This window comes from Rattus norvegicus, chromosome 2 (assembly GCF_021556685.1).
Source record: "Rattus norvegicus strain SHRSP/BbbUtx chromosome 2, alternate assembly SHRSP_T2T, whole genome shotgun sequence".
Taxonomy (NCBI): Eukaryota; Metazoa; Chordata; class Mammalia; order Rodentia; family Muridae; genus Rattus; species Rattus norvegicus.
The window spans coordinates 147068256-147140344 of record NC_141535.1 but is presented as its reverse complement, the minus strand read 5'-3'; positions in this window follow the sequence as shown (position 1 = coordinate 147140344).

The window sequence follows — 72089 nt, the reverse complement described above, 5'->3', positions numbered from 1 at the left end:
GTAGACCACTTTCAACACTCTTAATGATGGCTTTTCCTGTACTGTGTGAAAGAATTCAGCAGAAAATCCTGTCATCCCACACTTTCTGTTTTTGAAAGGTCTATTTATTTTATGCATATATTTAGCCTGCCTATGTTTGTGTGCACCATTAATGTGAAGTGTCAATGGAGGCTAGAATTGGGTGTTGGATCCCCTGAAAGTAGATTTATAGGTGGTTGTGAGCCACTCTGTGAGTGCTAGAAATGAAACCCAGATTCTCGATCCTAAGAGAAGCACGTGCTCTGAACTGAGCCATTGCACCAGCCCCAGCCTTGAGCTTTACCTGTAATTTATCTATCAATTCCAGTCTTTTCCCACTGTCACATAAGATAAAAATATATTTAGATTATTTTGTATTTGTTAAAAGTCATTTTGTGACCTAGAGTATATTCTACTTTGCAAAGGTTTCCATATGTTTCTAGAAAGAAAAAAATTCTATAGATTATTCTGCATGTACATAATAATTCCATTTAGTCTATGGTATCATTTAACTGAAATTTCTGTTAGTTGTTAGTTTAAGCTCATGTTGAGAGGGGTCTATTAAAACCACAGTATTGTATCAATACCTTTGTGACTATTTGAGTATGAATATTAGTTTTGTGAAACTAGGAATTACAGAATTTGTCATTTATCATTATCTATCTTCTTCTATAAGATTGATCTTTTATTTTTCCAATCTGTATGTGTGTTTGCATCCATGAACATGTACATGTGTGTGGGCATGTGCATGCGCATGTGTGTTTATATGTCTGCATACATTCATTGCTGGCACCCATGGAAGCAAGAAGTTAAGCATAGGATTTCTAAAATTTCAGTTATGGGTAGTTGAGAGTCACTTGATATGGGTGGTAAGAACTGAGCCCAAATCATTTGGAAGAGTCACAAGGGCTCTTACTATTGAGCCATCTCTCTAGCCCATTTTATCTTCTTAATGTTTAATACTTCTTAATGAAGCTTTCCTTTTATGAATAAAAACCGTATTCTCTATGTCTTCTGCTTAATTTTAACTTGAAGTCTTCTTGCTCAGAAATCAGAAAAGCTATGCCCATTAGCTTTTTGGCTTCCATCCAACTAATAAATCTTTCTTCACTTTTACTCTGTAACTATGGGTACCTTTTCAAGTGAAATGTGTCTGCTGAAGACAACACACAGGGTGCTGTACCTTCTAATTTCAGGTCCAGATTATCAAGCTCTAATGCTATCTCTTCTTTAGGCTTCATGTACAGGATTATGTAATTCACCACCCAAGCCAAGTATCCTAGAATCTCAACTCTTCAGCTTATCACTCAATAATTCTGTATCATGTGACTTTTAAAAATAGCAAAAATGAATATAGTTTATATATATATATATATATATATATATATATAGTTATTCTGACATATATAGTATAAATTCCTGTTGCCCTAGTTTGGGCAAATCAACAATTTGACTCATGTTATTTTAAGTTCTTTTTTTAATGACAAATATGTTGTATTGCTCTTAATTATACCTTAATAGAACATAATGAGGTGTTATGTTACAATTATTGACAGAGAGGGGTAAGACATAATGACAAGGGTGCAGTTTCATACAAATGAGTTGGAAGGAAGTAATATTATTAGATGCATGAGTTTCCTTGATAGCAATCAATCAATAAATTATTCAGAAAGATAACATTAATCTATGAATTGTATTGGAGATGCAGTAGGCATAGACACTAAACTACATTCTATAACAGCTGTTCAACATCCAGATGCCCTTAGTATTTTAAAATCATTCAACTTTTGAATAACATATTTTATAATATGTAGTACACTGCTTCTAAGTAAGAACTCAGATTTCAGGTAATTATTTTACACATTTTTAAACTAGTTATGTAGCACAACATGCAAAACATAGTAGAGGTCCCCCTGGCCCTGTCTCTAATAACTATATCTCTTAAAGGAATCTAATGCTTAATACTACAGTTCAGGAAAAAGTTTCACAAAAGTAAAAAGCAAAAAATCTTGGCCTATATATTAAGTAGTTCTATCTTTTCTTCTATTAAAAAAAATCAGTCCAGAACAGTTAACTGCGAGATGTTTTTTCAGTAAGAGTATTGAACTTTAAAAGTTAAAAACAAAATCTCTCTGGGATTCTAGGCAGAATCAAAATACGTTTTATAAAGAAAAAATTAGACTGAATCTGACTTCAATGCTTCAAGCCAGTTTGATGCTTTCCAAAAGAAAAGTAAAAGGAGCAAGAGTGGGGGAATTTTATAACTAATGAGTTGTTCCTCAGAAATTAAGACCACCCAGGAGTCTTTATGGAGGGCTTTAATAAAGGATCTCGACCTTACCTACAGATTTCAGGACATTATCGATGAAGAAAATGGACCACCACCTATTATGATAGTCCCTCTCCCTCTCTTTCTGGGTTACAGTGATGTTTAGTCCTTAGCCACAGCTTAGTCGCAATCATACTGGGTGCTGTCAAAGTATCAATAGATAAAACTATTGAATTTTTTAAAAGATTTATTCATTTATTATATATAAGTACACTGTAGCTGTCTTCAGATACACCATAAGAGGGCATTGGATCTCTTTACAGATGCTTGTGAGCCACCATGTGGTTGCTGGGAATTGAACTCAGGACCTCTGGAAGAGTAGTTGGGTGCTCTTAACCGCTGAGCCATCTCTCCAGCCCTATTGAATGTTTAAAATCATTGGTTTATACAAAAATCAATGAAGATGGCAAACATCGAGATTTTATGACCACAAAATTGTCCTTATCTCCTCATGTTTTTGTCTAGATTGGGTTAGATGCTTTCCCAGTTTCATTTTAACACTAAAATGCAGCTGTTTTCTGAAAACTAATACAAAACCCAGATATTTGATTAATGTTTTGTGAGATTTTGAAGTTAGCAGAAAATCAATGCAGACCATCTCCTTTATTGCACTTTGACATCTGCCATTCAGCATGAAGTTAGTTTCCATGTGAAATGGGCTGAATAATTTACGCTGCTAACTTTGAATTCGATTACTCATAGGAGACTGGAGAAATGAATCAATACTTGTTTAGCTTCACCAAAATAAATTGGAGGTAATTGTTAAAGTATTGCACATTAATTTAGGCTGCCAAATTAACTTCCCAACACTCCTTACACTACAAGAGTCTTAATTAAGGAACAACTAAGATTGCCTTTTCTTATTATAGATACTGCTGAGTTAATGATCATGAACAGTCATTTAACCCTTTTGAAGTACGTGAGATAAAGAACAGAAGAAAAAAATAAACATGAAGTTGTTTTTACCTTGTATTTGTAAAAGGGCTTTACAGTTCGCAAAGTGAGTCCTTGATCTATTCTGCAAATATGATTTGTTCTGGAAGATGTATTTGAGGTCTCCTGAGATGCTGCTACAGTCTTGTATGGGACACGAAAATATGTCCAAACCCAAGCTTAATGTTTTAAGGGGCTCACTGATGATGTTTGTCCACGTGTCTGTGTGCCCATGTGTATGCAATTCTTGTGATTCTTTTTTCTTTTGTTGTAGTTTTAGGGTTTGAATTTCTTTGCCCATCAGCTTTAGAAAGCAAAAAAGAAAGTATAAAATCGGGTGGGTGGAGAGATGAGGATGATGTGGGAGGAAATGTGAAGGAGAAGCTATGAGCAGAATACTTTCTACAAAAACAGTATTTCCAATGGCAAAATGAAGGAGAATCAGTGATGGGGTGACTCAGAGAAAGGAAGGTGCATAACAAAATCTGTCAAAATGTCTACAAAATTTGATCCAATGAAAATACTTATAAACAAATATAATAATTTAAATAAGCAACCTAACTTTTTGGTTAATTTGGAGTTTTTTTTTTCTCGGAGCTGGGGACAGAACCCAGGGCCTTGCGCTTGCTAGGCAAGCTTTCTACCACTGAGCTAAATCCCCAACCCCATTAATTTGGAGTTCTTTTACCTATATGGTGTTCTTTTAATTAAATTAAAAGATTGGGGAAAGCATTTAAATGTTATGTTTATCTTGAAATTAAAAACAAATAGTAACATAATGTTAATTCCTCACTGAAAATACATTACTGAATTAAATATGCCAATTATAATGTTGGTACCTTTATTTTTCTATTATAGACAATGGGGCAAGTCAGAATCTATTATTTTTCCTGTTTCATCAATGGAAAGTAGAACACATAGACAGCTATGTACCAACTCCACCACAGTAAATTCTTCATTAGACTCTGTCCTTATATCAACAATGGGAAAGTTTGTCTTACACTATACTATCATTCTTTCTCCAGGTGCCTAATGTAATAATAGTAGGCAATCATGATTTCTCTATCTAATATGACAGAGAGAGGTCATGGAGGGGATTTGAGAAGTGCTCTGGAAATGGTATGGAGGAAGACAGTGACTCAGTAGTTTAGCTTTTATCTATTTCTTCTTGTCATTCATTCATACTAAGTAGCTGTTGTCCTCTGTAACCCTTTCCATGTGACATTCCAGTTATTTTAGATAAGGAACTTATTATTTCATTAAATGGAAAAGATTTCACTCGTTACATGCATACACATGCAAAAGACAGTTGACAGTTTTTTCTAAACAATTTGACTTACTGAGAATTAAGTACTTGATCTAATGAGCAAGGTAAATTTTACTTTGGCATTGAATGGTCTTTCACTTAGTTGGTCTAAATAGTAGTTGTGACTATGTAATGGATTGTAGGTTGCTACTGGAAGACATTTAGAATTTGAAGAAAGGGAACATACAGCATACCCAACTTTTGGGATACAATGAAACACTGCTAAGAGAAAAACTCATAGCTCCTAGTGCCTCAATAAAGAAACTGGAGAGTGAAGACACTAACATCTTGATAGCACACTGAAAGCTATAGAAGCAAATACCCCCAAGAGGAATAGACAGTCATAAATAATCAAAGTCAGAGCTGAAATCAACCGTGTAGAACAAAACAAACTATACAAAGAATCAACCAAACAAGGAGCTGGTTCTTTGAGAAAATCAACAAGATAGATAAACCCTTAGCCAGACTAACAAGAGGGCAAAGAGACAGTATCCAATTAACAAAATCAGCAATGAAAAGGTAGATATAACAACAAAAAATTGAGGAAATTCAAAAAACCATCAGATCCTACTACAAAAGTCTACATTCAACCAAACTGGAAAATATGGAGGAAATGGACAATTTTCTATACAGATATCAGGTACCAAAGTTAAATCAGGATCAGAAAAACCTTCTAAACAGTCCCATAACCCCTAAAGAAATAGAAGCAGACATTAAAAGTCTGCAACCAAACAAAAACAAAAACAAAAAAATAAACAAAACTTTTCAAACTATTCCACAAAATAAAAACAGAAGGAACACTACCCAATCCTTTTATGAAGCCACAATTACACTTCTTATTAAACCACAAAAAGACCCAACAAAAAAAAGAGAACTTCAGACCAATTTCTCTTATGAATATTGATGTAAAAATACTCAATAAAATTCTTGCAAACCAAATCGAAGAACACATCAAAACAATCATTCACTATGATCAAATAGAATTTATCCTAGTGATGCAGGTATGGTTCAATATACAGAAATCCATCAACGTAATCCACTATGTAAACAGAATAAAAGAAAAAAAAACACATGATCATCTCATTAGACGACGAGAAAGCATTTGACAAAATTCTACACCCCTTCATGTTAAAAGTCTTGAAAAGATCAGGAAGTCAAGGCCCATACCTTAACATAGTAAAAGCACAATATAGAAAAAACCAGTAGCCAACACCAAACTAAATGGAGAGAAACTTGAAGCAATCTCACTAAAATCAGAGACTAGACAAGGTTGCACATTCCCTCCCTATCTAATCAATATATTACTCGAAGTCCTAGCCAGAGCAATTAGACAACAAATAGAGCTCAAAGGGATATAAATCAGAAAGGAAGAAATCACAATATCACTATTTGCAGATAATATAATAGTATTCTTAAGAGACCCCAAAAATTCCATCAGAGAACTCCTAAACCTGATAAACAACTTCAGGAAAGTGGTTGGATATAAAATTGAATCAAACAAATCAGTAGTCTTCCTCTACTCAAAAGATAAACAGGCTGATATAGTAATTAAGAAAATGGTACCCTTCACAGTAGTCACAAATAATATAAAATACCTTTGGGTGAATCTAACCAAGCAAGTGAAAGATCCGTAAGACACGAACTTCAAGTCTCTGAAGAAAGTTGTCTAAGAAAATCTCAGATGATAGATCTCCCGTGCTCAGGGATCAGCAGCAATAATATTGGAAAAATGGCCATTTGCCAAAAGCAATCTACAGATTCAATGCAATCCCATCAAAATTCCAACTCAATTCTTCAGAGTTAGAAAGAGAAATTAGCAAATTTCTTTGGAATAACAAAAAACCCAGATAGTGAAACTATTCTCAACATTGAAAAAACTTCTGGGAAAATCACCACCCATGACCTCAAGCTGTATTAAAGAACTATATTGATAAAAAAAAAAAGATAATGTGTGGTATTGGTATAGAGACAGGCAGGTAGATCAATGGAATAGAATTAAAGACCCAGAAACGAACCCACACACCTACATTCACTTTTCAACAAATAATGCTGGTTCAACTGGAAGTCAGTATGTAAAAGGACGTAAACCAACCCATTCTTATCTCCTTGTCAATGCTCAAGTCGAAGTGTATCAAAGACCTCTACATAAAACCAGATACACTGAAATTAATAGAAGAGAAAGTGGGGAAGAACCTCGAACACATGGGCACAGGGGTAAATTTGTTGAACAAAATACCAATGTCTTGTGCTCTAACATAAAGAATTGACAAGTGCATAAAATTGCAAAGCTTCTGTAAGGCAAAGGACACTATCTACAAAATAGCAACCAACAGATTGGGAAAATATCTTTACCAATCATACATCCAATAGAGGGCTTGTGTCTAATATATACAAAGAACTCACGAAGTTAGGCTTCAGAGAATCAAATAATTCTATTAAAAATTGTGGTACAGGGATGAATAAAGAATTTCCCAAGTGAGGATTATCGAATGACTGAGAAGCACCTAAAGAAATGTTCAACATCCTTAGTCATCAGGGAAATCCAAGTCAAAACAACACTGAGATTCCACCTGACACCAGTCAGAAAGGCTAAGATCAAAAACTCAGGTGACAGCAGATGCTGGCGAGGATGTGGAGAAAGAGGAACACTCATCCATTGTTGGTGGGACTGCAAGCTGGTACAGCCATTCTGCAAATCATTCTGGCAGTTCCTCAGAAAACTGGTCGTAGCACTACCTGAGGACCCAGCTATACCACTCCTGGGCATACACACAAAAGATGCTCCAACATACAAGAAAGACACATGCTCCACAATGTTAATAGCAGACTTATTTATAATAGCCAGAAGCTGGAAAGAACCAAGATGTCCTTCAACAGAGGAATGGATACAGGAAATATGGCGCATTTACATAATGGAGTACTACTCAGCTATTAAAAACAACGGCTTCATAAAATTCATAGGCAAATGGATTGAACTAGAAAATATCATACTGAGCAAAGAAACCCAGCCACAAAAAAAATGATATGCACTTCTGATAAGTGAATAGTAGCTCAAAAGTTTAGAATAGCCAAGAAATAATCCACAGAGCATATTAAACTGAAAAAGGAAGACCAAAATGTGGATGCTCTAGTCCTTCTTAGAAGGGGGAACAAAATACTCATGGGAGGAAATACAGGGACAAAGAGTGAAGCAGAGACTGAAGGAAAGGTCATTTCAAGACTGCCCCACCAGGTGATCCATCCCATATGCAGCTACCAAACCCAGACAATATTGTTGATTCCAAGAACTGCTTGCTGACAAGAGCCTGATAGGGCTGTCTCCTGAGAGGCTCTGCCAGAGCCCTACTGATACAGATTAAGAAGCTTGCAGCCAACCATCAAACTGAGGTTAGGCAAGGCCCATAGTTGGGGGATGGGGTCACCCACCCTGCTCAAAATTTTAACCCAGAACTGTTACTGTCTAAAGAAAATACAGGGACAAAGAGAAGAGCAGAGTCTGAAGGAAAGGCCATCTAGAGACTGCCCCACCTGGGGATCCATCCTATATGCAGATACCAAATCGAGTCCCTATTACTGATGCCAAGAAGTGCTTACTGACATCAGCCTGAGATGGATGTCTCCTGAGAGATTCTGCCAGAGCCTTGCCTATACAGATAAGGATGCTTTCAGCTAATCATCGGACTGAGCACAGGTTAGAGAAAGAACTGAAGGAGCTGAAGGGGTTTGCAACCACATGTGAAGAACAACAATATCAACCAACCAGAAGCCCCAGAGCTCTCAGGGACTAAACTACCAACCAAAGAGTACACATGGAGGAACTCATTGCTCCAGCCATATATGGAGCAGAAGATGGCATTATCTAGCTTCAATAGGAGGAGAAGCCCTTGGTCCTGTGAAGGCTCTTTTCCCCAGTAAAGGGCAATGTCAGGGTGTTGAGTTGGGAGTGAGTGGGTGGGAATGGGAACATCTTCAAAGAAGCAAGGGGAGGAATGGGGGTATGGGAGAGGGAGAAAGGAGATAACATTTGAAATGCAAATACATAAAGTATCAGATAAAAAAGAAATGCATTCATTCTTTTTTAAAGGAATTAATGGAGAGTTAGTTGCCAGTGTTTTCATCCTACAAAATCACCCCAGCAACAAGGCTATGGAAACAGCATGAACTTTCCCTCAAAGCCTCTGGTCACTCAGGGCAAGAGGACTTGTCAACAAATGGTGATACAAAAGTGTCCACTTAGTTTAATCCTCAAATTAATTAAAGCATAAAAAGCAAATAAAGATATATTTTAACTGATTTGGACATGACAATTTGAATTGGAAGGCTGGCGGTCCCAAGTACCCTTAATTTACCCTATTTGAGGAGTATGAGGCCTGAAAACCAAAGGAAACCAAACTGTAGCCATGCTGCCGACTGCAAGCTTGACAATGGTGTTAACCAGGATTCTAGTTTTTGCATAACTAAAATCTTTATTGTTCAGAGGATACAAGTCTGTCTTTCTTGCCTGGATGTAACCTTATTTTCACATGCAGAATTGATGGATGCCAGCAGTATCTACAACCATCTCCCTTATAGCGTTTTCTCCACAGGCCTGGCACTCAGTATTGGGTCTCTTACAAGTGCCTTGTGTGTTCACTTACTTGTTCATTTAGGTACTGATGAGATTTCTGGTGAGATCCTGTTTCTATTGCGAGAATCTACCCTGTAATAGGACTAAATGTTTATGCCCCTCGATGCTCCTATCCTATTATCAATGCCATTGTAATATTTATGCCCCTGGATGTTACCTCAAATTCCAAGCTCTAGCATCATCAAAATGCCTTATTTTCTCTTTCTGTGAGTGTAAGTTTGCCTAAAACAACTTGAAGAAAAACTGAGGGAATCATTTCACTTATCTCATTGTAGGTTTCTTCTTTATGAAGATTCAATCTCTTAGTAAATAACCTCTGGGTCAGAAAATGGGCTACACTTTAAAAATATGGCAAGACAAGCAAGTTAACAACAGTTATAGCAAAAAGTGACTTCTTACACAGGCGGCTTCAGACTGGTCATTTGATCATTTCTGGATCATTGAAATTTTATTCTGTGGTGTGTGTGTGTGTGTGTGTGTGTGTGTGTGTGTGTGTGTGTGTGTGTGTGTCTGTGTGTCTGTGTGTATCTGTGTCCATGTGGGTACATGCATGTACAGAGGTATACACGCATGTGTGTGCACTCTCGTGTGAAGATCAGAGGATAACTTCAGGCGTCATTCTTCAGCAGCCTTGGTTCTAGCTAATGAGTCTGAAAGAGCCATCTTTCTCTTTCTGAGATTATAAGTGCATACATCCATGCTTGGCATTCTTCCAGAGCCAATTCTAAGGTGAGTTCTGGAGACTTAACCCCTGCCTTCATCCTTATGAAGTGAGCACTTTGCCAGGTGAATTTACCAGTCTCAAATTTGGAGTTTAGAATGCACACACCAAGAGTTATTTTGTCTGCTGCCTTTCTCCCTTGTCCCTAGGGATGCATGTTTCATTTCCCAGCTCTGTGACTACTCACCGGTCAGGCCTCTAACTCTCACTCACAGTAACTATTATATCACCTTTGTCTGCTCTGTGCTCCTGGGCCTTCATTCATTTTCTAATGCAATCATCCCTTCCGCTACAATGCATCTGCTGTTACTATGGTCTCATGTTGAAGTATGGAACTCACTGCTGAGTTGCTCAGTGATGCTTAAGTCCTCATCACCAGCATATTTCCCTTTATAACATTAGAACTATGTTCTCTGTGACTTCCTAAAGACCACAATCAGTGCCTACCAGACCTTGTGCTGTATAGTGTGTCTTCTTTAACATCCATCACACTAAACCACTATATTCATAGAAACCTTAGATTTTATAGTGAGTAAGGATAATTATCTTTTCAGGTTTCAAGAAGCCAAGAACTGCCTTTCAAGACGACAGTGATGACAATTGACCTCCAAGTCTCACACATGCTTGGGAGGTGGCCTACTCCCAGCTATACTGTTAGTCTGCCTCTGTATCTAGTGTATCAGCACAATGCTCTTCTACTCAAATATATTGTTGCAAATGATAGTTTCTTTCTCAAAGATGAGCAATCTCCACTCTGTGTACATATTGTATTTTCTTTTCCATTCATCTAATACACATTACATTTGCCTCCATGTCTCTTGCTTACTGTCAGGAATGATGTAATCAACATAAGATGGCAGCGATTTTCTTGAGAACCCAATTTCAATTTCATCAAATATACAACACAAGTATCACAGAATATTTTTTTTTATGAATAGCCTATTTTCCTTGGGGACTATCACACCTTATGTTCTTTCCATGTACAGATATTCTTATCACAAAAACCTGTGCAACACAAACTGTGACTGTTACCATTATTATTAACAGAAGTTCTTTGCAGGGAGACCATGATATCTTACTGTTGCTTTAATTTTCCTTTTCCAGGTTATTTATCAGAGTATACCGTTTTATTATCACTATCACTACCGCTCAGTTTTTTATTTGCCTTGTTGGTTTTTTGTAATGTCTATTTATTGATTATGTTATTTGTTTTGTATTTTCTTTTATTAAAATGGATTTTTTCATTCAATACATTCTGACTACAGTTTCCCCTCCCTTAGCTCCTATATGATCATCTTATATTCCCTCCGATCTAAATCCACATCTGTTTGCGTTTAGTTTTTGGTACTGAATGATAAAAGTTTTTATACTGTATGTTTGAGGATGCAAATAGTTAATTGGATCTATGGTTTGTATATATTTTATTGTGTAAGTTCTTGCTTATTATGGTATTCCCTTTGCTGGGCATATTCTTTTTACATTAGTGTGAAACCACTTCTTTGTTTTGTTTTCTTTTACTTTGTTCCTCCTCTTGGTGATAAATCCAATAAATAATTGCAAAGGTCAATATCAGTAAGGATTTTATTTATTTTTCTGGATAATTTTATAGGCTTACAATTCATTCTTAAATAATTCGTTTGGGGGTTGGGGATTTAGCTCAGTGGTAGAGTGCTTGCCTAGAAAGCGCAAGGCCCTGGGTTCGATCCCCAGCTCCGAAAAAGAAAAAGAAAAAAAATAATTCATTTGACTGTGCTTTTACATAAATATAAAATATAAATTTCCATTTTATGTTACTTGTGCAAACTACATTGCCCCAATATCATATAGTAAAAAAATGAATCTGTCTCTCTTGTATATATAACATATGCCAATAACTAACATATTTTCCTTTCCAATGTATTGTATACTTTATCTTTTGAGACTATAAGGATGAATTTATATCAATAAGTTTCTCCCTTTTCCAATTTATTCTTTTCTATTTGTTTCAACATTTTTATTTATTTATTTATTTATTTATTTATTTATTTATTTATTTATTTATTTTTATTAACTTGAGTATTTCTTATTTACATTTCGAGTGACATTCCCTTTCCCGGTTTCCGGGCAAACATCCCCCTAACCCCTCCCCCTCCCTTTCTTTATGGGTGTTCCCCTCCCCATCCTCCCCATATTGCCGCCCTCCCCCCAACAATCACGTTCACTGGGGGTTCAGTATTAGCAGGATCCAGGGCTTCCCCTTCCACTGGTGCTCTTACTAGGATATTCATTGCTACCTATGAGGTCAGAGTCCAGGGTCAGTCCATGTATAGTCTTTAGGTAGTGGCTTAGTCCCTGGCTCTGGTTGCTTGGCATTGTTGTACATATGGGGTCTCGAGCCCCTTCAAGCTCTTCCAGTTCTTTCTCTGATTCCTTCAACGGGGGTCCCGTTCTCAGTTCAGTGGTTTGCTGCTGGCATTCGCCTCTGTATTTGCTGTATTCTGGCTGTGTCTCTCAGGAGCGATCTACATCCAGCTCCTGTCGGTCTGCACTTCTTTGCTTCATCCATATTGTCTAATTGGATGGCTATATATGCATGGGCCACATGTGGGGGCAGGCTCTGAATGGGTGTTCCTTCTGTGTCTGTTTTAATCTTTGCCTCTCTATTCCCTGCCAAGGGTATTCTTGTACCCCTTTTAAAGAAGGAGTGAAGCATTCACATTTTGATCATCCGTCTTGAGTTTCATTTGTTCTAGGGATCTAGGGTAATTGAAGCATTTGGGCTAATAGCCACTTATCAATGAGTGCATACCATGTGTGTTTTTCTGTGATTGGGTTACCTCACTCAGGATGATATTTTCCAGTTCCAACCATTTGCCTACGAATCATTTTTAAGATGTAGTCCCTTATACTAACAACTTCTCATAGTTTGTGTTTTCTGGGTCTTACCATTGACTCTTTCTTTTAGCAGGCCTTGTACATTCAAGATGCAATTGTATTTGTCTGATGCTCAGGAGAGAAGATGTAGAAAGACCCTGAGAGACATTTATGATGCTGTATAAGATAAAGTTTCTCAATTACTGTTTAGAAAAGATATTGTTTAGTAACAAGCAATAGAACATTAATTATGATTATTATTGCTAATAATATCACGTTATCAATCTTCATTAAAAAGAATTGAATCACTTCTTCAGTAGCAGAGAATCGAGAAAAGCTGGATGTTTTAAGGGTTTTTAATAAACTGATTCTATTGTCCCCATTTAAACTTAATGACCTCATTCCCTTCTCTTGAGGCCCTAAACTTACCATCAACAACTCCTTAAAATATTCTTACCCATACAAATAATTCTTCAAATGTTTGTAGTCTTTAACAAAAGAAAATCACAGAAACTAACTTTCCTAGTTTGCCTCAAATATATAATTAATTACTACAATTTTTAACTATTAGCCTCTAATGCATTAATGAATTAAAGCATTCATTCTGTTCTTCTAGTTGCTACTGTTTTTCCTGTCTACTATATCACCAGTTTGCTGCCTTTTCAGTTGACTGTCTATGATCTATGAGCCCCTTAACAATTTCAGTTTGGAGGCTACCCATTTCCTACTATGTATGGTAGGCTCACTATTTCTAGCTAGCCTGTGATGGACACATCCCTCAAATCATCAGAATTCTAGACAGACAACCCTAAGCTGGATGCTGCATTGATGACAGCTGCAATGAAAAAAAAAGCAACAACAACAAACAAAAATCAGTTTGATCCAGAGACTGCCACACATGCAGTCACCAAACACAGTCACTATTGTGGATATCAAGAGGTGCAAGCTGACAGGAGCCTGATATAATTGTCTCCTGAGAGGCTCTACCAGATCCTGAAAAATACAGAGCTGGATGCTTACAATCAAACATTGAACTGAGAACAGGGTCCCCAGTGGAGGAGTTAGAAAAAGGACTGAGGTAACTGAGGGGGTTTGCAACCCCATAGAAAGAACAACATTATCAACCAACTAGACACCCCAGAGCTCCCAGGGACTAAACCCGGAACCAAAATCTATACATGGAGTGACCCATGGTTACAGCCACATGTGTAGCAGAGGATGATGGCCTTGTAGGACAATAATGGGAGGAGACGCCCTTGATCTTGTGAAGGCTCAATGCCCCAATGTAGGAGAAGGCCAAACCAGGGAGGCAGGAGGGAGTGGGTAGGTGGTGAGGGGAGTTCCCTCATGGAGGCAGGAGTAAGGGAATGGGGGCTTCAGGAAGGAGAAGGGGATAACATTTGAAATGTAAATGAAAAGATATCCAATAAAATTTTTTAAAAATCAATTTGAATGAAAAACTATAGAAAACTCAGGGGTATGTGATCTAAATCCCTGAATTAAGCATTGACTGTGCTGGAGCTATCTAAGTGCTCTCGAAATGAACAATTACATATGGAGCCAGAAACTCTGGTTCCTATAATGAAAAGAAACAAGAATTTTCTTCTCCAGAATTCCTTAAAAGCATGAGGTAATGTAGGAGTTTGCGGTAGGATTCAGGATTCTTCAACATTAATGAAAATAGTTGTATGTTTGAAGAGCAGTTATTAAAGATGTCTGTGGGATCCTAAAGTGAGAATCACGAGCATGTTGATTGTACTACTATGGTGTCTTAGTCGGTGTTCTTTGCTGTGAAGAGACACCGTGATCACTGCACACTCTTATAAAATACATCATTTAACTGGGGCTTATGGACAGTTTCAGAGGCTTGGTCCATTATCATCATGGCAAGAAGCATGGCAACACACAGGCAGACATGTGCCTGGAGAAGTTAGCTGAGATTTTATATCAAGATCCACAAGGAGCAGGAATAAAGAGACACAAGCCTTGTTTGGGCTTCTGAAACCTCAATTCCACCCATAATGAGTTACTTTCTCCAACAACGCCATGTCTCCCAATCCCTCTCAAGAAGTACCACTCCTTGATGATGGAGCATCCAAGTACAAGAGCATATTGGAGCCATTGTTATCCCATTGTTAGCCATTGTTATAAGCAAAGTAAAAAATTAGGAAAGTAAGAGCTGTTTTGCCTGGGACTGGAGCACATGCCTTTAGCACCCAGGATACAGAGGAAGGCAGAAATCTCTGAGTTCCAGGCTAGCCTGGTCTGCATAGTGAGAACCTATTCAAAAATACAAACAAACAAAACCAAACAAAGTAGTTGTGATAGTCTGATTTGATTCACGATCATACAGCGTAAAAGTAAACACAGAGTGTCCAGAAATGAGGCCACCTACTCAACTAAATTAAGGACCCGAGAGAAAATAAAGCAGATTTGAGAGTAAGAAATTAAGGCTTTATACAACTAGATATATTCAATTTCATCAGCTGAGATCAAAGACAATATGGAAAGAAATGTGAGGTTTTAGATAATTCACTCTCACAGAAATAATGTAATCAGTTACTTTGTAAGGGACAGAATTAAATTTGAACTAAAATGATTACTTAAAATCATTTGGTCGAAAATGAGTTCATAACTCATTGACTTACTTGGACTTGACATGACACTGGTTTTCTTACTGAGATATCCATTTACGTAAGAGTATTTTGAGTACTTAAAAATGAACCCAAGTCACCAAGGTATTCATTTTACCTCATTTTTCCCACTCACACTTAAATGCATTTCAAAAATTGCCAGTATGAGGAACACAGAACAGCTAAGAAAACATTCCTATCCTGAAGGAACTCTCAACTTAGTAATATAAATAGATATATGTGTACATAATGCAATATACAGAATAATATATGAACAGACTCAGTATGAAGTATATGCCTGAATTGTCCACTACGTCACGAGTACTAATCATGATCCAGGTTCTCAGAAGCTCATGGGAGAGTTTGTTTTTGTTTTTGTTTTTTTTTTTTCAGAGCTGGGGACCGAACCCCGGGCCTTGTGCTTGCTAGGCAAGCGCTCTACCACTGAGCTAAATCCCCAACCCCCGAGAGTTTGTTTTTAATGCATGGAGATTCTTGTTGTAAACTCAGAGGAACAATTAATTATACTATTTAGGACAATAGGTGAAGGGACATCTTAGATGCTCACAGTGGGCTAGTAATTGTCTCAAACAGCAATCAATCTCCTGGGAAAAGGAGCTTAGAAGACTTGTAGGTGTAAAGATTAGTGAGCTCAGTGGGAGTAAAGAAACAGAAAACAATATGTGATGAGACTATCAATAATAAAGCATTCCGTTTCCATTCCTAGGTTTCGATGATTGCCATGCTCGACCACCACGTGACATAAGGCCAAGCAAGGTAAGAAAGATGGTAAAATGACAGATAACGGATGAACTGAATGAGATGAGTCAGTCACTGAACTAACTTCTTCCTGCTGTTGATTCTGGTGAGTTGATCAAGTAAATTCTGGAATGTCAAGATATTGTTGTTTGAGGAAGAGTTATTAAGGCTCCATATTTCAAAGAAGGAGCCTGCAATGTGAAAACTAAGAAAGCTACATTAACTGGTAGACTGTGGAGAGGAAATATGAGTCACCCTTTTGTAGTTAAAAGTAGACAGAAGATTAGAAGACAAAGTACTGCCTAGCTATTCTCACCAAAAGGATGGCCATACCCAGGAGTTCATGCCTCAGGACTAACTCAGAATTGTGCTGGTGGGCATTTCTCCAGTTTTCCAGAGAGAATGTAATGTTAAGGATGTAGTTTAGCATTAAAAGAACTAGTTTCATGTTGACCACTACTGTTCCTGATGGAAAGACCTAAGCTCTCTCAGTATGCATCGAGAAGAGATCATTTACCTCTCGATACAAGGTTATGCTTCAGTGAAACTGAAAGATCTGTTTACTCTATAATATTAATTCTTTCTTTAAAATAATGTTCTGTCTGGCTGCTTCATAATGAAAAGCATGAAGGATAACAGAAAACTCAATCTTCTGATCCCCAAAAATCTTTATTTACTCAGTTTTATTTCCTAAATTAGTTGTTGTACAGCCTAGATATTTAATACATTTTACTCTCAATCCAGGAAGATATTTGGAAACTCACCTGAGTTAGAAAGGAATATATTATGCTAAAGGGCTGTAAAAAGTAAGTACTAGAGTTGGACGGATAAAATGGGAGAAGCTCAGAGAGGGTTCAGAATAACCAAAGCGGTAAGGAAAGTAAAATGCTATTAGTACCAAGAAGCCCTCCCAGACAGGCAAGATGCTGTGCTCGCATTAGGGTAAGCTTTGTGTGCTGTTTTTTTTTATGTACTTTATGTATATGAATACACTGCCGCTGTCTTCAGACATACCAGAAGAAGGCATCGGATCCTATTACAGATGGTTGTGAGCCACTATGTGGTTGCTGGGAACTGAACTCAGGAGTTTTGGAAGAGCGGTCAGTGCTCTTAACCTCTGAGCCATCTCTCCAGCCCCACTGGTTTGTTTTTATTTTTCTGTGATGCAAAATGTTGAGAGTCTCTATCATGAAGGATCCAAGAACATGACAACTTTGTAAAAGACTTGTGTTTGGTTTCACTGTCCATTTAGAGATGAAAGCTTGAGGTAAGATGTGTGGACATCTGAATGCTTCCTCGTGGGCAGAGCTTCTTAAAGAGAAGCAAAGCAGGGCAGGCATAGAGAACAAAGCCAGAATGTGGCTCAAGTGAAGCCCAATATTTTGGTTAATCCATAGGAAAAGGTATTGGGGAAAGAATATCTATCCATCAGTAAACTGTCTCATCCCTGACTCAAGACAGCTAGTTTTTTATAGCTGTAAGATATCACTGAAAAGGAATATTTCATGAGACTCTGTGAGGCAATGTTGATGTTGGTGGTCACTTTTGAGGCCTTGGCAGGCCAGAATTACAATGTACAACGTCAGAGGACCTAGATAGGAGCTGGCATGTATTATCCTGAACTAACTGATGGAGGAGCAGGATAGAAGAGATGGTACAGACGCATGGAGATTTCAAAAGCAGGACGTGGCTCACACACCTAGGAAGTGCCACTGCTACATCGATAAGACAGACCACCTCATGGCGTCTATATAAGACAAGTACTGACCAAAGGCAACTGGACTGCAGAAACCAGGATCTGACCGGTGGGAGGGGGAATGTTCCAGAAAATGCCATAAAAATTGAAGGGAATGAGGAAGAAAATCACCACCCAAGTGCAGCAGACCAGGTGACAGCTTCCTTTAACTTAGACCTGACCTAATGGCAAGTTAACTGAATGTACCATGGGACGATCAACTGCCTGAGAACAGAATTCATAGATACATACTGTGGGTGTTCAGTGACTTACAGAACATGGGGACAGACAGGTAGTTAGGGTGCCATGTTGGAAAGCTCGCTGAAACAGACCAGATCCAGGGCTCTGTGGCTAGGTTGCGTGCTTACATGTTACTATGTACAAAGAGCATGGCAGCTACCCCAAACAGTCTAAATGCAGGGGCTCTGTGGCTAGGTTGCATCCCCACGTGTTACTATGTTCAAAGCAGTTGATCTCATTTACAACTAAATAAATAAAGTATAATTATCTTTATTATTGCCCAATTTGTTTCTCGAGAGACATGGGTACACCTTAGAACTACGTATCTTCACATTCTAAAATATATTCATAGTAACCGGAACTCATACTATTCAGCTATCTTTAGTAAAAAGGCACTTGACAGGGTCAATTGATCTTGAAAAGTGACACAAGGGATATACTTTTGCTAACAGTATAAATGCATAGGAGATTGTAAACCAGAATAATGGGAACATAAAATAATAAAAATATGCAAGTTTTGCAGAAAAAGGAAGTTATATTTTAATTTTGTTAACTCATTTAAACGTGATTTCTGTACTTTAAATTTACAAACTTACATTGCTTTATGTCAATTACACTGACACTTCTCACAATACACAACCATATGTATGCATGAGTACTATTGGATATATTACAATATGGAAAGCTGCAATATTCCTTTCAGTGAAGTCATCGGTTTGCACATGATGGGTAAGCTAAAGTCATTCCCCTATACCCTTACAAAGTTACCTGCAGGAATTCTGATAAAATGCCTCAATTGAGTCACATGTTTGCCTTGAATTATTTCACTGATTAATTTACAAGGTACTTCATTTTTTAATTTGCTTTTCATGGTTAGAAATTGTTAATCTATGGTTTGATAATATGCCATTGTGGGGTCCCTCAGTATCTTAGGATTCATGCTCAGCTGAATTTAGCATATCACTGTTGGAGTCTCCACAAGTATTTATAGGTAGATTCTCCTCTTCCTGCTACGGGGGATTAAGTGTTCTAGGCACAGGAACTTCTGATCCTTCAGAAGGCACTGCCTGTCCCCATGAGGAGCCTTCAAAGATCAAATAATATTTTCAGACAAGAACTTGTTGAAGAACTCAGAGCAACTGTGAAAGCATCTGGGCATCTGGTGGCTGAGCTGCTGTATCTGGAAAATCATAAATGTTAAGATTCTAAAAATGAGTGACTAGAGAAGGAGTGAGGTGAATTCATGTAGTGGAGTGGCCTGAAGGACAGCAGGCAGCATGGAGAGAACAGAAAAATTTGCCCTGTACGTGTGTGTATGTATGTGTGTGTGTATGTGTGTACATAAGTGTGTATGTATGTGTATGCGTGTATGTATACGTGTGTGTGTATGTATGCAGGTATGTATGTATGTAGGATTTTATTTATTATTTTCACTTTATAATCTGCTTTTACATTTGGATGCATCATTCTTCTTTCTGTCTTAATGTTGTTTAATTGCAGATTGGAAACAGGAAATAAGAAAGAAGAAAATAAAGAGTATAAAACTGTGAGGAGGACAGAATGTTATCACTCGGAACGGCTAGAAGATGAATTGTTTCCTATCTACCTTAAAGCATAGAGACTGAGTGGGGTTTGTTCTGACATCGTTCTGTCTCTCTTCTGTCCTGTAAGCAAAATCATATCACATGTAAAATAAAACCAAGGGCACACAAAACAAAACACAAAGTGGATGATCTGTTATCTTCCAGTTACAGAAAAAAGTTAGTGTGATGATTTTCATTTATTTATTTATTTACTTACTTATTTACTTATTTATTTACATTCCAAATGCTGCTTCCTCACGGTTCCCTGCCCCCAGAATCCCTGCTTCTATACTCTCCCCTTCTCCTCTAAGAGGGTACCTACCTCACCCTAGGGCATCAAGTCTTTGCCAGATTAGGCACATCTCCCACTGAGGCCAGACAAGGAGCCTTGTTGGAGAAAGAATACCACGGTCAGGCTACCATTTAGGGAGAGTGGCTGCTTCAGTTTTTGGCAGACCCACATATACTGAGTTGCATGTCTGCTACATATGTGGGGCTAGAACAAATGTGGTGATTTTCTATATCACAAACATTTTCTAAAGGAAACATTGTTTCTAAGCCCGATGGCTTCATCCACTTTTATGTGTGCTGCTCTTCCCTCAATCTAGACTCCAAGGGTCTATCAGGTTCATTGGCTACACTTATTTACCAGACATATCCCATGCGGGACATTGCCTATACTGTTTTATAGAGAATAAAAATGGGAGGAAGTAGACTCTGACACCCAGGAGCTAGGAGCGCAGTGGAAGACCTGCTCCCCCCCTTCCATCTCCTCAGTGTCTAATCGTTGAAAAGTACATACAAACACTCCCTTTCTCGGAGTTCTCTGAGCACAGTCGTCATCTGGAATTGGAAATATCAGTAAGTTGTCAGAAGAGGCTGGAACATCTAGGAAGTAGTTCTAAAATAAAAAGATATCCTAGGATCAGCCTTAAAGACTCAACAGGTTATGGAGTAGGAAGTACCTTCTTAGTGACTAGATGTAAGAAAGACAGAGGCATACATTAAAAAACGCAGGATGTTTTCTTGTTAAATTATCATGTAAAATATGCTGTTTAGGAAAACTAATAGCGATAACAGCGGTTTTCAAACTTTAGATTTTAACCAAAGAAAGACCAAACAAGCTAATTTCAAAGTGTCAAGCAAGGGCATTGTTAGCAGAGGTACAGACATTTGTTTAAACAGTTCATTTGACTAAATACAACCTACCAGTATATTATTTTAACGTATTTAGTTTAAAGTATCACTCTCATGATTTTTTAAATTCTCTTGTTGTATGAAGTCTTGAAATTTAATGTGTTCTTGATATAATTCCACATCTCAGCTTAGACTATCACTGTCCTCCATTTTGAGTACTCACCAGTTATAGATAATTAGTGGCTACTATTTGGACCACCCAGCTTCTATCTACACCAGAATCCTCTTTGCCCTCATACCAAAGAACAAATCCTGATAGTATTTGAAAAAAAAATGGCACAAGCTGAAATAAGGGTTAAGAGGGAAGTCAAGGAGCTAACTTGCTTTAAAAAAGCATTCAAAGTAAGGCCTTCTGTTACTATGCTGCTTTTAATTCCATTTGTGGGGCCTTATCTCCTGAGGACAGTCCCTACCTCCTATTTTATCCCCATTCTCACCTTCACCTCTTGCCTATAAATTTGTTAACTTCCTCAGATCATCTTTAAAGCTTTCTCCCTGACTTCTGGTCCCTGGAAAGTAATCTATCACAGTTCAAGTCTCTCCTATCAGAGGAAAACTACAAAAATATATTATCTAAGAAGCTTGAAGTCAGCTACAACTACCAACAAATTTAACCATGTCAGCCATATATGGAGAAATAGTCCTAGTTTTTAGATGACTAAAAATAAGTATGTGTATTGGTTAGACTGCATGAGAAATACCAAGATTCCAAGGCCTGGAACCACAGCATTTATCAGGTGTCACACACAATAGGAGGGAGAAAGGGACGGCCATCACCCACTAGAGCGTATAAAGCACAAGAGACAATAAGAAGATCCACACAATATGAAAATATGACTATTCTTCATATCACTTGTTATACAGAATTCACATGCCACAGCAATGAATGGAGTTGAAAAAGTAGTTAGAGATGTCAGCATATCTTGAAATCTGTTGCATTCTGATACTGATAGCCTCCACTCCTCACTTCGGGCTCATTTCTTTCTGTGTGAGAGTTTGAGCATCTCCAAAATCTGTTCACACAACTCCACCCCACCCCACCCCTCCTTAGATTCTTATTATGGGTGTGTCTGTTTCCATCATCTTTCTCACACCCTACCTTCTTTGGTCTCTGCATAGTATTTTCTTTCTGCTCCACTTTCTTCTCCATGTTGCTGAAATGTTCCTACTGAGCACATTATCATATTGCCATCCTAGGCTGGTGATTAGATGGCATCCCTGACCCTACAATTTCAAACTGAAGAGCCATTTCTTTTTACAACACACCCTTGAAATTGCTGAATTGCTGCCTCAAATCTTGCTTGGGACCAGTAATTTTATTTTCCTAAAATAAATTTCTCACTCACTCATCTCTCTGGTCAGCATTCTGCTGAGTGCCACCCACTTCATCTAAGAAACTGCACACTGCCGGTTATAACATCTAACCTCATATTGCTGTTCAGTCACAAACCGAAAATCACTTTCGCCTTGAAAGAGGAATTATTTTTGAAACCAAATAACTTGCATTAAACATTCTGGAACCTTCTAGTCTCCTTAGGTTTCATTTACTCTTATTTAACTTAAAAAAATCTCTATCTAGTTCTAGGTATCCAACTAATGAAAACAAGAACAAAATCAAGCATAAAAAACAAAAACAAAAAACTGTTTGTCCACAATACTTATGAGATGGAATATATGGGTCTGATTATTTTATTAACCAATTCTGGCACACCAATTCAATGTCCTAAAACTTAATTCAATTTCAATGTTTGTATAGACTTCAGAAACTTAATTCAATTTCAATGTTTGTAAAGACTTCAGACTTGCTAGGCTGATCCACACATACATGGTATTCACTCCAGACCCAGTTGCTGCTAGCTAGTCCTGGGATTATTTATATATCTGTTTGACTTGGCTATAAAGTAAGGATTCATTTGACTCCTGTTTAATAATTTACTGTAGTTGCTCACAGAACTCATGGGGATATTTTGCTTATATCGACTGGCTTGTTACAAAGGATGTTATAAAACAATCCAATGAATGAACAAATAAACATCTTTAAAGTGTGAGATTAAGAAGGGTCTTAGGCTGAAGCTTTGGTACTATACAATTTGAGTGCCGCCTCCCAGCACAAACCTTGTGGCTCTATCATTCCATCTGAGGGCCTTCATTACAGCTTTCCTTTGTGACCCCTTTAATAGAAGCGTGGATGGTTAAATCATTGACTCTAAGTTGTTCATCGTCAGTCCTGTCTACTTCCTACAGGTATAGGGCTAAAGGTCTTAACCCTCTAACTCATCTCAGTCTTTTCAGTGATTACCCCACAAACTGAGAATACTTTAGGGACTGTCGGACAACAGTTATCCATTAGCATCTAGAAAGGTCCCTGTCACTGTGGGGAGTCAACAAATCCTATAAACATCTGTGTCAAGAACCAAGGGTCAATACAAAACATTATAACAACCTTATAATACAAAGGCGAATGCTAGCAGCAAACCATTGAACCAAGAACGAGGTCCCTGTTGGAGGAGTTAGGGAAAGGACTGAAGGAGCTGAAATGGATTGCAACCCCACAAGAACAATAATATCAACCAACCGGAGCTCCCAAGGACTAAACCACTACCCAAAGAGTACACATGGACAGAACCATGGTTCCAGCTGCATATGTAGCAGAGGACGGCCTTGTTGGGCAACAATGGGAGGAGAAGCCCTTGGTCCTGCCAAGGCTGGACACCACAGTGTAGGGGAATGTCAGGACAGGGAGGCAGGAAGGGGTGGTTGTTTGGGAGGGGAAAACCCTTATAGAAGAAGGGGGAGGGGAATGGGATAGGAGGCTTATGGATGGAGAAACCAGGAAAGGGAATAATATTGAAATGTAAATAAAAAAAATCCAATAAAAAAATTTCCTAGGACGCTGTTCATCCCAGAAATCACAAATACTTTAGGAGCTCTGTGTTAGAAACAGTGGACACAGACCAAATGTATGCTTAATATCTCACATCTAGCTTGGATGGAGATTGAGAATAGTCAGCTCCAAGATTGTAAATTCTAAACCTTCATAGATATTAAATCTCTGCTCAAAACAAGCAAATATTTTCTGAGACCAGATGGGCCTTGTTGAATTTGTCCAAGGTGCTGTGCTTGTAAGCATGGATAATTCAGTCAGAAATTGAGTTTCAGAGAAAGTATTGCTCACTAGTACATTGAGTAGGCGTTGGAACATTCATTCTGGGTAAACTTCTTTACAATGAAATCTGTTCAGAAAACAGCTTCTGCAGATACAATATCCCAACTTGCATTTAATTAGTATTTCTTGAGCTTTCAAAGAGAACACTTGCATGGATCAACACTCATGAATATTAACCAGAAATGACAAAAATCTTATGAATAATTGTTGCCCTGTGAGTGCTTTACTTAGTTAAGCAAATCTTTTGTATTCATCAGCTAAGTCTCAACTGGTTCCTAATTGTTTTAAGAATGAACTAGCTTCCTAATTGCATCCCATGCAGATCACAGCTTGTTGTGAACCTACACAGCAAAAGAAGCTACACAAATATGAAACCACAGGGCAGCACTTTGGGGAAATATTTAACTTATGCCACAGTGTAAAATAGAGTCTGGAAGCTTTGATGGAACTACTAGAGAATTTTGCAAAAGGAATGCTGGAAAGAAGGAAGGAAGGAAGGAAAGAAGGAAGGAAGGAAGGAAGGAAGGAAGGAAGGAAGGAAGAAGGAAGGAAAGAAGAAAGGAAGGAAGGAAGGAAGGAAGGAAGGAAGGAAGAAAGGAAGGAAGGAAGGAAGGAAGGAAGGAAGGAAGGAAGGAAGGAAGGAAGGGAGAGAATATTTTTAATTTAGGGTTCACACAATTTACTTTTTCCTTCTTATTTTGTGTGCAGAAGATTTTTGGTTGTTTTTTCATGAAGTTCCATCTGTTGACCCTACTTTCTGAATATGTAGAGCACCATTAAGTTGACTCTGACAGGCTTCAAATTGGCAACCCAGGGGACTAGACCTAAGAACTAAGCAATCCAGGCAAGCCCAGGCAAGTCAGTTACTAGAAAAAAATCCCAGGGTTCAGGCAGCCAGTCAGAACTGCCCTGCTATCACAAGCTGCCCTGCTAATGACCTAAGGCAAGGACAATGGGTCAGTTTTGGAATTCCTCAGCCACTTCTTCAGCAACAGTTTCCAAATCTCCCTAGCAACAGTTTCTAGACCCTACACCTTAGTAATGGAATGTTGTTAGAGATGGAGCAAGATAAAGGTCACCTACCCCAAAATCCCTGAGGTGCTTCAAATCACGCCTGTGAGCTCACTTGGCCTTCTTTATCTTGGTAATGGGTGACTGTGGCATGCTAGACTAATGCAGAATAAAACACTCTTTGCATTTACATACTCTTTGAGTCTCGGATATCATTCTTAGTATCATTTATTTTTTAAATATTTCCCCTGCTTCAAAATGTCAGGTCTCACATTAAAATCTTTAATATATTTGCCATCCATCATTCATTTTAGCAGGTACAAATACCAGGTTTTTTTTTCTTCGAAAACATTTGAGTGATTTCCCAATTCCAGCCTTATCCAATGTCTAGTATAGTTAAGAAACTGCTGATTTCTCAGTACCCCATTAATCTCTGCATCTTCTTTAAATTCCAGTTGTGTCTCTAAAGACTCATTTAAGACAGAAATTTCTCAATATTCTTTCAAGCTACTGTTCCCTAAAGTCATTTGTCATTTAGATATTTACACCCATGCTACAAGTCACAGGAACACTTCCCTTGCTATTCCACCTCTGCTGTGCATGCTATCTTCCCACAGATGTGACAATTCTACAGGTAAACGTGCCAGACATGGCCCTGATATACTCTCTGAAATGCTCTAGAGATAGAAACGCAAAACAGAACAAAAGTCAAGGTTATGTATTTTGCCACTCAAGACCTGTCCAGACAAGGAATAAACCCTCCAACAACAACAACAAAGTTAATAATAAAATATGTTTATGAATCATTTCAATGTTCATAGAAGGAAGACTATGACATAGCAACTTTTTCAATTTTTTTCAAATTCCGGGCTAATGAGATGGTTCATGAGTAGAGGCACTTGTCACCAAAACTGAAGAAGTGAATTAGATCTCTGGAATCTAGAGTTTGGAAGGAAAGAACCTACAATTTGTCCTCTGGCCTTCCAAGAATCACAGTATACACATAACACACACACACACACACACACACACACACACACACACACACACACACACTGTAGGACCCCATCATCCTTATGTCCGTGAGGTCCCACTCATGAAAACATGGAGAGGAGGAATGACGCAATCAAGCAAGAGGTTTAATGATCCATTGTACTGGGGTGGCCCTGTAATCAGGACAGAGGCAACCCCAAGTTACAAAAGCACACACTTTTTATACACTTGTGGAGGACAGCCTTAGGCAACAGCATGATTTGGTCCTTGATGATGCACATTCCTCAATTCCTCAATTCCTTACATTCCTCAATTGTGAGGTATCTTTGGCATGAGGATAGGGGACTTAAAAGGGCCCTGCCCTCTTCAAGGTTAGCTCATTTCCTGGAGCAGGGTTTTATTCTAAATTCTTTGGACAGGGTGTGAAGCTGGCAAAAGCCCTTAGGGTCCTCATAACCTATGTACTTTCTACCAGGCCAAGCCTCCTAATAGATCTTATGCTTCAGTAAGAACTAGGGTCCTTCAACACACACACAGACACACACACACAGACACACACACACACACACACACACACACACACACAGAGAGAGAGAGAGAGAGAGAGACAGTCATAGAGAAAGAAACAGACAGATACAGAGATAGCAACATAAAGGGCGATTCACACAAAGACAAAGAAATAAATGTAATTTCTTTTAAAATTTTTTTCTCTTTTATAGTAATAAAGTTAAAACATTTAACACAAACTTCTTTAGTTTCTTGGCACACAGAACACTGTCTCATTATCACTATTTCATGAATGTGTATCATTTAGATTTTGCTCATACTTGTACCCACCTATGACCCTCCTATTATTCTTCAAATCGTACTTCCAATTTCATGTCTCACATACATTCTGCACAAGAGAGAAAGTATATTATTTCCAACCCCATTATCTGTATCTTTAACAAGTCCTGAATGAAAATGCCTCTCATTAAGTAGAGCCTTTACCCCTCCTGACTAGTATTCATGGTACTAGAAGGTACTGTGTACACTAACACAGCTATGAACCTGCTACCCACAACTGCAATCTGTTTGCATGACATGCTGATGCAATAGTGGTATAAACGTTGTGAGAGTAATCAACTACTCTCTGGATGGTTTAAGACCCATGTTGGAACACATGTCTATTACAGCTAAGTACCCAAAAACCTAGGACTAGATAAGTCATGGACCTCAGGCAAACCCAAATACTATTTTTCTTCTAATGGAACACAGCAATAAAATGACTCCTATTAACATTCTGCTATACCTGTAGACCCGTACCTAGCTCAGCCATCATCAGAGAAACTTCCTCTTGTAGATGGTAACTAACACATAACCACAACTGGACAATGTACAGGGAGTGAGACCCTATAGCTATCAGTCCAAACTGTGGTGTCTTCATCAAATGTATCCCATCAAGGATCAGGGAATTTTACAGAAGAGGAGACAGAAAGAGTATCAGAACCAGAATGGATGAATGACACAAGGAAACAGTGCCTCCTAGACACAACAGGACTGATACACATAAGAACTTACAGACTCGTACACGTTAAAGTTAAATGGGATCCCCAGTGCTAGGGGTGAAGTGGACACAGGCTCTCTTCCCTAATCAAGAAGCTATATCCAATTGGCATCCCCTTGAAAAAGAAGATTAGTTTTCTCCAATGGAGTCTCACTGGAGATACTAACACATTTAAAGGTAGGCCATGCCTGGGAGTTAATGATGATAACCAAAACAAAATAAATAAACTCGACTTGTTTCATATTAATTTGCTTGGGTACTTTTTTTCTCTTAATGGTATTTTGCCATTTCCGATTTTATATTTTTATATGTTTTAGTGTTTCGTGTACTTTTTCTTTGTTCTTTTGGATTAGGTTTTTCTTTTTGATTATTATTATTCTGGTTCATTTGCTTTTACTAACTGCTTCACTGTTTGTTTGTTTTCCAAATAAAAGGAGAAAGAAAGTATGAAGTTACGTGGGTGGGAAGGTGAAGAGAATTGGGAGAAGATGGGAGAGGAGAACCATGATCAGAATATATTTTATGAACATTTATTTTTTAAAACACAATAGAAAGAAAATATTTGCCATGAGGCTTTGCATCAGTCATGTTTGGCTGAGATTATATTAGTGGTGAAAGTGCGCACACTCATACACACACACACACACACACACACACACACACACACATATACTATATATATATATATATATATATATATATATATATATATATATATGCCTTCTCCTTTTCCATTGACTTGGAACACCTTGTTCAGGCCAGTCTATTCACTAAAATTACTGTTCACTCTGTTCTCTCTGTTCACTCCTTCATAACACTAATTCACCTTCAATCCCAAGAACATGTTATTAGCTTTCAATATGCTAGTCACTATCTCAAAACCTGCTTGCTTGGTACACAGTCTGAGGAAGATGTTGACTAAGTACAGCATCTCCAATAGAACATGCTCTCCTGAAGGTTGTAAACAGTATAAACAATGAGAAAAATGATGAAAGACATAAATTTTATGAAGGAAGAAATAAAATATCATTAATTACAGGCAATGTGGCTGTACAAAGAAAAATTTAAAATAATCTTCAAAATCACTTAAATAATTAATAAGTAGTCTGCAATTTTTACTACTCTAAACAAAAATATAAAAACTTCAATATATTAAAACTTCAATTTTAAAACTGAGTCATTTTTTCATATCACCACAATAAGTACCTAAGAATAAATCTAATCAATGGTGTTCAAGTTTTAGGAGTCATAGAGAACTCAAAGTACTTTTGACAATAATTGATTTACTCCTGAGTAAACAAAAGTAAAACCATACTGTGGGTTAGAATAGACTGTTTTTATGAAGATGTCAATTCTCCCGAAGTTGAGTCATTAAATCACTGTAATCCCAGTCATGATGAAGCTACATAGCACATGATTCCCCAGAAACCAGTTTCATTACTGTGAAGAATTAGCACTCCCCAGGTTAGATTTTCTCACAGAAATACACAAATAAAATGTAATTGAGCAAGCTTCTCACATTATGTCCACCCAGAACATCTCACGGACCAAAGCCAGGTATGTCAAGCATGTGGTCAGACCAATAAGATAGTTTGTCATAAATAGTTTCACTATTAAGGTTTTAAAGAGATTCTGAAAGTGAATAAAATTTTCTAAACAACAATTTATTAATGTCAAAACCCTTGTGTATGTTTTTCTCTGTGACCATGTTACTAAACGTTGAAAGTTTAAGAAAATTTACAAAAATGTTTAACTCAGAATTTCATTGAACAGTAGTCTATCAAAGGTTTTATTTTTTTAACAAATATACCACTTTGATTTTTTTATTTTAAAATCTTTTCTTGAGTTCTCAATTTAGTAAATACCATGGGTAACATTGTGGAGTGAAGAATAGAGTTGACTACAAAACTAGCAATTTTGGGCTGAAAGAAAAGGCAAAAAACTGTTCATAAACAGTATCCTAAGAAACAATAGGATATTTTCTATCTAAATAAGAGAATGGTTTTATGTGATTATTTTGTCAACATATAAAGTAAAAATCCACTAACTATAAATGATCACTGCTTCGCTACTACATATCCTTCCACAACAAATTTTAGCATGAATCTTTTCAGATCTTTATAAGCAGAGTAAATGATCTCTCCTGTGACTGATAGTCTCATATCTTATTTGTGAGTGAGTTTGGGTGCACCGTGATATTCAGCATCGTTTGGATCTGGACTGACCAGGAAGTACTCAATACTAAATTTGTTATGATCTTGAATAGTTTCAATTTACTGCTACCTTTGAAACTTGAAGTCCAATGAGATGAAGTTTTCATATTTACTAATCAAAGCTGTGCTAATAATTAAACTATGCTAATATTGACTCACTATTTGTCAGATGCGGTCATGCTTTGAATATGAATGGCTCTCAACAGTTTGACTACTTGGTCTCCTGTTGTCATGGTGTTTTATCAGAGCAACATAGAACTAACTAAAAAAAAAATGAAGTACTACTGTATTAGAACTACCCATCAATGTGATATGACTCTACTTCAACAGTAACAATACCTCAAACAGAAATAGCATGACACCATTTTATTCCGTGTGTTGGGATGCACAAGGTACATCCCAATCAAGGGTGTCAGAACAGCATTCTATGTCTTTGTTCACAGCTCATGTCCTTAGTGATTTGAGACCTTGTCTTTAACTAAGCAGGCAACTCACTGTGTCTGCTAGATTGACTGACAGCCACCTCTCAAAATCCAGAGCCATGCAGAGCTTTTTCCTTAAATACTAGATGTTCAAACGCAGGTCCTCATGCATACAGAGTCATTGCCTGTATGTTTTAAACCACTTCCATGTTCATTATTATTAATTAAAATGATTAAAGTACTTGATTTGTAAATCAAAAAATCCCTTGAATTTGTTGCATTGTAACATTTGCTATAGTTCTGACTGAAGCTAAGCACACATTTCATAAGCATAGGTACTGTACTTTAAATACAATGACAGACTATAAATATTGGAGGTGACTCTCGATCCAATTTTGGAAAAGCTCATATTTATTTGTAGCCAAAAATTTCCAGGAAATTTAAATGCACACACATATTTTTAACCATTATGCTGCCTAATTTACATAGCTCATATGTTGTGATCATCTCCACAAAAACTGATCCACTCATAAATATTTTATGAAATATTCATTGCTATCATAGAATTTACTTTTCATACATATTATATTCACCTTGGGGGGGAAACCATTGTAATACTTGTGGTTTGTATTTATAAAGCTATTATGATGCTTCATCTACCTTTCAAAAATGAACTTTAATATTTGAGATGATAAATGCAACCCTTAGAATAATTAAAAATATGTGTTAGCACAAAAGTCAGCATTTTGTTTTCATCTCTTAGTACACACTTAGTCTTCCTGAATCTTGCAGGTGAAAGAAAAGCCCTAAAATTTCCTCTAGAGACATTTTGGCTGCTTAACATTTTCATGAATCCACATCTTAGTCACTAAAACTACATTCAGATTGCTGCAAGTAATCTTTTAGGACCCCAGGAAGAATGAAATATGTTCCACAGTTGATTATGCAGAACTATCTGTCATTTGAGGGGATAATGAATGCAGAATAGATGTGCATGTCCTGTTTTAACATATTATATGGTTGAAGCAAACACATAAACCACAAAAGAGAAGACCGGTGTGATGTGAGCATGTGGCGAAATTCTTTTGACACCAGGCCCATGGCAGGTGGCTTTCAGCCATGGTTAGCTCCACCTCCCGTAATAACTAACCTCCCAGGACATTGCATACAAGTGCACATAGACACTCTTACTCATATACACATAATTGAAAATAATCAAAATTAAACATTTTAAAAGACAATTCTCTGATACATAGGCTACACATACGAAGCTTTAACTCCTTATCCAATCCAGGGAGAAGCCTCTGCTATGCACAAACAGGATGAAGTCAAAACTGGCAGGAATCACAGTGGGACAGGTGATAATTACAAGTGGCACCAGTAAGATTTGTTTATAGACTTAAATTTATCTTTTACTTTATATACTCTTTTGGATTTTTTTAATGCTAGAATCTTTCTCGTTGTAATTTTCCAAACTGAAGCCCCTCTTCATCTTCCTCTCTTTGTCCTTCATCTCTGTAAACTACTTTATTCCTCTGCCCTGGAATTGGGACTGTTTGCAGAATAAGTTTTGATCTTAAAAAAAAAAACAAAACAATAACAACAACAACAACAACAAAAACCCAAACCAGAAAACACGCGCGCGTGCACACACACACACACACACACACACACACACACACACACACATACACACAGTAGGTTTGGCTTTTGGAATGTCTAATCAGAACCTTAGTAGTACTACAAGCTTTGTTCTTAGAACTTGAAGTATTTCTTTGGACCAATTTTCTATGCTTAAAGAAGCACATGATTCCATGTCAGCACCAAGGTCAATCGAACACCGGTACACTGCACTCAGTGGAGGCTAACAGCAACTGTGCCTAATCACTTGACTTGACATTGCAGACTTTGTAGTCATTCTAGCACCTCACCAATGCTCTAAAGAACAGAATTAGACAATCCTAATGCATGCCTAATGATTAGTTCTACCTACTATATTTTATGGGAATATCATAAAAGCTTAAACATTTTACAAATTTCAAATTCTTAGACCAGAATTGTGCAGGATTCCCAGTAAAGAATTAGCTTTTAGCTACTATACTTTATTTAGCATGAGGAAGTAAACGAGTTGCTATATAGTTATAGTACATAAAATACAAAACTGAGAAAATTTTAAATGTAATAATTGAAAATATTTTTCAGTCATATCAGCAAATGGAAAAGATTATATTGCTTATATCTGAGAGCTTATTAAGTCACCATTTATAGAAGACTATTGTACAATATTCTGCTGCGAGATGAAACCATACCAATTCTTTCTTACTTTTAGGCTTTTTAGGTTTTCATTATGGTAAGCAAAATAGCAAAATCTAAATAAGTTAGAGTTCCTGTCTAAAAATTAGTAAGGGTAAAAGTGTGACATATATGTGTGCGTGTGTGTGTGTGTGTGTGTGTGTGTGTGTGTGTGTGTGTGTGCTGTTCAAATAATTGCTGTCCATGGAAGTTTGCAACCACTTACACCATTTTCTTCAACTGAGGACATCTTATTTTCTCGCTTGACATAGGTCTCTGACAAAAATTGACCTATAAATATATGGTTTTGAGCTTCAGTGAGCATAAACTTCCTCATACTTTTAACCACTTTTTCAACCTGACATCCAGGAAATACAAATTGCATGAGTGTATTAAAATATGAATGGATTGTCTTAAATATACACCCCTCAAATTGCTTCTCAAGTGGTAAGCAAGTCCCAAAGCTATATCGTCTGTAAAATCTATGTGAATCTTCTCGTTGCTACCAAGAAATCATTCGAAGAGTTAGGATCCTGAGCTCCCTTTGCAACATGCTTGGAAGTGTCTGCTTCCAGCTGTAGTACATCTGTGCCCTTTGATCTGCAGAATTCCTGAACTGATTTTGGCACTATATGTATCTTCAAGTACTGTCTGTGACTATCAGAGCCCTGTCCTGGGAATCCTTGAAAAGAAATTCAAAGGGCGTAATATACACAGTGAGTTTCTACCGTGTATTTCATCATAAAGCTTTGATATAGGCTTTGCGGGGGCAGGAGAGGCCTCTACAGAAAGGAAGAATGGAGGCATTTAGGTAATTATCTCTGCAAGCATTAACTGCTTTATGCTTCCTCCCGGGATTCTGTGCTGACCACCTTAGCAACAAAGGAGAGTAACCTTTTTTTTTCTTGGAATGGTATTTTAATTACAATGAAGGATGGGGATGTGGCTAAATTGTGCAACACAGGTCTAGCATGTTTGACCTCCAGGACTGCAAAAAGAAAGAAAGCACGCAGAAAACAGATGACGTATGCCCTACTGGTGACAATGAAAAATAAACCACACTCTTCCTGAGCAGCCTGTGGTGACTCCTGTAATCTCAGCACTTGTGAGGCTGAGGCAGGAGAATTGCCATGAGCTTGTTTGACCAAGCCAGCTCCGTCAGTCAACTAGGTCTCAGGGGAGGGATCAAGGACTCAAGTCATGAACAATTTTAGCAGCAGTATCTGCAGCATCAAAGCTCAGCAGAGCAGCATTGTGTAAATTCATAATCTCTTGTTCCCTTTTACAAGGTTTATTTACAACTGGCCCAAATTTTCCTTTGCAAGTGCTTCCTATTCCCACAGTGTCCGGCACTGTATCCCCCTTACTTGAGCTCCAGCATTGAGGCACCATCTGACCAAGACAGCTCAGTCAATCAACAAGGTCTCAAGGGAGGGAGCAAGGACTGGAAAGGAAAAGACAATTAAACAATATTATAACACGACTCTAACCAGTGCTGAGGATGAAACTTTTGGTAAGATTTCTTTGAGTATGGGAAGTTCCAGTTTCTCTATGCTCACGGGTTTCAGCCATCACAGTGACAGTTGCCACTTTCCTCTGACATAAAACAAAGAAGAAACTGAAAATGAACTTTGACAAAAGGTCAGTGTGCATTGAGAAAGGTACTAGGACCAGAGGGCAAATACAAAAACAAAAGAGAAACAAGCCGAGAAAGAAATTAGGGAAACAACACCCTTCATAATAGTCCCAAATAATATTAACCAAGCAAGTGAAAGATCTGTATGAAAAGAACTTCAAGCCTCTGAAGAAAGAAATTGAAAAAGATCTCAGAAGATGGAAGGATCTCCCATGCTCACAGATTGGCAGGATTGATATAGTAAAAATGGCCATTTTACCAAAAGCGATCTATAGGTTCAATGTAATCCTCATCAAAATACCAATCAAATTCTTCAGAAAGTTATACAGAACAATTGGCAAATTCATCTGGAATAACATAAAACCCAGGATAGCTAAAACTATCCTCAACAATAAAAGGACTTCAGGGGGAATCAGTATCGCTGAACTCAAGCAGTGTTACAGAGCAATAGTGATAGAAACTGCATGATATTGGTACAGAGACAGACAGATAGTCCAGTGGAATAGAATCGAAGACCCAGTAATGAACCCACACACCTATGGGCACTTGATTTTTGACAAAGGAGCCAAAACCATCCAATGGAAAAAAGATAGCATTTTCAGCAAATGATGCTGGTTCAACTGGAGGTCAGCATGTAGAAGAATGCAGATCAATCCATTCTTATCACCCTGTACAAAGCTTAAGTCAAAGTAGATCAAGGACCTCCATGTCAAACTAGATACACTCAGACTAATAGAAGAAAAAGTGGGGAAGTATCTCGAACATATGGGCACTGGAGAAAATTTCCTGAACAAAACAGCAGTGGCTTATGCTCTAAGATCAAGAATCGACAAATGGGATCTCATAAAACTGCAAAGCTTCTGTAAGGCAAAGGACACTGTTGTTAGGACAAAATGACAACCAACAGTTTGGGAAAAGATCTTTACCAGTCCTACAACTGACAGAGGGCTTATATCCAAAATATACAAAGAATTCAAGAAGTTAGACTGCAGAGAGACAAATAACCCTATTTAAAAATGGGGTTCAGAGCTAAACAAAGAATTCACAGCTGACGAATGCCAAATGGCTGAGAAACACCTAAAGAAATGTTCAATATCTTTAGTCATAAGGGAAATGCAAATGAAAACAACCCTGAGATTTCACCTCATACCAGTGAGAATGGCTAATATCAAAAACTCAAGTGACAGCAAATGCTGGCGAGGATGTGGAGAAAGAGGAACACTCCTCCATTGTTGGTGGGTTTGCACTGGTACAACCATTCTGGAAATCAGTCTGGAGGTTCCTCAGAAATTTGGACATTGAACTACCTGAGGACCCAGCTATACCTCTCTTGGGCATATACCCAAAAGATGCCCCAACATATAACAAAGACATATGCTCCACTATGTTCATAGCAGCCTTATTTATAATAGCCAGAATCTGGAAAGAACCCAGATGCCCTTCAATAGAGGAATGGATACGAAAATGTTATACATCTACACAATGGAATATTACTCAGCTTTCAAAAACAATGATTTTATGAAATTCATAGGCAAATGGATGGAACTGGAAAATATCATCCTGAGGTAACCCAATCACAGAAAAACACACATGGTATGCCCTCTTTGATAAGTGGATATTAGCCCTAATGCTCAAATTACCCTAGATGCACAGAGCACATTGAAACTCAAGAAGGATGACCAAAATGCGAATGCTTCACTCCTTCTTTAAAAGGGGAACAAGAACACCCTTGGGAGGGAATAGGGATGCAAAGTTTAGAACAGAGGCAGAAGGAACACCCATTCAGAGCCTGCCCCACATGTGGCCCATACATATACAGCCACCAAACTAGACAAGATGGATGAAGCAAAGAAGTGCAGGCCGACAAGATCCGAATGTAGATCGCTCCTGAGAGACACAGCCAGAATACAGCAAATACAGAGGCGAATGCCATCATTAACCCACTGAACTGAGAACGGGACCCTCGTTGAAGGAATCTTAGAATGGACTGAAAGAGCTTGAAGGGGCTTGAGACCCCATATGTACAACAATGCCAAGCAACCAGAGCTTCCAAGGACTAAGCCACTACTCAAAGACTATACATGGACTGACCCTGGGCTCCAACCTCATAGGTAGCAATGAATAGCCTAGTAAGAGCACCAGTGGAAGGGGAAGCTCTTGGTCCCTCCAAGACTGAACCCCCAGTGAACGTGATTGTTGTGGGGAGGGCAGTAATGGGGGGAGGATGGGGGGGACACCCATAGAGAAGGGAAGAGGGAGGGTTAGGGGGATGTTGGCCAGGAAACCGGGAAATGGAATAAAAATTGAAATGTAAATAAGAAATACTTGAGTTAATAAAGATTTTAAAAAAAACTGACCATGACATTCCATGTAATATATGTTAGGTCTTCAGAAATTCTCGCTAACGATGTAAGATAAACAAGTGAAAAACACCTAGGACCAGAAAATATTACTGCTTTTAAGAACTATGAAATGAACTACTGGTAAGCACACAGTATGGTCATCCCTTAACATACGGAAGACCAAGAGACAAATCCAAGATAGACCAAAAGCCTCTAACAATGTCTTGGTGAATCAGAGCTGTGTTAATACCTTTCCCTAAAAAGCTTCCATGGATCTCCAGGGAATGCCTGTCCACTGTAGCACTGCAGAAATTAAAGTACTACTATTAACAAAAGTGCTCAGTTGTAAGTAGATGACCTGTATTAATCCTAGCCTCCCTACACCCTCAGTGAAGGCTCAGGGAACATTGATGGTCCAGATGTATGAGTGAGAATCTATATTCTCTTTTAACATTATTAAATTATTTTATTTATTTACATTCCAAATGTTCTTGCCCCCTCCCAGAGTTCACCCCATACTTCCACCTCTTTGTCCCTGAGAGGGTGCTTTCCAATTCTTCCACCCCCTTCATGTACCCACCCATCCTCACCTCACTCCCCCACCCCCACCTCACCATCACAGCATCCCCTTTCCCTGAGGCATCAAGTCTATACAGGATTAAGTGCAACATCTCACATCTCACATTGAGACCAGACAAGGCTGTCCTCTCTTATATGTGCTGGAGCATGGGGTCAGTGGGGACAGACCAGCTCATGTATGCTTTTTGTTTTGTGGCTTAGTCTCTGGGAGCTCTGAGGAAAACTCTATTTCCATTTTTTTTTCTTTTAATTTTATTTCTCTTGGATATTTTACGTATCTACATTTCGAATGTTATCCCCCTAACCCCCTCTCCCATATCCCCTCCTCCCTCCCCCTGCTTCGACTCCCACCTACGCAGTCCAACCTCAACACCCTGGCATTTCCCTACAATGGGGAAACGAGACCTCACAGGACCAAGGGCTTTTCCTCCTATTGATGGTGGACAATGCCATCCTCTGCTATATGTGGCTGGAGCCATGGGTCCCTCCACGTGTACTCATTGGTTGGTCGTTTAGACCCTGGGAGCTCTGGTGGGTCTGGTTGGTTTACTACCTATGGGGTTGATATTGTTGTTCTTCCTTTGGTGTTGTAAACTCCTTCCGTTCCTTCAGTCTTTTCTCTAACTCCTCCATTAGTGTCCTCTTCTTCAGTCCAATGGTTAGAAAGCTCATAAACCAAAACATCCAGGAAATTCAGGACATGATGAGAATACCAAACCTAAGAATAATAGGTATAGAAGAGAACGAAGATTCCCAACTTAAAGGGCCAATAAATATCTTCAATGCTATATTTTTAATTAAAACAAAACAAACAAACAAACAAACAATAACAACAACAACAACAAAAACACCTAAATCCTAAAATTTGGGATTCACCAAGGACAAGAGAGAGATAGAAATGGTCAGGATACTGAATGTATGACAATATCTAAAGACATACATACAGTATTTGCAACATGGAGCCGATGCAGGTGGACTGCAAATGAAGCACCTGTACAGATAGAAAGCAAAGGCTGCTCCTGCCCTACACAGTGCTCTGGACTCTGTCATACAGCACATAGTAAACCAGGACTGATCACAAAGTTCCTTTGTGAGTAACTGTAAACGAAAAGCTGCAAGTTTCTAATTTATGTTTTAGCTAATACAGAGACAAGGAGGCCTACCAAGAACAAAACAGGAAATACAATCCAGGAATATCTGTGCCTCCCCAATATCTTCTTAAAATGATCTTATCATATTGATAAGTTAAGCTCTCAGAAAGTGCTCTCTTGACCTAGTTCCTACATAGAACATACAAATCTAAGCTTTAATGATTTCTATCACATATCGGCAAGAAAATAGAAGTCAGTCCCATCAATTAATTCAAGCAGTGAAATCCTTACATAGGGAATGTAAAGTATATTAGACAAATATATTAGGAGTATAAAAAATGTTAGTGCCTTAGGGAAAAGACTATCAAAATTTTAAGCAGCCTTTATAAAAAGAAGGACCTTTAGAAATAAGTTCAAAATAAATGAAATAAATCACTTGGGGCACAGAGATCTCGGGCACTTTCTGATTCTAGTGAAATTGCTTTGAGTTTAATCTATTTAATTTGATGTTTGCTATAAGCTTGCTAAAAACTGTCTTCACTATGTTCAGATATATCCCTGATATCCCTGATCTCTCTAAGACTAATCATGAAGAGGTACTGAATTTTGTCACAGGTTTTTTCAGTATCTAATGAAATGATCATATGGTTAATTTCTTCCAATTTGATTATGTGGTGTGTTATATTGACGTTTTTCATATGTTGAACCATCTCTGCATCTCTAGGATTAAATATTAATTAATTATGGTGGATGATCTCTTTTAGTGTTCTTCCTTGAATTAAGTTTGTGAATGTTTTATTGATCAATTTCTAATCAATGTTAATGAGAGAAATTGGTTTGCAATTCTATTTCTTTGTTGAATCTGTGTGATTTGGGAGGCTGTCTACACTTTTCATATCGATTTAATATAGTACTCAAAGTTTTTGCAAGTGCTATAAGACTACTAAAAGAGATCAAGGGGATAAACTTTGGAAAAGAAATCAAAATACTACAATTTGTAGATGGTAGGATGGTAGGCATAAGTGACCCCAAAAATCCAAAAATTCTACTAAGGAACTTCACACAAAAATTATAATATAAAATGTGTTGGGAAAAATGTAGCCAAGCAAGTGAAAGACAACTTCAAGGCTTTGAAGAAAGAAATTGAAGAAGATATCAGAAAATGGAAAGATCCCTCATCCTCATAGATAGGTAGGATTAACATAGAAAAAAATGTCCATTTTTTTATTAACTTGAGTATTTCTTATATACATTTCAAGTGTTATTCCCTTTCCCGGTTTCCGGGCAAACATCCACCTAATCCCTCCCCCTCCCCTTCTTTATGGGTGTTCCCCTCCCCATCCTCCCCCCATTGCCGCCCTCCCCCCAACAGTCTAGTTCACTGGGGGTTCAGTCTTAGAAGGACCCAGGGCTTCCCCTTCCACTGGTGCTCTTACTAGGATATTCATTGCTACCTATGAGGTCAGAGTCCAGGGTCAGTCCATGTATAGTCCTTAGGTAGTGGCTTAGTCCCTGGAAGCTCTGGTTGCTTGGCATTGTTGTACATATGGGGTCTCGAGCCCCTTCAAGCTTTCCAGTTCTTTCTCTGATTCCTTCAACCCCCTATTCTCAGTTCAGTGGTTTGCTGCTGGCATTCGCCTCTGTATTTGCTGTATTCTGACTGTGTCTCTTAGGAGCGATCTATATCCAGCTCCTGTCGGCCTGCACTTCTTTGCCTCATCTATCTTGTCTAATTGGATGGCTGTATATATGTGGGCCACATGTGGGGCAGGCTCTGAATGGGTGTTCCTTCTGTGTCTGTTTTAATCTTTGCCTCTCTATTCCCTGCCACGGGTATTCTTGTTCCCCTTTTAAAGAAGGAGTGAAGCATTCACATTTTGATCATCCGTCTTGAGTTTCATTTGTTCTAGGCATCTAGGGTAATTCAAGCATTTGGGCTAATAGCCACTTATCAATGAGAGCATACCGTGTGTGTTTTTCTGTGATTGGGTTACCTCACTCAGGATGATATTTACCAGTTCCAACCATTTGCCTACGAATTTCATACAGTCATTGTTTTTGATAGCTGAGTAATATTCCATTGTGTAGATGTAACACATTTCTGTATCCATTCCTCTGTTGAAGGGCATCTGGGTTCTTTCCAGCTTCTGGCTATTATAAATAAGGCTGCGATGAACATAGTGGACCACGTGTCTTTTTTATATGTTGGGGCATCTTGTGGGTATATGCCCAAGAGAGGTATAGCTGGATCCTCAGGCACTTCAATATCAAATTTTCTGAGGAACCTCCAGACTGATTTCCAGAATGGTTGTACCAGTCTGCAATCCCACGAACAATGGAGGAGTGTTCCTCTTTTTCCGCATCCTCGCCAGAATCTGCTGTCATCTGAGTTTTGATCTTAGCCATTCTCACTGGTGTGAGGTGAAATCTCAGGGTTGTTTTGATTTGCATTTCCCTTATGACTAAAGATGTTGAACATTTCTTTAGGTGTTTCTCAGCCATTCGGCATTCCTCAGCTGTGAATTCTTTGTTTAGCTCTGAACCCCATTTTTTAATAGGGTTATTTGTCTCCCTGCGGTCAAACTTCTTGAGTTCTTTGTATATTTTGGAAATAAGGCCTCTATCTGTTGTAGGATTGGTAAAGATCTTCTCCCAATCTGTTGGTTGTCATTTTGTCCTAGCCACAGTGTCCTTTGCCTTACAGAAGCTTTGCAGTTCTATGAGATCCCATTTGTCGATTCTTGATCTTAGAGCATAAGCCATTGGTGTTTTGTTCAGGAAATGTTTTCCAGTGCCCATGTGTTCCAGATGCTTCTCCAGTTTTTCTTCTATTAGTTTGAGTGTATCTGGTTTGATGTGGAGGTTCTTGATCCATTTGGACCTAAGCTTTCTACAGGGTGATAAGCATGCATCGATCTGCATTCTTCTACATGTTGACCTCCAGTTGAACCAGCACCATTTGCTGAAAATGCTGTCTTTTTTCCATTTGATGGTTTTGGCTCCTTTGTCAAAAATCAAGTGCCCATAGGTGTGTGGGTTCATTTCTGGGTCTTCAGTTCTATTCCATTGGCCTATCTGTCTGTCTCTGTACCAATGCCACACAGTTTTTATCACTATTGCTCTGTAATACTGCATGAGTTTAGGGATAATGATTCCCCCTGAAGTGCTTTTATTGTTGAGGATAGTTTTAGCTATCCTGGTTTTTTTGTTATTCCAGATGAATTTGCAAATTGTTCTGTCTAACTCTTGAAGAATTGGATTGGTATTTTGATGGGGATTGCATTGAATCTGTAGATCGCTTTTGGTAAAATGGCCATTTTTACTATATTAATCCTGCCAATCCATGAGCATGGGAGATCTTTCCATCTTCTGAGGTCTTCTTCAATTTCTTTCTTCAGAGTCTTGAAGTTCTTATTGTACAAATCTTTTACTTGCTTGGTTAAAGTCACACCGAGGTACTTTATATTATTTGGTTCTATTATGAAGGGTGTCGTTTCCCTAATTTCTTTCTCGGCTTGTTTCTCTTTTGTGTAGAAGAAGGCTACTGATTTATTTGAGTTAATTTTATACACAGCCACTTTGCTGAAGTTGTTTATCAGCTTTAGTAGTTCTCTGGTGGAACTTTTGGGATCACATAAATATACTATCATATCATCTGCAAATAGTGATATTTTGACTTCTTCTTTTCCGATCTGTATCCCCTTGACCTCCTTTTGTTGTCTGATTGCTCTGGCTAGAACTTCAAGAACTATATTGAATAAGTAGGGAGAGAGTGGGCAGCCTTGTCTAGTCCCTGATTTTAGTGGGATTGCTTCAAGTTTCTCTCCATTTAGTTTAATGTTAGCAACTGGTTTGCTGTATATGGCTTTTACTATGTTTAGGTATGGGCCTTGAATTCCAATTCTTTCCAGGACTTTTATCATGAAGGGGTGTTGAATTTTGTCAAATGCTTTCTCAGCATCTAATGAAATGATCATGTGGTTCTGTTCTTTCAGTTTGTTTATATAATGGATCACGATTATGGTTTTCCGTATATTAAACCATCCCTGCATGCCTGGGATGAAGCCTACTTCATCATGGTGGATGATTGTTTTGATGTGCTCTTGGATTCGGTTTGCCAGAATTTTATTGAGTATTTTTGCGTCGATATTCATAAGGGAAATTGGTCTGAAGTTCTCTTTCTTTGTTGGGTCTTTGTGTGGTTTAGGTATAAGAGTAATTGTGGCTTCATAGAAGGAACTCCGTAGTGCTCCATCTGTTTCAATTTTGTGGAATACTTTGGATAATATTGGTGTGAGGTCTTCTATGAAGGTCTGATAGAATTCTGCACTAAACCCATCTGGACCTGGACTCATTTTGGTTGGGAGACCTGTAATGACTGCTTCTATTTCCTTAGGAGTTATGGGGTTGTTTAACTGGTTTATCTGTTCCTGATTTAACTTCGGTACCTGGTATCTGTCTAGGAAATTGTCCATTTCCTGCAGATTTTCAAGTTTTGTTGAATATAGGCTTTTATAGTAAGATCTGATGATTTTTTGAATTTCCTCTGAATCTGTAGTTATGTCTCCCTTTTCATTTCTGATTTTGTTAATTTGGACACACTCTCTGTGTCCTCTCGTTAGTCTGGCTATCTTGTTGATTTTCTCAAAGAACCAACTTTTGGTTCTGTTGATTCTTTCTATGGTCCTTTTTGTTTCTACTTGGTTGATTTCAGCTCTGAGTTTGATTATTTCCTGCCTTCTACTCCTCCAGGGTGTATTTGCTTCTTTTTGTTCTAGAGCTTTTAGGTGTGCTGTCAAGCTGCTGACATATGCTCTTTCCTGTTTCTTTCTGCAGGCACTCAGCTCTATGAGTTTTCCTCTTAGCATAGCTTTCATTGTTTCCCATAAGTTTGGGTATGTTGTACCTTCATTTTCATTAAATTCTAAAAAGTCTTTAATTTTTTTCTTTATTTCTTCCTTGACCAGGTTATCATTGAGTAGAGCATTGTTCAATTTCCACGTATATGTGGGCATTCTTCCCTTATTGTTATTGAAGACCAGTTTTAGGCCGTGGTGGTCTGTTAGCACACATGGGATTATTTCCTGTTTTTTGACCAATTATATAGTCAATTTTGGAGAAAGTACCATGAGGAGCTGAGAAGAAGGTCTATCCTTTTGCTTTAGGATAGAATGTTCTATAAATATCTGTTAAGTCCATTTGGGTCATGACTTCTCTTAGTCTGTCTACGTCTCTGTTTAATTTCTGTTTCCATGATCTGTCCATTGATGAGAGTGGGGTGTTGAAATCTCCTACTATTATTGTGTGAGGTGCAATGTGTGTTTTGAGCTTTAGTAAGGTTTCTTTTACGTATGTAGTTGCCTTTGTTTTTGGGGCATAGATATTTAGGATTGAGAGTTCATCTTGGTGGATTTTTCCTTTGATGAATATGAAGTGTTCTTCCTTATCATTTTTGATGAATTTTAGTTGAAAATTGATTTTATCTGATATTAGAATTGCTACTCCAGCTTGCTTCTTCTGACCATTTGCTTGGAAAGTTGTTTTCCAGCCTTTCACTCTGAGGTAGTGTCTGTCTTTGTCTCTGAGGTGTGTTTCCTGTAGGCAGCAGAATGCAGGGTCATCGTTGTGTATCCAGTTTGTTAACCTATGTCTTTTTATTGGGGAGTTGAGGCCATTAATGTTGAGAGATATTAAGGAATAGTGATTATTGCTTCCTGTTATATTCATATTTGGATATGAGGTTATGTTTGTGTGCTTTTCTTCTCTTTGTTTTGTTCCCAAGGCGATTAGTTTCTTGCTTCTTCTAGGGTATAGCTTGCCTCCTTATGTTGGGCTTTACCATTTATTATCTTTTGTAGTGCTGGATTTGTAGAAAGATATTGTGTAAATTTGGTTTTGTCATGGAATATCTTGGTTTCTCCATCTATGTTAATTGAGAGTTTTGCAGGATACAGTAACCTGGGCTGGCATTTGTGTTCTCTTAGGGTCTGTATGACATCTGTCCAGGATCTTCTGGCTTTCATAGTTTCTGGCGAAAAGTCTGGTGTGATTCTGATAGGTCTGTCTTTATATGTTACTTGACCTTTTTCCCTTACTGCTTTTAATATTCTTTCTTTAAAAAAATGTCCATTTTACCAATAGAAATCTATAGACTCAATGAAATCCCCATCAAAATTCCAATGCAATTCTTTACGGACCTTGAAAGAACAATTCTCAACTTTATATGGAAAAACAAAATCCCAGAATATCTAAAACAATCCTGTAAAATAATAGAACTTCTGGAGGCATCACCATCTCTGAGTCAAAGCTGTACTACAGAGCTGTAGGACATGGAATTGGCATAAGGACAGGCAGGTTTGTCAATGGAATCCAACTGAAGACCCACACATAAATCCACACACCTATGGACACCTAATTTTTGATAAAGAAAACAGAAATAAACAATGGAGAAAAGAAAGCATCTTCAAAAAATGGTGCTGGTCTAACTAGTTGTCTGCATGTAGAAGAATACTCAAAGGTCTATATCTGTCACTCCTCCCAAAATTTGTCCAAGTGGATCATAGACCTCAAACCCTTTTCTTCCTGCTGGGCTGCCTTGTTAAGCCTAGCCTTACTGTTAGTTCTTATGCTACATTTGTTTGATATCCCTGGGAGGCCTCCCCTTTTCTGAAGAGAAATGGAGGAGGAGAAGATCCAGGGGAGAGGGATGTTGTGATGAAACTGTGAGGAGAGGAGGGAGCAGGAACTTTGGTTGGGATATATGTGAGAAGAATAAATAAAAATACAGAAAAATTAATTGGGACAATCAGTAGCTTAAAACAAATTGATGAACTTATAAACCATAACTGTTCTTAAGGATATAATCAGATGCTTGTTCTGTGCACTGGACCTAGAAAAGGCAATTGATGATGGTATAGAGTCTGGGCTGTCCTTGGAGGACAGTCATGGTAGTGTCACTACAAGGTAAGGCATTAACAGTATGGAATGGGAAGTGGTATGACACAGAGAACAGCCTTTATTTGAAAGTAGATCCGAACCAGCGTTTATCGCATTGGGATTTCTAATGTTGGCAAAAAAAAAAATGAGAAACAGAAACCTCCTGAGAATAAAATATAAGAAAAAGTCTGAGGAATCATAACTGGACTCAAATCCACCACTGTTATAGAACATAGCATTGCATTAATCCTTCGAATTAAAAAGGGAAATTCTATACAATTACATCCAGACAAGGACCAAAAAGTGAGTCAAGATATTTTGGGATGAAACAAGTCCCAAAACGTATAGCCCTCACGGTATTAGAGATGGGTCCACAGTGTGATGGCTTTTGCTGCTCTTCCGGGGGTACCTGAATTCAGGTCCCAGTGCCCACAAGAATGACTTACAACTGTATGAGCTTCAGGAGATCCAAAATCCTCTTCTGGTCCTTGTGGATATTCACACGGATACATACCAAAAGACCTATACTCATGAATAAAAAGATAAATCTTCAAAACAAAACAGTCATTACCTCCTTTGCTTCTTCTTGAAGCCTTCGGGAAATGTGGTGCACCAGATGCAGACACAAGCCTAGAAAGAGGAAGTCCTGGCCAGAGCTATGGCTGACCAAAGATGATTCAACAGGGCGTGAGGAGGGGAAACCCAGGGTGTCCCAGGAGAGGACTTCACGGAGTGTGGTGAACAAAAAGGGCACCCAGGATAATAATGAACAGAGCCTACGTCTATGGTGTGACTTGCCAGGAAAATTAACCCACAAAAACACCAGCTGCATCTGCTGTCCTAAGATGACTTTCAGAAAAATACTAAGGAGGTGTGACTGTGTGTGGGAAACACAGAAAACGAAGCAGAAAATAACAAAGCTTGTGCTGAAAGGTCATCATGGTTTAACCCCCTTCATCATCTAAGAAAAGTCTCCTTTATGTAAGAGAGAACCAGAGGAAGTCATCCCTCAGAGTGGGATGCTAAACATGAAGCAAAGACATGGTTTTTAAAACCAAAGCTAGCATAGAAATAAAAACCTCCCTTGATTTAGAAATAAGGTAACAGCTACTTTCAGACCAAACACTTGACCAATGTGAAAACGGACCGCTTGACCCCAGGTGGATGTGATAGAAAGGAGGGGGATGCTTTTATTCTTAAGCAACTTTAGAGCCAGAGGAATGTTTTCTGAATTAATAAAGTGAGTCACATATTTAAGTATAAAATTTCCAGATGCCACATTTTAAAAAATGTAATGAAATTAGTTTTAATAATACATGTTATTCATCGCAATGTATCACAATATCAAAATTTTGATATGTAAACCAAACTTACTAAAGTATTTAAGGAGACATTTTGCATTTTTTTAATGATGTCTGGTAACTAACAAAAATTTCCCATCAGGATCAGCATCATTTCAAGCACTCAGCTATCACTTCCTTATCTGACACTTTGTTTTCACACTTTGTACACATGTAACTTTTATGAAGGAGAAGCAGACTTGACTGTGTGCATTGTGAATACACAGATGCACTCCGTTTGTCTAGCAGGAACCCCAATCATCCAGAGAATCAAACAATTGCAAAGACCAAGGTAAATGATACTTCCCTAAGACAATGTCATGAAAAACATGAAACTACATACTATTATTTTCTGGCCATGGATTTCCTTACCACTGTGTGGAGACTATTCCTTGTACTTCTCATGTAATCTTACAACTTCATTCCTTCCCATCGTATGTGGCAGAAGGAATGTGCAGAAAACTGATTTGTCCAAATTTGTCAAGTTATGAAGTGGCAAAGCCGGTGTCAACCCCATCTGAAGCTGAGCACATCCCCGTGGTGCACTACAGAGAGCTATGCAGTTTCAGTTCCTTAAAGATGACAAAAGTTCAATATGTCTGTGTGACTCACTTTGACCTGAATCTGATACCCACTCACTTAAAACTAATGTCAATCCATATGCTTCTGTTTCTTAACACTGAAAAGTAATCCAGGGTCCAAGTGCCATGTTAACTCTATTAACTAGCTTTGACCTTTATATTATGGATTATGGATTTACCATTTAAGATAAGTATCAAGGAAGAGACCTGGTCTTCAAATTGCTATCCATGTCTTCCTCCAGTTCTACAGCTAGATGGAAACTTTGTAAATAGCTAGTTTAGCAGATAACTTTTATATTAGTTTCTGGTCTTATTACCAAATAACCCAGGAATGTAGTGGCTTGACTCAAATATTTGTCATCATTTACAATCTCATTTCTTTTTTCTTGTGACCCAGGAACTCAGATACTGCTTCTCTGGGTACTTTTACATCGAGCGTGGGTTTTTGTTTTGTTTTGTTTTTAAAAAGGTCTAATCTAGTCAAAGTGATATTCAGATCTATTTTTAAGCCCATCATATGGCTATGGTTAAAGACATGATTTTTTTGTTGTGTGGACAATTTCTTAGTTCTACTCTTGGCATGATGTTGTATTGCTATTTCTTCTAAAATAAAAAAGTCCTTCCTAGGAGTTGGCTTAATGTTTAAGAGCATTATTTGCTATTACAGAAGTCCTGAGTTTGGTTCTCAACACCCACGTGATGGTCCACAACAATTTGTGACTCTGGCTCCAAGGGAATGGACACGCTGTTCTAACATCCTATAGCATGGATGTGATAAATATCCACACATGCAGACAAAACTCTCACACATAAAATAAATAAATGTAGAAAGTTAAAAGAAATAAAGAAAGTCCTTCTTAGAGGTTCATAGGACTTGGGAAGCTTGGGAAATTTAAATGGATCAAAGATCCAAGGGTCACAAGGCTCCTCCTCAGGGTATCCAAGCAGTAAATAATGCTGGAAAGGAAATGTCTTTCCAGTGGAGCTGCCTGCAAGTTATACAGGGAGCTCTAAGGAGGCAATTTTTGTGAGGCATAACCATCTCTGGTTTGTCATAGGTCCTATATCTGAGGCAAAGATTCATGTTTCCTTAAGTAAAATCACACAGCAAATGGTAATTGGTGAGTTCATTCCTTAGTGTTTTAAAAATGACAAAATGTATAGAATTATAGAAAGAATCTTTACTGTTTTTAAACTGTGTATCTTTTTATTTAGTTTTGAAATTGAAAGCATTCCAGTTTCAATCTTTCTAAGGACCCATATGAGCTTTTATATTAGAGGCCAAATGTGTCACAGAATCATAATAGGTCTATTCTGAGGTACTCAAGATAGTATTTTTCTGCCAGTTTTTGAATTTAGAGCAACAAAGATTGGCACTCCTGGGCGTCTTCTCCTATGTAGCTTTTACACTGTGTTGCCCAAAGGGAGATATTGCCAAGACTGTAGACCCAAGCAAAGGGTCCTTGTTGGATTATGACCTAGGAAAGTAAAGGCAAGTCTCGTTTACACAAAGATTATCAATATTTCATCTATGAGCACACCATTGTTACTTAAAATGGTGCTAATGTTACTCTGGTCAGTTTTTCAAGAAAGCATATTTTCTTTTTTAAGATCACAATTTTTTCTTCACTCATTTATTTAATTAATTTTGTAGATCTATGAATAGGACACACAATCTTGTATTTGTAACACACGCAGTCTACAATTACACTAAACATACCCCAAGAACTTCAGATCACTTTAATCTGAACTCAGCAATTTGAATATTTACACAGTATCTTTTGTGCACATGTACAAACACACACACACACACACACACACAAACACACACACACGCACACACAGATCTCTCTCTCTCTCTCTCTCTCTCTCTCTCTCTCTCTCTCTCTCTCTCTCTCCACCCCAAAGAGGTTTTATACTATAGTTAGTTGGGTTTTATTGATCACTATTTCATAGAGTAGCATGTGAAATATCAAATATTTCAGCAAACATTAAATCCTACTTAAAGTTATTGAATAACCTCAGTGAGTTTGCAGGAAATAAGTTTATTTTGTAAATCAGCTAAATTCTAAATAAAGAAGCAAATGTATCTAAGAAAAAGAAACATGGGGTATATTTGTGTTGAAAATGTTTTATATGCTTTAATTGACAAATGTCTGGGTTTTTATATATTATAAAATTGACTGACTCTAGAATCTACCTTTCTCTTCCTTTATCATTAGTTTTTATTTTTATTGTTTAATAATCTCTGATTTAACTCTATCTCTGAAAGTTTCCACCAGAGTAATGTTCCTCAATCCATTCATAGCTGGGAAAAAAATGAATCACCTATTGTTCCCCATGAACACATTACAGCAGTAGTAGAAAAATTTAAGGCTTATTTTCACTTTAATAAAATATATGCTTCAAATAAATACTATCTCACCCAACAGAATTGGTTTTTATCCAAAATACTAAAATTTACATTGGCTTGTTAATAATCATGTTCTATAAAACCTCGCACCTTACATATAATAGCAAATGGTGTTGGGAAAGCTGGATGCATACACAAAATTTAATCATTCTCTCTTATCCTGCACACAAATTAATTCCAAGTGGAGTAGAGACCTCCGTGTAGACTTGAGACTCGTAAACTAGCAGAATGTAGAGTAAGGAATGTACTGAAGTACAAACTTGCATACTGGGACTTCTGCTGCCCAGAAAACAGGACCAAAACCCACAGATGGGACTTCAGAAAATTTGAAAGCTTCTGTGCCACAGACAAAACTGATGAAAGAGCCCTGTGTAAAAGCTTCCTCAGAAACTCAAACAGTCCATCCTGAGAAAGGCTCAACAACTCAAAATATCTTCAGGAATTTCCTAAAATTGACCAGATTCTTAAGGCACCGCCCTGACAGAGTAAACAATAAAATCTGAGAATTTGCCCCTCAACTGGAAAAAAGCTGGAGTTGCAAGCAAACAAGATTGAGACCCGCCCTGGAAGAGGCTCAGATCAACTGAGGTACCCAGAAAGGACATCCTCCAAATAGATGAGCAGCCTGCAGTCTGTGCAATATTCTCCTGGTTCGCAGCTGTGTGAACCATCACCCATGTTGGCATGGACTTTAGTGACACAGCTATCTTTTAATCATTTTGCCACTAGAAGTATCACCACACCCCCATTTCTGTAAGGAACCACAATAAAACTCATTGTTTCACCAAATTGGACTTTGGGGTATTGCCTGTTATGGGTTCCCTATCTGTTTCAGTCCCCCAGAAAAAGTCACACAACAAAGACACAGCCAACATAATGGGAAAATTGTCTTTTCTGACTACACATCCAGTAGAGGATTGGCATTTAGTGTCTAAAATGTATAAAGAACTCAGAAAACTGAACACCAAAGAAATAAACAATTCAGTTAAGACATTAGTGATGGAACTGAACAGGGTTCTCAGAAGAAATGTTTTAAGAGACCTCACCATCCTCAACCAGCAGGGTAATACAAACTAAAACTGTTTATCTCCACATCAGAGCAGCTAAAATTTTGAGAGAAAAAGAAAGAGAGAAAGAGAGAGAGGAAGAGAGGAGAGAGAGGAGAAACAGGAGAGAGAGAAAGAGAAAGAGAGAGAGAGAGAGAGAGAGAGAGAGAGAGAGAGAGAGAGAGAGAAACTGCAAATTTCTGACCAGGATGTGGAGAGTGAGTATCCTCCAAGCACTGTTTATGAAGTTGCAAATTTGCATAACCATTGTGGAAATAAAGGAGCAATTTTCTCAAAAGACTGAAAATATATCTTCAATTTGATCCAACTACACAACCTTGTCATATACTCAAAGAAGAGGCTCTAACAGGCTAGAGCATGGCAGTCATGGCTCTGGCAGGTCTAGCCCTTCCCCCATTCCCTCTGCCTTGCTAAAAACTATTAGATTACATTCCTAAAGCTAGCCATGGAGATCTATTCCCTTAGTGGGCTACTTCCTCCCCCTGAGGCTGACCATCAAGGTCCAGCTATCAAAGTATTGAAGTCCAGCAATCAAAAGCCCCTTTTGGCTCACCTAATTAACATTCCCAATTAAAATTAAACACCTCATCTAACACTGGGTTTTCTCCTTTTTTCCTTTATAAACTGCCATTTGCCTATGGGCCACATCTGTCTCTTCTCTATTCAGTCAGTCCTTTGTCCTCATGGCTAATATCCCTTCCCTCCCCTCTCCCTTATCCCCTTTTCTCCCTTCTCCCTTATTCCTCTTCCCTACTCTCCCATCACCTGTCTCCTGTCTTTGTCTCTTATTCTCTGCCTTTTGTGCCTCTGGGGCAAATAAATCTCATTTGCGCTGAGAACTATTTGTGGCAAATCATGTCCTTTCAAACACTATTTCCCACTACAGTGACAAATGTTCATCCATGCTATATCTGCTCTATTCATAATAGCTAGAACACAGAAACAACCCAGATGCCTGTCTACTGATGTGTACATAATCAAAATATGCTACTCATATAGAGTAGAATTTTATTTAGATAGATAGAAAAATAAAATTATGAAATGGATAGAACTGAAAACTATACCAAGTGAGGAAAACCATACCCAAAAGACCAATCTTGCATGTTCCCATTCATGTGTGGCTCTTACCATTAAATGTTTAGGTTTGTGTGTTTAGTTAAAGAACCTATAGAATACAGGAAACTAGAAAGGGACCATATGTGGGTAGGGGAAGAAAAATCTCAAGGGAAGGGACGTAGAACACAGGTGATATGAAGGAAAATAGAAGGACAGTGAATGGGAGATTTAAGTGAAGAAAGTAGTGGGAGGTGGGGGGAGAGGAAAAACTTGGGGAGGGATAACTAACAATAAGGATATTTGGAAAATATAAAATATACTATTTTATAGGTTTCCCAGAAAAATGTGTGTAAAAATTCAAATAAAAGTAGTTTGGAGTTCCCTTACCCAAGGAACAATGCTCTTCCAAGCATCCACAGATTTCCAAGTGGAAGCTCTGTGACTGGTATAGCATAACCTCCCCCCCCCCTTCAGAAGTGTCCTGAAGACTCTTAAAACAGTACAAGCTCTGACATTGTTACTGTTGCCTACCAAAACGTGATAGACTCTATTGCTAAAGATACTATACACTTTGGTCACAAGACATAGAGTAATCAAGTTTGTTTTATCAGGAAGCTTTCTTCCTGCTGGCTAGCTTTCACAAAACAGGAAGGTGTGGGATGTTAAGAATAAAACATTATCAACATTCTTACTGAGCAAAGAACCCTGTGGACTACAATAATGTCCCACATGGCAAGATATGAGGTCAGTATTGCCACGAATGTAATGGGAGTGATGAAATGCTTTCTACTTAGATTTAAGACCCATTCCACAAAATAAAATACATTCCTTCTACTGCAAATCTGGCAAAAGAAACTTGGGCATTCCCCAGGTGGAATCTACTACTGCTGTCTGCTCAAGGAGTATAATACCAAAAGGGCTTCCAAATTCATACTCACAGGTTAGTGCAGCTTTCAGGCTTCACAAAAGGAGTGTGTGCATGTGCATAGAATGCAGAAACTGACAACAAGCCAAAGTTCAGAGACTAAGTGTCCATGGAATGCTTAGTCAAAATTGGGAACCTTGTCTCACCTCCTTGACAAGGCTCAGGGACCATAATGGTAGTGGTGTCAGAAAGATATTAAGAGCCAGAGATTAAGAAGTACCAGAGCTGGTTGACATCTAACACGAAAGGGGAAGAACTCACAAGCCCCTGTCTCTCAGGAATAATTGACAGTTGATGGCTTCTGGAACATCAGTTTTCTTTAAGAATGTGGACCCTGAAAACCTGACCACATTGAACCCAGAGGTACAATTTGAGAGAAAGCACAGAGTTAGAGGGAGCAGTGAGCATGAGGGGGTAGAGATGAATCAAGAGGACTTGATGGTGAAAACCATCAAAGTACATTGCGTCAGACTATTAAAGAATTAATAGAAACCATATTAAAACTCTAATTATCAGATAATTTATTAATGAAAGCAATGGTCACCAGTATGAATTCTAGAACCAACATGTTTGAGTTGCAGTATATCTGAAAGCTCAAACATGACATTAGATGATAGAAAACCTCCTGAGTTTATTATCTATTGATGATGGGTTCACAGTTCCTATTATACAGAACTAGAAACTGAGCTAAGATGGTTTAAGCAATTGAAAAATACAGTTTAAAATGACCAGTGACTGAAAAAAAATCTACTTTGTAATCTAGGAGTCTAGCCCTTATTGAAATTCACACATCATGGAAGATGTATGTGCAGTAACACTTTGTCCTATAAAAGTCACAAGAGTCAAAGGCAAAAAGTGATAACCTTGAGTGACATCAAAGCTTCTGTTATAGAAATGAAAAACTTTTGCTTAAAATACTTAACTATTCTCTCAGAATACCAAATAGAATAGAACATATTAAATACAGAAAGCTGCAGCACACTTCTATCCTTTCCTTATAAAACAAGACAATATTTTCTTATTAAAATAATTAAAGGATATGATAATGTGATTTCATTATTGAAAATTTAAAAATGCACATTAGTTATTGAGTGCTTAGACTAGAAAAACACAAATACTAGCAGTGGATCAGCTGGTATTAGCTGAAATTTTTTCTATCTATACACACATGTTGTATGATTTGATTTCTACACACTACAAAGGTAGTAAATAATTTTACAAGAAGCTTACACTCTTTTTTTCAGGACTTCATTTTTTATATAACAGAGACTTGTACTAACTTCAGTATAGGCATGTGTAATCTATTACAAGCACATTGACCTTTGAGTCTCACCAATAGCTCATGGCAGTGTTAAAATAGCATTTCTGTCCATTTAAGTTATTTCAAACTATGCAGTATGGAATTGGGTATTGTTGAATAGCTGTCTCCTCCAAATAGAAACATTTCCTCTTAGAGGGAGGACCCAAAATAGTCAAATAAGAGACTCAAAATAGTCAAGGAGCTAAGAAAGCTTACAAGGTTTAGAATGCTCAATGGTCACAAAATTGCATGATTCTCATGACCTTTTCTCAAGGAGATTGGTGGAATTAGCTGCACGATGTGCAAGGCAACTTGAAGAATGCAACACTTGTTTTGTTTATTTTTAAGATTGTATTTTGCTTAAAGCACTATGTATTTGGGTTGGTTATAGTTTTCTGAAGTGGTCTTCATCTGTTGTAAAGAAAAGTTTTCTTGATGAGAGGGGAAGACTACACTTATCTGTGGATATAAAGATAAATATTCATAAATTTTTGTTAGAGATTTTGCATGCTGTTTTAGCAAATTAATGGTTGTAGATTCTCTTCCAATAACCATTATTCACTAGCAGTGAGTAGTGAAGTAGTTATCCAGTACCAGACATGGTATTCCTCTTGTTGAGTGGATCTTAAGTTAAATCAGAGCAATTGCTCACTGCTCTAATAGAATGCCATGTGTGCCACTAATGTACCAATAAGTTGTGATGGCCATGTTGGTTGTTGATGTGATTCATGTCTATCAACTGTGTTGGACTCTTGGTTGCCTCCCTCCTTGGGAAGCAAGCATGGTGTCTTCTGGTAGCATGAAAATTGATCCTCAGGGGGAAGGCATTCATGTCAGTTCTAACTCAGAGGCCTTTGAACCTTTTTCTGAAGTTTATGCTGGGACTTACTTTCCACTTCTGGGGATAAGAAGGTTAGAACTCTTAGGATTTGTTATTCTGGGTCAGGTTATGCTAATGCAGCTGCATATGCACTCTCTATGCTCCTATAAGTAACCCCTTATCATACTCCTTTATATAATCTAAATAAGTTCATTCATTCACCAAGATAGAATTGGGTAGAATAGTTTCTTTGTTCTGTCATGGGTGTCCTATAATGGATAAATAAATGATCACTGATGTTTTTCCTCAAAGTCATACAACCCAATTGTCATCCAAATGTGGACTTTCAGAACCAAAGATGAATTGGGGAGCAATCATTGCATAAGAAGTTGTGCAGCTTGAGCTAAAATATCTGTAAGGGCATCCACAGGGGCAATTCCAGTATGACTGCCTTTCTCAATAGTAGGTGTCTTTGCTGGAATAGCATTTGCATGCTTCCCTTCAATGACTCTTAAGATTTGAAAGTGAGGCTTAGATGCCTGAAGTGGAATATCATCCTGGGGAATCTCAAAGCGGCCATACTATATAAAGTGGCATCGCTCTTTCATCTCTGGGGTGGACATCACTAAGATTACCCACAAATTACTGACTCTTTGAAGCCTATACTGCAATCTCTGAAAATAGCATATATGGGGTAGCTGCAAAAGCAAGCTATAAGTAGCTCACATATATGGTCTTTGCTAGGGGGGATATAGTACAACTGAGCCTGATCCCGGAAGGGAATGACTGCATACAAAACAGGAAAACAATAACAAAATATGGATTTTATCCTCCACATTAACCTCTGATTTGGTAGAAAAAAATGTAGAGAAATGGGGAGGATGATGTGGGGACATTGGTCTTCCATTTCTTGAATCCAGCAGAGTGTAAGGGGAAGAAAATAAAATTCATATTCATGCTAAAGAGAACCTTGTTAGATCCAAAGCTTTAAAAGCCATGGAAATAATTAAACAAACAAACAAAAAATGGGGGAGAGTGAAGTAACTCTCAGATCTCACCTTTACTCAAAGGAAAATATCCTCAGTGTACACAAAGACATTAACATGCTCTAATAAGAAACAGTACTGATCAGAAACGCTTTGTATATGAACTTCTTGGATTGGGAAAAGCATAAAAAAGGAACCATAGCCTAGTTAATGAGACTGTGAGACATGGGAAAGGGTAATATCAGTTGTCTGGGTGACACTGACACAGAGAGACTAAGGAATGTAACACTCATCTCTAATGCAAAGGCTGCACCTCCTGAAGACATGCAAGGAAAGTCAATCTCTAATGTACTGGCCCATATGAGAGACCATAGATAGTTAATTTTCACCAGCTGAGATCTTCATGAATGTTAGGGACTGAAAGACAGCAGAAGAAGCACAGACATTACTATGGCAACTGATCATAAGAGAAAAGGTGTTTGATTCCTACTTCGTTAGGATGGAGAAAGCTATATTCACAGGAGAATTAAGCAAAAAAGATTCGGCAGGGATCACAGAATCAGCACTAGGTTACTCAGCTTCTAGAAGGCTTTCATGCTTAAGAAACTGTTTATAGACAATACAGATAACCAAGTACCACAGATGGAAAAGATTAAGCTTATCATAAGAATTGACAATTATCCCCTTTCCTAAGCTACGTGCATTTCTCCCCTGCAAGACTACGTACTGGGGGCAGGGCATGGAACATGAAGTCCTTTCAGCAGCTATGGTTATCTGATGTAAAGTAAAGGATCGCTATGCTTGTCCAGAGTCTATCAGAGTGGGAGAGATAGCTCCAGTGAGAGGCATGACAACCTAGAGGATAGCCCTGCTTCTCCCTGGATGATTACCAAGCCATCTCAGCCAGGACCATAAGGGTAGAGAGATATGCAGAAGTCCCATGACAGCAGCAATACCCTAGGATAAAAAGACCTGGGTAGTGCTTCTTGTCTATACTATTGTACCCATTCTTACTCTCTTGACAACATAATACAAATGGTGAGATATTTCCATGCTGTAATAGATCTTAAGATTTCTTATTTTTTTAGTACTCTCTTACGTGTATGAGAGCAATTGGTATTTGCTTGGAGTGGGTAGTAGTGGGACATCAGAGACCATATTGCTTTAACTGAACCATAGAAATGAGTTCCCACTGGGTACTGTGACATTCATATCACAGGTCTTTATCTTCTAGACAGAATCTCAGGTTCCCTCGTGGGGCCTTCAATACATTTCTGAACCAGATTCATACCCATAACTGTAAAGCTTTTTTGTACATAAACTGTTAACACTTGACTGTTTTGCAAATTTGTAAATGCATAACATAAAACAGTAGATATAGAAACTAAGGAGGTTAAGCAAAGCCATCTAGTGTGAGCACACCCAGCACTCTAAGAAGCAGTAAGGTTGTGGGGTGAAAATCCCAATGTCAAAAGAAGGCTCCTTTCCTGTGAACTGTTCATCACAGATATCCTTGAGATCTCACAAGCATCGAGGTTATTTTCATTGCTTCTGGTTGCAAAGAAGAATTAAATGGAAAGTTACTATTGTTAACACACTACAAGCTTTGAAATAAGATGAGAAGTGAGCTGGGCGTTTGCACCCTAATGGATGGTTTCATAGTGACTGGAGGCATTATGCAGGCTGTAAGGGAAGAATTGTTACTGGGGCTCCTGCTGAATTAGAAATCCTGCATGCTATACCAAGCAAGCTATACCCACTGGTATAATTGTGTTTACGCTATGAGTACAAACAACTGCTTCCTGGATTGATTTAGTGACCCTTCATAGAAAGGAACTGAGGAATGGGACTATAAGACCTATAGCTAAAGAAATCACAGTCCTCTGTAGGAAGGCCATTGCTATAGGCATGTGATTGGCTATCAAAATGCTTTCTAAACATTTGTGTTGACGCTTACAGATTGCTAAGGCTATCTACTTTTATCACAAATGGATACATCTGTTTTGTATTGACAGCAGCTACTGAGATATTAATGACCAGTCAAGCTCCTGATGTGGCATAGCAAGCCACTACCCAGACACAATCAGGAGAAAATGGTGAGACATGTACATCACCAACTTCGAAAAGCTCAGGAAATATCCAATAAGAGGGGATGAAAGAACTATAAACAGGCAACAGAACAGAAAGACCAGGAAAAGGTTGTTACATTGTGTAACTATTTCCTTCCTGAGGAAAGGTAAAGGGAAGAAAAGAAAAGAAGGCTTATAATATTTAAAGGACTCAGAAACAAGATTCTCAAGTTCCTTTCTCAAGTTTATAGCGTCAATAGTCAAGCACTGAGCAGTAGGGTCTGTCTGTTGGAGCCCACTACAAGCTGTGCAGAGAGCTCCTCCAGCTAGGCAGCTTTTGTGCTCTATATGGTGCTGGATGGCCTTTTCAATGGGGCAGCTGCATCTGAGTTGCTACACTCCAGAAATCAACCCTTCGCCCAACTCCTGCGAATCATATCAATGAACACATTGGCTCACCAAAGAAAACTTATTGGGAACCACTTCCTTCGTTTATCACCTTTGTCTTATCTGAGATGAATAAACATCTGCCCATATCTCCCCTGGAAATCACATGACAGGTATGTATTATTTAATTTATACAGTTAAACAGAAGTTAAATATCCCACTACACAAAATGTACTCCCTATTTTGATTCACTAGTCTTCTACCTCAAATCTTTTCCAAAGATAACTAACTACTAATAATGTTTCTATTAATAACATCTCCAATATATATATTTGTGTATATGTATATGTATATCTTCAAAAAATTATAGAAGAAAACTTCCCTAACCTAAAGAAAGAGATGCCCATAAACGTATAAGAAGCCTACAGAACTCCAAATAGATTAGACCAGAAAAGAAATTCCTCCCGTAACATAACAGTCTAAACACCAGATGCACTAAACAAAGAAAGAATATTAAAAGCAGTAAGGAAGACCAGACACCATGGGAGAGAGACCCGACCGCCTGGTCAGGTGGGCACTCCTGAGGCTGCAGAGCGGAAGAGACCACCAACACTGCCCACCCCTGCCCACATCCCTGGCCCAAGAGGAAACTGTATAAGGCCTCTGGGTTCCCGTGGGGGAGGGCCCAGGAGCGGCAGGACCCCTGCCAGAGACACCACCGGACCCTGAAGGAAACAGACCGGATAAACAGTTCTCTGCACCCAAATCCCGTGGGAGGGAGAGCTAAACCCTCAGAGAGGCAGACACGCCTGGGAAACCAGAAGAGACTGCACTCTGCATACACATCTCGGATGCCAGAGGAAAACACCAAACGCCATCTGGAACACTGGTGCACTGAAGCTCCCGGGAACGGCAGCACAGATCTTTCTGGTTGCTGCTGCCACGGAGAGCTCTTGGGCAGCACCCTGCGAGCAAACTTGAGCCTCGGGACCACAGGTAAGACCAACTTTTCTGCTGCAAGTGACCTGTCTGGTGAACTCAAGACATAGGCCCACAGGAACAGCTGAAGACCTGTAGAGAGGGAAAACTACACGCCCGAAAGCATAACACTCTGTCCCCATAACTGACTGAAAGAGAGGAAAACAGGTCTACAGCACTCCTGACACACAGGCTTATAGGACAGTCTAGCCACTGTCAGAAATAGCAGAACAAAGTAACACTAGAGATAATCTGATGGTGAGAGGCAAGCGCAGGAACCAAAGCAACAGAAAAAAAGACTACATGGCACCATCAGAGCCCAATTCTCCCACCAAAACAAACATGGAATACCCAAACACACTAGAAAAGCAAGATCTAGTTTCAAAATCATATTTGATCATGATGCTGGAGGACTTCAAGAATGACGTGAAGAACTCCCTTAGAGAACAAGTAGAAGCCTACAGAGAGGAACCACAAAAATGCCAGAAAGAATTCCAGGAAAACATAATTAAACAAGTAGAAGCCCATAGAGAGGAGTCACAAAAATCCCTGAAAGAATTCCAGGAAATCATAAATAAACAAGTAGAAGCGCATAGAGAGGAGTCACAAAAATCCCTGAAAGAATTCCAGGAAAACACAATCAAACAGTTGAAGGAATTAAAAATGGAAATAGAAGCAATCAAGAAAGAACACATGGAAACAACTCTGGATATAGAAAACCAAAAGAAGAGACAAGGAGCTGTAGATACAAGCTTCACCAACAGAATACAGGAGATGGAAGAGAGAATCTCAGGAGCAGAAGATTCCATAGAAATCATTGACTCAACTGTCAAAGATAATGTAAAGCAGAAAAAGCTACTGGTCCAAAACATACAGGAAATCCAGGACTCAATGAGAAGATCAAACCTAAGGATAATAGGTATAGAAGAGAGTGAAGACTCCCAGCTCAAAGGACCAGTAAATATCTTCAACAAAATCATAGAAGAAAACTTCCCAACCTAAAAAAAGAGATACCCATAGGCATACAAGAAGCCTACAGAAGGGGTTGGGGATTTAGCTCAGTGGTAGAGCGCTTGACTAGGAAGTGCAAGGCCCTGGGTTCGGTCCTCAGCTCCGAAAAAAAGAACCAAAAAAAAAAAAAAAAAAAAAAAAAAAAAAGAAGCCTACAGAACTCCAAATAGATTGGACCAGAAAAGAAACACCTCACGTCACATAATTGTCAAAACAACAAATGCACAAAATAAAGAAAGAATATTAAAAGCAGTAAGGGAAAAAGGTCAAGTAACATTTAAAGGCAGACCTATCAGAATCACACCAGACTTTTCGCCAGAAACTATGAAGGCCAGAAGACCCTGGACAGATGTCATACAGACCCTAAGAGAACACATATGCCAGCCCAGGTTACTGTATCCTGCAAAACTCTCAATTAACATAGATGGAGAAACCAAGATATTCCATGACAAAAACAAATTTACACAATATCTTTCTACAAATCCAGCACTACAAAGAATAATAAATGGTAAAGCCCAACATAAGGAGGCAAGCTATACCCTAGAAGAAGCAAGAAACTAATCGTCTTGGCAAAAAAACAAAGAGAAGAAAAGCACACAAACATAACCTCACATCCAAATACGAATACGACAGGAAGCAATAATCACTATTTCTTAATATCTCTCAACATCAATGGCCTCAACTCCCCAATGAAGAGACATAGATTAACAAACTGGATACTCAACGAGGACCCTGCCTTCTGCTGCCTACAGGAAACACACCTCAGAGACAAAGACAGACACTACCTCAGAGTGAAAGGCTGGAAAACAACTTTCCAAGCAAATGGTCGGAAGAAGCAAGCTGGAGTTGCCATTCTAATATCAGATAAAATCAATTTTCAACTAAAAGTCATCAAAAAAGATAACGAAGGACACTTCATATTCATCAAAGGAAAAATCCACCAAGATGAACTCTCAATCCTAAATATCTATGCCCCAAATACAAGGGCACCTACATACATAAAAGAAACCTTACTAAAGCTCAAAACACACATTGCATCTCATACAATAATAGTGGGAGATTTCAACACCCCACTCTCATCAATGGACAGATCATGGAAACAGAAATTAAACAGAGTAGTAGACAGACTAAGAGAAGTCATGAGCCAAATGGACTTAACGGATATTTATAGAACATTCTATCCTAAAGCAAAAGGATATACCGTCTTCTCAGCTCCTCATGGTACTTTCTCCAAAATTGACCATATAACTGGTCAAAAAAACGGGCCTCAACAGGTACAGAAAGATAGAAATAATCCCATGTGTGCTATCGGAACACCACGGCCTAAAACTGGTCTTCAATAACAATAAGGGAAGAATGCCCACATATACATGGAAATTGAACAATGCTCTACTCAATGATAACCTGGTCAAGGAAGAAATAAAGAAAAAAATTAAAGACTTTTTAGAATTTAATGAAAATGAAGGTACAACATACCCAAACTTATGGGACACAATGAAAGCTATGCTAAGAGGAAAATTCATAGCGCTGAGTGCCTGCAGAAAGAAACAGGAAAGAGCATATGTCAGCAGCTTGACAGCACACCTAAAAGCTCTAGAACAAAAAGAAGCAAATACACCCAGGAGGAGTAGAAGGCAGGAAATAATCAAACTCAGAGCTGAAATCAACCAAGTAGAAACAAAAAGGACCATAGAAAGAATCAACAGAACCAAACGTTGGTTCTATGAGAAAATCAACAAGATAGATAAACCCTTAGCCAGACTAACGAGAGGACACAGAGAGTGTGTCCAAATTAAGAAAATCAGAAATGAAAAGGGAGACATAACTACAGATTCAGCGGAAATTCAAAAAATCATCAGATCTTACTATAAAAGCCTATATTCAACAAAACTTGAAAATCTGCAGGAAATGGACAATTTCCTAGACAGATACCAGGTATCGAAGTTAAATCAGGAATAGATAAACCAGTTAAACAACCCCATAACTCCTAAGGAAATAGAAGCAGTCATTAAAGGTCTCCCAACCAAAAAGAGCCCAGGTCCAGACGGGTTTAGTGCAGAATTCTATCAGACCTTCATAGAAGACCTCATACCAATATTATCCAAACTATTCGACAAAATTGAAACAGATGGAGCACTAACGAATTCCTTCTATGAAGCCACAATTACTCTTATACCTAAACCACACAAAGACCCAACAAAGAAAGAGAACTTCAGACCAATTTTCCTTATGAATATCGACGCAAAAATACTCAATAAAATTCTGGCAAACCGAATCCAAGAGCACATCAAAACAATCATCCACCATGATCAAGTAGGCTTCATCCCAGGCATGCAGGGATGTTTTAACATACGGAAAACCATAAACGTGATCCATTATATAAACGAACTGAAAGAACAAAACCACATGATCATTTCATTAGATGCTGAGAAAGCATTTGACAAAATTCAACACCCCTTCATGATAAAAGTCCTGGAAAGAATAGGAATTCAAGGCCCATACCTAAACATAGTAAAAGCCATATACAGCAAACCAGTTGCTAACATTAAACTAAATGGAGAGAAACTTGAAGCAATCCCACTAAAATCAGAGACTAGACAAGGCTGCCCACTCTCTCCCTACTTATTCAATATAGTTCTTGAATTTCTAGCCAGAGCAATCAGACAACAAAAGGAGGTCAAGGGGATACAGATCGGAAAAGAAGAGGTCAAAATATCACTATTTGCAGATGATATGATAGTATATTTATGTGATCCCAAAAGTTCCACCAGAGAACTACTAAAGCTGATAAACAACTTCAGCAAAGTGGCTGGGTATAAAATTAACTCAAATAAATTAGTAACCTTCCTCTACACAAAAGAGAAACAAGTCGAGAAAGAAATTAGGGAAACGACACCCTTCGTAATAGACCCAAATAATATAAAGTACCTCAGTGTGACTTTAACCAAGCAAGTAAAAGATCTGTACAATAAGAACTTCAAGACACTGAAGAAAGAAATTGAAGAAGACCTTAGAAGTTGGAAAGATCTCCCATGCTCATGGATTGGCAGGATCAATATAGTAAAAATGTTCATTTTACCAAAAGCGATCTACAGATTCAATGCAATCCCCATCAAAATACCAATCCAATTCTTCAAAGAGTTAGACAGAACTATTTGCAAATTCATCTGGAATAACAAAAAACCCAGGATAGCTAAAACTATCCTCAACAATAAAAGGACTTCAGGGGGAATCACTATCCCTGAACTCAAGCAGTATTACAGAGCAATAGTGATAAAAACTGCATGGTATTGGTACAGAGACAGACAGATAGACCAATGGAATAGAATTGAAGACCCAGAAATGAACCCACACACCTATGGTCACTTGATTTTTGACAAAGGAGCCAAAACCATCCAATGGAAAAAAGATAGCATTTTCAGCAAATGGTGCTGGTTCAACTGGAGGTCAATATGTAGAAGAATGCAGATCGAGCCATGCTTATCACCCTGTACAAAGCTTAAGTCCAAGTGGATCAAGGACCTCCACATCAAACCAGACACACTCAAACTAATAGAAGATAAACTAGGGAAGCATCTGGAACACATGGGCACTGGAAAATATTTCCTGAACAAAACACCAATGGCTTATGCTCTAAGATCAAGAATCGACAAATGGGATCTCATAAAACTGCAAAGCTTCTGTAAGGCAAAGGACACTGTGGTTAGGACAAAACGGCAACCAACAGATTGGGAAAAGATCTTTACCAATCCTACAACAGATAGAGGCCTTATATCCAAAATATACAAAGAACTCAAGAAGTTAGACTGCAGGGAGACAAATAACCCTATTAAAAAATGGGGTTCAGAGCTAAACAAAGAATTCACAGCTGAGGAATGCCGAATGGCTGAGAAACACCTAAAGAAATGTTCAACATCTTTAGTCATAAGGGAAATGCAAATCAAAACAACCCTGAGATTTCACCTCACACCAGTGAGAATGGCTAAGATCAAAAACTCAGGTGACAGCAGATGCTGGCGAGGATGCAGAGAAAGAGGAACACTCCTCCATTGTTGGTGGGATTGCAGACTGGTACAACCATTCTGGAAATCAGTCTGGAGGTTCCTCAGAAAATTGGACATTGAACTGCCTGAGGATCCAGCTATACCTCTTTTGGGCATATACCCAAAAGATGCCCCAACATATAAAAAAGACACGTGCTCCACTATGTTCATCGCAGCCTTATTTATAATAGCCAGAACCTGGAAAGAACCCAGATGCCCTTCAACAGAGGAATGGATACAGAAAATGTGGTACATCTACACAATGGAATATTACTCTGCTATCAAAAACAACGGCTTTATGAAATTCGTAGGCAAATGGTTGGAACTGGAAAATATCATTCTGAGTGAGCTAACCCAATCACATAAAGACATACATGGTATGCATTCATTGATAAGTGGCTATTAGCCCTAATGCTTGAATTACCCTAGATGCCTAGAACAAATGAAACTCAAGACGGATGATCAAAATTTGAATGTTTCACGCCTTCTTTAAAAGGGGAACAAGCATACCCTTGGCAGGGAAGAGAGAGGCATAGATTAAAACAGAGACTGAAGTAACACCCATTCAGAGCCTGCCGCACATGTGGCCCATACATAGACAGCCACCCAATTAGACAAGATGGATGAAGGAAAGAAGTGCAGACCGACAGGAGCCGGATGTTGATCGCTCCTGAGAGACACAGCCAGAATACAGCAAATACAGAGAATGCCAGCAGCAAACCTTTGAACTGAGAATAGAACCCCCATTGAAGGAATCAGAGAAAGAACTGGAAGAGCTTGAAGGGGCTCGAGACCCCATATGTACAACAATGCCAAGCAACCAGAGCTTCCAGGGACTAAGCCACTACCTAAAGACTATACATGGACTGACCCTGGACTCTGACCACATAGGTAGCAATGAACATCTTAGTAAGAGCACTAGTGGAAGGGGAAGCCCTGGGTCCTGCTAAGACTGAACCCCCAGTGAACTAGACTGTTGGGGGGAGGGCGGCAATGGGGGGAGGGTTGGGAGGGGAATACCCATAAGGAACGGGAGGGGGAAGGGGGGAGGGGGATTTTTGCCCGGAAACCGGGAAACGGAATAACACTTGAAATGTATATAAGAAATACTCAAGTTAATAAAAAAAAAAAGCAGTAAGGAAAAAAAGGTCAAGTAACATATAAAGGCAGATATCTATCAGAATTATACCAGACTTCTCATCAGAGACTATGATATCCAGGAGATCCTGGACAGATGTCATAGAGACCCTAAGAGAACACAAATGCCAGCCCAGGCTATTAAGTTCAGCAAAATTCTCAATTACTATAGAAAGAGAAACCAATATATTCTAGGTAAAAACAAATTTATACGATACCTTTGCATAAATCCAGCCCTATAAAACAAACCCTACAAAACATCATAGAAAAAGCAAGAAGATGATCTTCTTTCAACTAGTCCAAAAGGAGATAGTCACACAAACATAATTCCACTTCTAACAGCAAAAGTAATATGATACAACAATCATTGGCCCCTAATATCTCTCATCAGCAATGAAATCAATGCCCCTATTAGAACAAAAACATAGACTGGATACATAAATAGGACCCAGCATTTTGCTGCATATGGGAAACACCCCTCGGTAACAAAAACAGAAACTACTTCATAGTAAAAGGCTAGTAAATAATTTTCCAAGCAAATGATTTCAAGAAATAAGTCATTCTAATATCAAATAAAATCAACTTTCAACAAAGGTTATCAAAAAGCTTAAAGCAGGACACTTCATTCTTGAAAAAAAAAAAAAAAAAAAAAGACGAACACTCAATATCTATGCCCAAATGCAAGGACACCTACATTCATAAAAGAAACTTTACTAAAACTCAAAGCTCACATTGCACATCACATAATAATAAGTGGTGACTTTAGTATTCTACTTTCATCAATGGACGAATCATGGAAACATAAACTGAACAGAGACACAGTGAAACAAAAGTTATGAATCAAATGGCTTTAACAGATATCTATAGAATGTTTCATCCTAAAACAAAAGAATTTACCTTCTTCTCAGCATCTCATAGTACCTTCTCCAAAACTGACCAAATAATCCATCACAAAACAGGCCTCAACAGATACAAGATGATAGAAATAATCTCATGCATCCTATCAGATCACCATGGATTAAGGCATGTTTTCAATAACAATATAAACAAAATAAACAACAAAAAGCCTACATACACATGGAAGCTGAACAATGCTCTCTCAATGATAATTTGGTCAAGGAAGAAATATAGAAAGAAATTAAAACCTTTTTAGACCTTAATGATAATGAAGGCACAACATAACCAAACCTATGGGATACAATAAAAGCAATGCTAAGAGGAAAACTCATAGCTCTAAGTGCCTCTAGAAGAAACTGGAAAGAGCATACACTAGCAGCTTCACAGGGACCTGAAAGCTATAGAACAAAAAGATGCAAATATACCCAAGAGGAGTAGATGGCAGGAAATAATCAGACTCGGGGCTGAAATTAACCAAGTAGAAGCAAAATGAACTGTACAAAGAATCACACCCCCCCCAACAAACAAACAAACAAAAAACAAAAAAAAAAAAATAGAAACTGGTGCTTTGAGAAAATCAACAAGATAGATAAACCCTTAGTCAGACTAACCAGAGGACATAGAGAGACTATCCAAATTAACAAAATCAAAAATGAAAAGGGATACATAACAACAGAACTGAGATTTTTTTTTTTAAAAAGGCATAAGTTTCTCCAACTACGAAAGTCTATACTCAACAAAACTGGAAAATCTGGATGAAAGGGACAATTTTCTCAACAAATATCAGGTACCAAAGTTAAATCAGAATCAGAGAAACAATCTAAACAATTCCATAACTCTAAAAGAAATAGAAGCAGCCATTAAAAGTCTGAATATTACAAAAAGTCCAGGACCAGATGGATTTAATGCAGAATTCTGTCAGACTTTCATAGAAGATCTAATACCAATAGATCTTCAAGAAGGAATATTACCTAATTCATTTTATGAAGCAACAATTACACTTATACCTAAAACATAAAGACCCAACAAAAAAAAAGAGAACTTCAGACCAATTTCTCTCATGAATATCGATGCCAAAATATTCAATAGAACTTTCCAAACATAATCCAAGAATGCATCAAAACAATCATCCATCCTGATCAAGTAGGCTTCATCCCAGGGATGCAGGAATGGTTCAATATATGGAAATCCATCAATGTAATCCACTATGTAAACAAACTAAAAAAATCCCACACAGCATCACATTAGATGCTGAGAAAGCATTTGAAAAAATTCAATACCTCTTTATGATAAAAGTCTTGGAAATATAAGGAATTCAAGCCCCATACTTAATCATAGTAAAACCAATGTACAGCAACTCAATAGCCAATGACATGCTAAATGATGAGAAATTTGAAGCAATCCCAATATAATCAGGGACTACACAAGGCTGCCCACTCTTTCCCTACCTATTCAATATAGTACTTGAAGTCCTAGCCACAGTCATTGGACAACAAAAAGAGATAAAAGGAATACAAATTGGAAAAGAAGACAAAATATCACTATTTGCTCTTGATATGATAGTATACTTAAGAGACCCCACAAATTCCACCAGAGAACTCCTACAGATAATAAACAACTTCAGCAAAGTTGCTAGAAATAAAGTTAACTGAAAAAAATGAGTATCCTTCCTCTACTCAAAGGATAAATATACTGAGAAGGAAGTTAGGGAAATCACACCATTCACAATAGTCACAAATAACCTTGGTGTGACTCTAACCAAGCAAGTGAAAGATCTGTACGACACGAACATCAAGTCTCTGAAGAAAAAAATTGAAGAAGATCTCAGAAGATGGAAAGATCCCTTATGCTGATGGGTTGGTAAGATTAATATAGTAAAAATGACCATCTTGCTGGACACAATCTACAGATTCAATGCAATCCCCATCAAAATTGCAACTCAATTCTTCATAGAGTTAGAAAGAGCAATTTTCAAATTCATTTGGAATAACAAAGCTCATGATAGTTCAAACTATCCTCAACAATAAAAGAACTTCTGAGGGAATCACCTTCCCTAACCTCCAACTATATTGCAGAGCAATAGTGATAAAAACTATACGGTATTGGTACAGAGATAGGCAAGTGGATAAATGGTCTAGAATTGAAGACCCAAAAATGATCCCTCACACCTTGATTTTGACAAAGGAGCTAAAATCATCCAGTGGACAAAAGATAGTATTTTGAACAAATGGTGTGGTTCAACTGGAGGTCAGCATGTAGAAGAATGCAAACTGACTAATTCTTATCTCCCTGTATAAAGCTTAAGTCCAAGTAGATCAGGACCTCCACACAAAACCAGAGACACTCAAACAAATAAAAGAAAAAGTGGAGAAGAGCTTCGAACATATGGACACAGGGGTAAATTTCCTGAACAGAGCACCAATGGCTTATGCTCTAAGATTAAGTATTGAATAATGGGACCTCATAAAATTGCAAAGCTTCTGTAAGGCAAAGGACACTGTCATTAGGACAAAATGGCAACTGAAAGATTGGGAAAAGATTTTTACCAATCCTACACTCAATAGAGGACTAATATCCAACATATACAAAGATCTAAAGAAGTTAGATTATAGAGAATCAAATAACAATATTTAAAAATGGAGTGCAGAGCTAAACAAAGAATTCTTAACTGAAGAATGGCCTTGAAACAACTAAAGAAACTTTCAACATCATTAGTCATAAGGGAAATGCAAATCAAAACAACTCTGAGATTCCACCTCACACCAGTTAGAATTAGAATGGCTAACATAAAAAACTCAGGTAACAATAGATGCTGGCCAGGATGTGGAGAAAGAGGAACACTCCTCCATTGTTGGTGGGATTGCAAACTTGTACATTCACGTAGAAGTCAGTCTGGCAGTTCCTCAGAAAATTGGACATAGTAAAACCTGAAGACCCAGCTATACCACCCCTTAGCATATACCCAAAAGATATTCCAACATATAACAAGGACATATGCTCCACTGTGTTCATAGCAACCTTATTTATAATAACCAAAATCTTGAAAGAACCCAACTGTCCTTCAACAGAAGAATGGATACAGAAAATGTGGTATGTTTACACAATGGAATACTACTCAGCTATTAAAAACAATGACTTCATGAAATTCTTTGGCAAATGGATGGAACTTGAAAATATCGTCTTATGTGAGGTAACCCAATCACAAAAGAACACACATGGGATGTACTCATTGATAAGTGGATATTAGCCCAAAAACATAGAATACCCAAGATACAATTCACAAACCACATGAAGTACAAGAAGAAGGAAGACAAAAGTGTGGATGCCTCAGACCTTCATAGAAGGGGGAGCAAACATACCCACTGGAGGAGATATAGAGACAAAATGTGGATCAGAGACTGATGGAATGGTCATCCAGAGACTGCCCCACCTGGGGGATCCATCCCATGTACAGTCAACACACCCAGACAATATTGCATATGCCAAAAAATGTGTGCTGACAGGAACCTGATATAACTGTCTCCTGAGAGGCTTTCACAGAGCCTGACAAATACAGAGGTGGATGCTAACAGTCAACCATTGAACTGGGAACAGGGAACCCAATGGAGGAGTTAGAGAAAGGACTGAAGTAGCTGATGGGGTTTGCAACCCCATAAGAAGAACAATATCAACCAACCAGACCTCCCAGAGCTCCCAGGGATTAAACTACAAACCAAAGAGTACACATGCTGTGACTCATGGCTCCATCGGTATATGTAGCAGAGGATGGCCTTGTTGGGCATCAATGGGAGAAGAGGCCTTTGGTCCTGGCAAGGCTTGATGCCCCAGTATAGAGGAATGTCATAATGGGAAGTTGGGAGGGAGTGGTTGGGTGGTTATAGGAGCACCGTCATAGAAGCAGGGGTTTGTGGATGGGATAGAGGCTTTCTGGAGGGGAATCTGGGAAAGGGGATAACATTTAAAATGTAAATAAAAAATCCAATGAAAGAAAAAGAAAAATGTGGTTAGAAACTAGAGAGTTACACTATTCAACTGAAACAGTTTCAACTTTTTGAAGCTATATAGAACAGAAAAAGATCTTATTAAATTATCTTTTTATTGCCTGTGTGGTTTGAATACAAGCAAGTTTCTAAAAGGAAATGCTAACAGTATAGTGTTCTTATGAACACCCAGGAAAAAAAGTATTATGAAATGAATGGAGTCAGGATCAGTGAGAATTAAAAACAAGCACACAGAATACAGCTACTTCACCCCATTTAATATGCAGCCTTGATCTCACATGATATTCGGTCTCTAATGCATGCAAGACCAACCAGTAGTTTGCTAAAGTTCCCTGATGTATAAATGCCAAAGGCTCCACATGAGCAGCGGGCCCAGCCAGCATCACTCACAAGCTCAGCCTTCAAGGCCTTTTGCCTTTAGCTACTATTTAATACCAGCCTTTGTCCTTTCTGTTCCTCCTGCTTCTCTACTTCCTCCAGGTCTGCTTTAAAATCTGCCCCACAAAACCAGAGTCAATCCTTCTCAGTTGCCCTAGCAACTCTCAAAGATAGTGTGGCTTACAGCTTCCCAGTCTAATTCCATCACATCCTTCTATTAATTAGTTAAGCCAAGTCTTTGATAATGAGGCAGATATTTCTTAGAACTATAATCATGAATTGGATGGCCTAAATTTGCTTATAGAGCCACATGCTTCCTATTTGCATCCTCAGGCTGCCTCCCTCCAATGTCCCTTTTCTAATAGCAGAACGAAGGGTCAAAAACAATGTCATGACAATCCATTTTCATGCTCCTCTCCATTCTCTGCCAGCATTGCCTTGAATGTTTACTCTGGTAAAATATCTCCTGGTTGTCCTAGATGTTTGTGTCTTCTGAAGCTTGGCAGAATTTCTTAGTTGGCAGTATTGAGGTTTTCTCCTTCAGGTTCTCCCTGAGATTCAAAATGTCATGTTTTTAAGCAAAGCACTCCACTGCATCAGAACCTACCAAAGCAGAGACAAGTCAGCCTGTGTTTATGGATTCAGAGGAGAAACTCATCTCAGACCTACTTTCCACCCAGGTGGTGCTGCTGTACAACAGAGAATGCTGATAGCCAGGCAAGGTCAAAGTGAGTCCCTCATCTCACCTGACTCAGGACCAGCCCAGACGGAATTGCCTGATTCCTCACCTCTGAGAAAACGTATGCTTACTTTGAAAAAGGGATGTGGAAATGAATATTTATTAATAGAGTTTGTCAGTTTATTGAGTTCTGACTATAGAATAGACATAATATCATAAGGTATAAGTGAGCTAAGAATTGTTTTTACTTCCATAAAATGTGGTCAGTGTTTAAACATTTAGCACTATTGTAAACTTGGCTGAATGCAAAGAACCAAGAATGGCTTAATTCTCTAACAGACAAAAAATGAATTAAACATATATACAGTGTTTTCTTTTTAATCCACCTACGCTGCTGCCTATCATCATCATCATCATCGTTATTATTATTATTATTATTATTATTATTATTATTATTATTATACATTTACAGTGAACACTAAGGTGAAAAACAGCAAAAGAGCAAATAGAATTGATAGGAATAAATCACACCTACATTTGATGAGTAAGAAGGGTTTTTGGTTATGAATTCAATCTGAATAGAATTATTGTGATAGACCTGAGATGGGTTCTTATTCTCTCTGCTTTCTAAATCCGTGTATACATTCTGACCACAGACAAGTAATGGTAGTGAAAGCAAGTTTTTCTGCCTGCATTTAGAGTAGAGAAGATGACCAAGCCTGATCCTTCAGTAGCTACAGGGTCCAATGTAGCAAACCTCCCAGCTCTGTGGGTAAGGATGCATGCCTGTCATGGCATAAGCTATAGATCAGAGGAAAACTTGCAAGAGTAGCTTCTTCCCTTCTGATTTGTGGATTCTG